Source organism: Musa acuminata, chromosome BXJ1-4 (genome assembly GCF_036884655.1).
Source record: "Musa acuminata AAA Group cultivar baxijiao chromosome BXJ1-4, Cavendish_Baxijiao_AAA, whole genome shotgun sequence".
NCBI lineage: Eukaryota > Viridiplantae > Streptophyta > Magnoliopsida > Zingiberales > Musaceae > Musa > Musa acuminata.
The window spans coordinates 19,687,509-19,759,597 of NC_088330.1; the positions used below are offsets into that span (position 1 = coordinate 19,687,509).

The 72,089-nt window shown below is 39.6% G+C and overlaps 3 protein-coding genes and 1 pseudogene across 3 annotated transcripts; 2 read left to right on the forward strand and 2 right to left on the reverse strand.

Moving 5' to 3' along the window:
• Nucleotides 1-10,295: 10,295 nt before the first annotated feature.
• On the reverse strand, nt 10,296-11,713 carry LOC135672096 (anthocyanidin 3-O-glucosyltransferase 4-like). The gene is made up of 2 exons (XM_065180551.1): nt 11,690-11,713; nt 10,296-11,603 (listed from the first exon to the last, which is right to left on the reverse strand). Exons 1-2 carry the CDS (start codon nt 11,711-11,713, stop codon nt 10,296-10,298), a joined length of 1,332 nt encoding a protein of 443 aa, XP_065036623.1.
• A 4,935-nt stretch (nt 11,714-16,648) lies between these two features.
• LOC135650047 (protein COFACTOR ASSEMBLY OF COMPLEX C SUBUNIT B CCB3, chloroplastic-like) lies at nt 16,649-20,985 on the forward strand. Its single transcript, XM_065169136.1, has 3 exons — nt 16,649-16,790; nt 16,907-16,932; nt 20,190-20,985. Exons 1-3 carry the CDS (start codon nt 16,730-16,732, stop codon nt 20,715-20,717), a joined length of 615 nt encoding a protein of 204 aa, XP_065025208.1. The 5' UTR covers nt 16,649-16,729; the 3' UTR covers nt 20,718-20,985.
• Nucleotides 20,986-26,703: 5,718 nt separating this feature from the next.
• Nucleotides 26,704-30,435, forward strand: LOC135650054 (phytosulfokine receptor 1-like). Its single transcript, XM_065169146.1, has one exon. The coding sequence runs from the start codon at nt 26,977-26,979 to the stop codon at nt 30,154-30,156; it is 3,180 nt and encodes a 1,059-aa protein (XP_065025218.1). The 5' UTR covers nt 26,704-26,976; the 3' UTR covers nt 30,157-30,435.
• Nucleotides 30,436-31,860: 1,425 nt separating this feature from the next.
• LOC135672097 (protein argonaute 1B-like) lies at nt 31,861-41,253 on the reverse strand (annotated as a pseudogene).
• Nucleotides 41,254-72,089: the final 30,836 nt, after the last annotated feature.

A 72,089-nucleotide genomic window follows, 5' to 3' on the forward strand; every position in this document is an offset into this window, starting at 1 on the left:
GCAGCTATGATGAAAACCAGAATATCGGCGCAAACTGAAATCCGACGTTCGTACGAAGAAACTGATTTACGTCTAAATGCTGATTCGTAAATCACTTGATTAGATAAGACGCAGTTTAAGCAAGAGTATAAAGGCAGTGTGCAGTTATGGTAAAGCTCAAAATGTAAACGCAATCTGCAATATGATGATCATACGAAAAAGCAGATTTACGTCTAAACACAGATTTACGTCTAAACGTAGATTTACGTCTAAACGCAGATTTGCGTCTGAACCTTGAAACTCGTTCGTAAAATCACAGAGGGCAGTAAGCTATTGAGAAGTTTGCAGTGAAGGTAAAATGCTCAAAGGAAATGCAAACCGAGATTTAGAGTGGTTCGGTCAATCTTGACCTACTCCACTTTTTGGCTTCCTCCACCGACGAGGTCACCGACGTCAACTAGAGGCCTTCCTTCAATAGGCGAAGGCCAACCACCCTCTTACAGATTAACTCCTTTTGACGGGCTTAGGAGACAACCCTTACAGAAGTTTTCTCTCCTCTCTTTACAACTCAAACTTTGAAGAACAGAAAGAGGAGAACTAGCAGTTTTGAGCTCTAAGAACCACAGAAAGACAGCAAGATTTCGAGTGTGTGTTCTGTGCTTTCAGTGCTGAATGGGTGGGGTATTTATAGGCCCCAACCCAGTTCAAATTTGGAGCTCAAATCTATCAATTCCCGGAATTCTGGGATCAGGCGGTTGCACCTCCTGACTGGGGCGGTTGCACCTCCTAGCAGAGCTCGAAGACTGAGCCTCTGGGCGGTGCCACCTCTGTCAGGGGCGGTTGCACCTCTCTGCCAGAGCTCGAAGACCGAGCTCAAGCGGTTGCACCGCCTGACTGGGGAGGTTGCACCGCCTGGCAGAGTTCGAAACTTGAGCTCTAGCGGTGCTACCTCTTGACAGAAGAGGTTGCACCGCCCAGTCTCGCTCGGAGACTGAGCCCGGGGCGGTGCCACCTCTTGGCTGGGGCGGTTGCATCGCCCAGTCTCGCTGGGAGACATAGCTTGGGCGGTGCTACCTCCTAGCTTGGGCGGTTGCACCTCCCACAACAATTAGGGTCCGAATAGGTTAATCCATTCGGCCCAATTTGATTATTTCAGTGGCCCAATTGCCCCAAGATTAAGCTAATGGGATCACCTCCCATTTCTAACTTAATCAATGTGCTAACTACGATTATTTCCTAAGACATATTCTGCAGCTTGCTCCGGTGCATTAATCGCTTCTTCCGGCGAGTTTCCGGCGAACTTCCGTCGATCATCCGATGAACCCTCGGTGATCCTCCTGCGGACTTCCGGCAAACTCCTGGACTTGCGACGATCCACTTGGCAAGTTCCGACGAGCTCCTTTGGCAAGCTTCTGGACTTCTCGGATTTGTTCCCGCAGAACCTCCGACGACTGTCCGAACTTCCGTCGAGCTCTCGAACTCCCAACGTGATCATTGTCATGACTCCGGCGCAACTCCTGCTGCATGTCTTTCTTCCATCGTAGTTAATCCTAAGCAAAAACTTCGATCGAGACAATTAATCCTAAGCAATTAACCAAGTTGTCCGGCATGTCATTGGTCCCTCGACGCTTCGTCCGATTCTTCGGCGCATCGTCCTTTCCTGCAGCCTATTGCCCAATTGGCTTGTTGACTCCGCAACTCTGATATCCTTGGCACAATACCCGCTCTTCTTGGCCCGATGCCCGAGTCCACGACCCGAAGCCTTCTATCGATACGTCGACCGATCCACCGGCCCGACGTCCAATCTTCTGACATGTTCCTCCGGCACAACATGATTATCCTGCTTTAATTGTCTCATCCTGATCGAGGCATCCTGCATCACTCAAAACGCAAATTAAATCATAAACATATATCAAGTAGTTTCATCATCAAAATACGAGATTCAACAATCTCCCCCTTTTTGATAATGACAACCACTTGATGACGGAGTTAAACTTAACTCCCGGAGTTTAAACAAACTCCCCCTATCAATATGCCATATTGATAGAACCTTGAATTCAAACTGAATTCAAGTCATTGCAATGTTCATCATGAATACTTGCAACACGTCATCATGAACTTATGCATAAACTTATGCATAACATGTCATGTCATCAAATACTTCTCCCCCTTTGTCATCAACAAAAAGGAGAAGTACCACAATCAATTGTTTGTGATGTAAGTTTAACTCATTGCATGAAAAATATAATATCAAGTTTTATCATCATGCAGTTTGCTATCATCAAATGGTAAGATATCAACATGTAAAATTGCGATTCAAGTTCTTGATATCTTAACATGATATGACATTCATAGCACCTATTCATATGAATGCTGCTTTTGATATCTCATCATAATATGGCATTCATGACATCTATTCATATTCTTCAAATATGGTACTCATAGTATCAATTTATATATTTCTCCCCCTTTGTTATCTTTTTACATGAAGGAGGAAAGCCATATGTGAAGTTCAAATCGATAAGATATTAAAGCACACTTCATTTTTGCAAGGATTAAGATATGTAAGTGAGTCAAATCCTTGTATGTAAAAATATCTTCCTTTTATAAGAGGGAATCATCAAATATGTTTCTCGAAAAATATTTTTGTGCATTTGCTAGATGATTTCATATGTCAAAAATCAATGATGTGAATTAAACTTGATATGACATATGCTTGTTAAGTTCGGAAGAGGATAATGTATCAAGAAAATCCAATTGTTAGGATCGAGAAAATCCGAAAATGAAATTTGACACTTTCATACATTCGGACAGGGTTTTACTAGAGATATTCAATTACAATCATAAAGGTAAAACATGCTTATTATCATGGAAATTTTTGTATTCAAGCACATAATTTCCAACATGTAATCATGGCAAGTAATTGTGTAAAATCATTATGGCAATCAAGTGATTTGATCATTCAATCAAAAAAGTCCGAAAAATAATTTTAACACGTTTAATCATTCGAACATATTTTTGCCATAGTTTTTCAAATATAATCATGAAGATAAGGCATGCTCATCATCATGGTAGTATGATAGCAAGTTTACCATATACAAGCTAGCAAAAAATTTCTACATTTTAAGGCCCGCAAGCTAGCAATTTTGAGATGTTCAAGAAAGCAACTCTTGCTTCTTGAAATATAAGTTTTGCTAGATGTGCAAGTTAACTTTTTGCTTCTTGAGATAGGCAAGATAGCATTCCTTGGTGATGTTCAATATAGCTAAGTTCTACATCATGCAAGCTAGTGAATTTTATAACATTTTAGAACATGCATAATCACCAAAGCATCATAAATTTTAATGATGTGCAAAATTACAAATTTTGCATGATTGCATTTGTGTGTCTTGAGATTTGTAAGATAGCACTTCTTGGTGATGTTCAAGATAGCAATTTCTTCTCTTTTGAGAAGTGCAATTTTTGCTTTCTTCTTGAATTGTGCAAGCTAGCTATCTCCCCTTTTGTCATTATCAAAAAGAAGGGAAAAACCCTTTACATCAATTTTTAAATCATGACAAAGGTTAGTATCAATCTCATTTGTGCATCATTATATTTTCAAATTAAAACATGCACATTTTCAAAACATATAAACTCATTATTATATGCATGATTCCAAATCATCATTCATATTATTTCAATCATTGTTTCACGCATCACTATAGCTTATCATGCATAATATGTAAAACCATCTAACATGATATAAACATTTATTTATTAATTTTTTTTTTTTAAGCATTCATGATACTCATCATACATTATCATAATAAAAAGTATATGCATCATTCAAAATCATAAATATTTCAAATCATCATGGTATTAATTTGTCACATTGCATCCTACCATGTATGATCGAAACTTCTCATTTGCATATATCAAAATAAATTCATGAATATCTCATGCATTCATATCATCACTTGAGGAATATTGAAAAGAAATAATTGGGTGATGAGATAAATATTTCATGAATACAAAGAATTACATAAAAATCATATCATGAATACAAGGAATACAAGTCACAATCATTCAAGAGAAAAATCATTATTCATTTTCAATTCATTCAATTTGATAAATCAAGATCATGATTTTGATAAAACTCATTTCAAATTTAAATCATCAAAATCATTTTTATGGCTCACAAAATTTATAACATAAATAGATTCATGATTTTATTGATAATATATTTTCTCCCTTTTTAAGTGTTTCATTTTAAGTGGTCGATTTCATGTTAGCATGCCTTTTCATTTATGAAAACATGCATCAATTTTTTTTTTTTTAAAGCCACTGTTATTATCATGAAAATCGATAATCAAGAATCATCATACATAATTTCAAAAATATATACTCATTAATCATAACTTCAAATTAAACATGATTTCATATACTCAAAATCGAGAAATGACAATGGAAATCAACATGATACACATTATTACTTCTCAACCACATATAGCATGATTTCATAAGGTATTTTCATTATAAAATTATTAAACATGTAATTTTCAAGAAAATTAAATAAAAAAGAAAAATGCTTTATGAAAAGCATCATGTAATTTCAAAGTAAATTAAAGGCATTTTGATTACCTCAGCGTCGAAAGGCGTAAAGGCGTAGTTTGCCACCTCGCCTTTGTTGATTTTCTCCTCGTCTTCGGAGGAGCTCGATTCATCCCAATTTTTGTTCTTCTTCTTGCGTTCAAAGCAAGTAGTTCCGTTCTTTTTACTTTTTAATTTTTGTTTCATTTATAGTTTAAGTTCACCATCACTTGAGCTTATGCTCGAGTGGTCTTCAAATGTTCTATGTCCCAAATCCTTCCTGTTCTTTGGAAGGTGATTCTCAAGTTCTTCACGTGCATTGCACGTCATTTCATATGTGATCAATGAACCAATTAGTTCTTCAAGTGGAAATTGGTTCAAGTTTTTCGATTCTTGAATAGCAGTTACTTTTGAATCCCAAGTTTTAGAAAGTGAGCGCAAAACTTTGTTAACGAGTTCAAAATCCGAAAAGCTTTTACCAAGCTTTCATCAAAATCCGAGATTCAACAAATTCAGCAAGCAAAGGAAGTAGATTTGGATCTTCAAATTCTATTGGCTCTCCCTTAGTTTGCTAGTCAAGTTGTACTAAAAAGCTGCTGCATACTTTGTGCAAAACCTTTTCCATTCGTTGTGTGTAAATCGTCGTTACGTCGCCCCCACGTTTTCCCGTGCAATATCACCTATTTCCTCTTACTGTAAAATTTCATAATTAGTTTCATAAAATTTCAGGAAATATCACCTAATGTCGTCAGTCATTCAATGCCAAGCACAGCCTCATAATCATCAAGAGGGAGGAGGAAGAAATCTGCAATTATCTCTTGGTCTTGCATAAATAGTTTCACCCGCGGGCACCTATGATCACACTGCAAAATTCGTTCGTCGGCGACCTTAACGTCAAACCTGTTGCAATTCTCGATATGTAAGGCCATCCGGAAAGCAACCTTGCTGTTCATAAAATTATTAGTGCTCCCGGTGTCAATAAGAACGGTGATAGGTTGTTGCTTCAAAAGTCCTCCCACTTTCATCATTTGCGGGTTCATATAACCGGCAAGGGCATGCATCGTAATATCAACTGGTTATTGTTCTTCATCCATGACCTCTTCCTCATGCTCTTGGACCTCCTCCTCTATGTCTTCAAGAGGTTCAATCAGTAGGAGGCGACTCCTTTTGCAGCGATGATCGCGGTTCCACAACTCGTCGCAATGCCAACAAAGACCTTTTGCTGATTGGTCATGTAGTTCTTCTCTTGTCAATTTTTTTGGCAGCAAAGGACGGATGGGAGCAGAAGGAGGTTTATATGCCATGGGCCTAGGAGAGGTTCTCATCCTCCGAGCATCTTGGTTGAGCCGCTCTTCTTGTCTTTGGGTGAAAGAAATCGCAGCTATCATAGTAAGGGGCTGTCGTGCCTTAACCTCCTCTTTTATCTCTAGCTTGAGTCCTTCAATGAATGTTTCTAACAATTGATGGTCAGTCCAATCACGAGCAAGGTAGGATAGTTTCTCAAACCTGGTTTGGTACTCTTGAATCGTAGAGGATTGTCGAATCTTTGCGAGTTGGCCATCGATATTTTCATACTCCGTAGGTTTAAAACGATTCAGTAGTGCGTTCTTAAATTGATTCCATGTCAGAGCCCCATGATTGTATTCCAGCCAATTGTACCATTGAATAGCATCCCCTTCAAGGTGGATGACAGCAATTTCCACCATAGCATCATCCGACGTTCGGTAGTAGCGAAAGTAATGTTCGGCATGCGAAATCTAACCCGTCGGGTCTCCTTCTTCCCATCACGGGAAGTCCACCCTCATGCGTGGCTGAAGTATATCCGAGGGCTGTCCCTCCTTCTCTGGAGGCCTCTCTGAACTCTCTCTTCACTGAAATTTGGTTGGACTTGGCGGTTGTCCAATTCTGAATTCTGCAAACAAAGCGCACAATTTGTCCTACAAGCGCGATTGAAGCCGCGATTCAATCTGAGATTCCAATGCTTAAAATTTGGCATCAATTGGATCTTGAGAAGCCATAGCATATGCTTGTAGATCAAAGATGTCCCTGTCTTTTTTCTGTTGACAGGTTAATGGCATGGAATGGTGGAAGGTTTGGAAAAATTGAGGATCACGGAAAGGTACTACAGTAGATTTTTACGTCTAAAGTGTAGCAGTTTGGACGTAAAAGGTAAGTGGTTTATATTGAGAATTTTTTGATGAAACCAAAGAAAATCCGCTGTTAAGAAGTGTCAAAGCTGTCGTAAAAATTTCGTAGAGATTTGGACAGAAAAAACGTAGTAGCAAGATCAAACAAACTGTATTATGCGGTTGGAATTCTACAGTGCATCTTTCGTCGTAGAGATGAAAACTTTACGACGAAAAGTTTATGTAGCAAATATAGGAACTTTTTTTTTATTTTTAAATAAGGATAACTAAATTACAGCAGTAGTAAGGTAGAAAACCAGAACCTATTGCAATTCACGGGGAGATCAAAGGATGATCCGCGATGGTAGAGATGACGATGGAATTCGGCGACGATCTTTTAAGCAATTGTGGGAATTGCTTTGGGCAGCTATGGAGGGTTGATAGATAGCTGTGGAAGGGCAACGAGATGCCAAGAACGTTGCTCTGATACTAAGTGTTAGAACCCTTGTGGATTCTAAGCTTGGAGTTGATCTCTTTAGGGGATCGACCTCCTTGAAACTATATAGGGGTTCCTTCCTCTAGGTTGCTGCTCAAAGACTGCTAAAAATATTAATCTATTCCTTGAGAAAAGATGATGAATACATGACTATTTATAAGGCTTCTAAACCCCAACTTCTAATAGGATTCCTACTCAATACTCCTACTTCTAATCAACTCCTAATAGGACTCCTACTTAAGACTTCTACTTCGAACCAACTCCTAATGCTTTTCTAAGAAGCAACCTCCAAACTAATCTTAACCTTAGCCAGCCTCTTCACCTCTTTAATAGGGGTCAGTTATGTAGGTTTTATATGAATGCCCCTTTCATTGAAGTTCTATTAGGACTTTCTTAGCCAGAGTCCTAACAGAGATATGTGTGCTACTTTGACTGGAGTGGTGCCACCTGTGATCTGAGATGATTGTCAACTGTATGGTACTAAAATATCCTCTATCAATATTAAACAACGTACGAAACATTTATACATATATCAATCTAACACTCGTTAATACACTATGATGTTAAAGGCATTATATCGTCGAGTTACCTTCAACGTTTAGGTAGATATATCTTTTATTTTTTATTTAAAAAAATAATTTACATTAAGACATCTAATGGATTGATGTATTGTGTTACAAATATGTCTAAGTCTCACCTTTAAATCCATATGTGTCACGTACGTTATATAATATAATAATATTTTTTTAAAAAAATACATATTAATAAGGAAAACACATTCAAAATGAAAAAACAAAACCAGAGGGCCACTCCTCTCTCAAAAAAATGAAGTCCTAGCGGTTCTCTATTATAATTGGCCAACCAATAGATCATCTTATTTTCCTTTCTATATACATGATTAATCAGGAAGTCTTCAAAACATGAAGAGCTAAAACACAAAAATCATCAATAGATCATCTTATTTTCCTTTCTATATACATTTATAATCCCTCGCCCAGACTCTTGCAGGGCATCGGTCGAAAACACCAGAGCCCAACTTGAGTAAGAATCTCCTTTCAGTGTCCAAATTTCTATAAAGCGTCCAAACTTCTGTAAGCATTTTAAGCTTTCTTATAAGTTCTTTGTGCTTATCATTTCTTACAAAGTTTTTGGATATCAACTTCGCTTCCTTTCATGATTAATCAGGAAGTCTTCAAAACATGAAGCTAAAACACAAAAATCATCAATAGATCATCTTATTTTCCTTTCTATATACATGATTAATCAGGAAGTCTTCAAAACATGAAGAGCTAAAACACAAAAATCCTCGATATCATTCAAGACACTCAGGTATGACATTCCTTCTTTACAGCAATGGGTCTAAGCTTTTCGTTTCTGATTTGATCTGAATACGGTGATTTACAGCACGAAGTCCCTCCTCTTAAGTGTAACAATCATAAAAAAAACCCAAGTAGTTAATATAAGAAGAATATTTTAATGAGGATCAATAAGAAAATGAATCAATGAATTGAGTGTTTTTTTTTCCAACTTGTGTGCGAGTGGTGCGAGGTAGTTATTTTCTGATGGAATGATTCGTCCACATACGAGACGTTTCCGGATGAAATGATTCCGTCGTCTACCGACTACGAGTGGTCTAATAGTTATTTATTTATTATCTTTTCCTTGTCTCTTAAGGAATGTCCACTGCTGCTGCTGTATCACCTTTGCATAGTTCTGATCAAAATTTAAACAGCAGAGAGTGCAAAGTTTCTAGCAACAAAAACAATGGTCAGTAGTACGTGTGTAATGCAACATTGTTGCTTGAAAGCATTAAAAACTCTGAGCACAATGAAACATATAATTCCTGCAAAGCACCACAAATAAGTTTCTTTGTTTGCAGCACATGGAAATGGGGCAGAACATTTGCTTAAGCATGTGGATGCCCAAACTGCACCTGCTATGTTTTGTAGGCACATGCCACGTGGCACCTGCACATGTACATGCACCGTATACGTTTAGCATTCCTCGAACAATAACAGGTGATTCCACATGCAAGCACGAGAGAGGGAATTGTCTCTCCATGCGCAAATTCTTCGACAATATTAATTACTATTCGAGTTTTTTCTTTAAACGACTAAGAAATTTCCATTAGATTGATTTAACAACCTACAAAACATTTATACGTAAATTATTTAATATACGAGGATAATCAAATATAAGAAATACTACACTCTCTCTCTCTCTCTCTCTCTCTCTCTCTCTCTCTCTCCCTCATCAAATATAAGAAATACTACACACACTCTCTCTCTCTCTCGCTCTCTAAATCCAGGCTCGAGATCTCATTTGGACCCGCTCATATTTACATTGAAAAGCTTTGCTTTCGATCCTCCCTAAACTACTAAACAAAAAGAATTTTAGGAGCACTCGAACCCTTGCGATGCATATAAGATATGTATAGAACAAACTAGAAGCATTTTCTCTCGGTCTTCTCGTGTTTATCAAAGAAAAAAAATATTTATAGAATTAATACTAATTCATAATAGATTTTTTTCATACTTAAATTCATAAATTCTTCAATTAACTTTATTGTCCAAGTAACTTAAATTATATTAAGATTATAACCCTACTTACCGATCCAAACATAAATCAAAAGGATCTATTATGAGTCGGAGGCCAAACTGCAAAAGCACTAGCGTCGTCAGTATAGGCTTGGATTTACCGAGGCACTACAGACTCTTTCTGACCTAACACCAGCCCAAATCGAGATGCGTGTCTTTGACCTGCTTAATGCTGACTTGGTCGATGCTGAGGTCATCTGACCCGTGCCAACTTCTGTTCAGTCAAATCTCAGTTGTGCTAACTTGGACTGTGCTAATCCAGTCTTGTCTATTTGGCACATCCACCCAGATGGACTCATAAATTATTATATCACATCACATATAAAATTTCAAACAGATGATCTATTGATTCATGTGTCCTTGACAGATTAATCATTGTCAGTGAACTATGAAGATGTAAAGGTATTAGTCCAATTTCACCTAACAAGAAGAAGCCAAGTGATGATATCATTTATTTCGCCAAACAATTTCTGACGCATAGCGTGTGCTACATTCTTAGTAGAGGAAAACAAGTCATACATTCATCTCCTATTCCGTCGCTTTTGTTGTCACCAATTCAATCAATCGTGTCACGTTCTCATACGAAGAACCTCCCTCCATCATCGCTTTCCGTGCCTTCTCTCCAAATTCTTTAGCTCTCCTTCTCCTCTCTTCTCCCTCCTGCCCTCCGTCCATCAGCCTCTCCACGGCCTTAGCGACTTCCTCCCTCGAGATCCGCGCTCCCTCTTCCGGCGATTGCTTCATCTGCTGCATGGAGGTCTTGACGCCCACCGCGACTCCGATCTCGAGCACATCCACGATCAACTTCTCGTTGAGGAATTGCTCCGAGAAGAGCGGCCATGTCGCCATCGGTACGCCCGCACTCGCGCTCTCCAGCGTCGAGTTCCACCCGCAGTGCGTCAAGAAACCACCCACCGCCGGGTGCGACAGGATCATCACCTGCGGCGCCCACCCCCTGATCAAGAGACACTTTGAGTCACCTTCTTTCTCGAGCTTCTCTTGCAGCCATTGGTCTACTGCTCCCGGAAACCTTTCCAGGCCATTGATGACCCAGATGAATGGCCTGTTTGAGGCGAGCAGACCGTAGCCGAGCTCCATCAGTTGAGCGGGTGCGAAGCTGCCCACGCTACCGAAACTGACGTAGATCACGGACCGTGGTTTCATCGAATCAAGCCAATCTAAGCATCGGCTTGCATCCACTGACAGCTTCTTACCCCTATTAGCCATGTCCAACCTCCCTGATCTATAACACAGCGACATCGGTCCGATGGTGCACACCTTCTTCCCGGAGGCCGCCGCTAAGCGCTCGGCATATCCTGGTTCCAATTCGTCGAAACTGTTGACGAGGACACCGTCCATGGCGAGTTCGCCCTCTCGTACTTCATTGCACATCTCCGTGAAACGAGGCAACAACTGGAATTGATGTGGTAGTTGCTGCCTGGCGATCTCGAAATGAAATGGCAAGCCTGGGAGCACGAAGGGCTCGGTCGGGGACGACGTGCGCTCATGCGGCCTGTAACAGTAGAGGTTGTGCATGCAAAAGAGTGCGAAGGAGCCACAGCCTTGGAAGATGAAGCATGGAATGCCGAGCTCGCGAGCAACCTCCGGAGTCCACGGGTAGCACGGGCCACAGATGATGCAGCTCGGGGCGATCGTCTGCTCTCGAAGCAGCTCCTCCGAGGGCTGCCACAGAAACTTGGATCCGTGGTAGAGGTTGGGCATCAAGTCCATGGAGGGTAGGCTGTCGCCGGTCTCGCAGCCCTCCGGGAGGCCCACCTCCACCGAGGGTAAGGGGAGGGTGGCGAAGCGGATGGGAAGACCCGAGCTATGACGACACTATGAAACCCATATCACTATGTCAACATCGTGCCGCATTAACCATTGACCAGAAGGATAAATCAGACTCGGTCGACCAAACATACACGGCTGATGGAGCATGAGGCCATTATGACGAGCGACGTGGTCGACTAAGAACAAGACGTGTCAAACTTGAAAGGGCTCATAGAGATGGACGCATATCATCTTTAACATTGTTGACCTCAATTCAAAGGTCAACAGGAGCAGGCCATGTCCCTGATAACATGATGTCGATAAGGAACGCCTCCAAGGCCTCTTGAAAAAGTCACACTTTCCTTTCCTTCGTCTATCGGAGAAGGACCTATCCATCTTTAACTTCGACGGTCACGACGTTGTCATTGCTTTCTTTTATCTTCCACTGTCATGATCCCTGTAGCAGACTAACTTTATCTTCCGCTTCCACTGTCACAACCCAACCCCACCGAATGAATAATTGATTTATCAAATTTGTCATGCCTGAATCACTCGATTCAGTTTGTTATGCCTGAATCACTCGTTGAAAATACTTAAATTGATAATAGTTCATCCATCAAATTCGTATATATTAATCTAAATTTTTACAGCATTCTGATGTTGGACTGGATTAGGATTTTATAGTCTCCTCTACTTAGAGATTTAACATTGTCCAAAATCTACTAGATTCACATGAGACTTAGATAATAGTGATCCATATTATGTTATAATCTCTCTCGTTCAAGGGCATAACATCTTCGTTAAAGCCTAACATAGTTAGAATCTAGTTGGTGCACATGAGGTCTAATCTAGTGGTGATTCCACCTTATGATGCACCCTTTAATCTTGTCCATCAATGACCCTATTTTGATCAAGATGGATAGACCTATTAAATTGCTATTGAAATGAGCTCTATATAAGGAAAAGCACTTGTTTGTTTACTAGGAGAATCCCAAAAGTTTCCGAATCTAAACATGGCTTTCACAGTTTGGAATAATAGATGATACCAAAAGGAGTAATAATATCATAAGAAATAAGAAAGAGACTCATAGAAACAAGAGCTTTTGTCTATTTTCTTTAATTCATGTTCATATCTATATAAACACATGAATTCACACAACGATGTGTTATCTGATTCTATCCACAGATAATCTTCTCCTATTCGAATCTCTTATCATATCTAATACTAACCCAACTTATATGTCGTGATATGTCCTCTAATCTCATTTATGGGTAACCATTTATTATTCAATACTCTCATCATGTTTAATACTATTCAGCTGACACCATTTGTTATGACTTAAAATAATTGACCTAGTAACTTCAATAAATCTACATTCATTAGATCTAAGTTAATCTAATTCTTTTATTCGCTTCTACTTCCAATGTTGGGTTAAACTGTGATTGACATGATAATTATCACATAAACAACCACATATTATTTTGTAGATTCAATTTGCATTTTGTAAAACTAACATAATTCACTTAAAAAGTACAGAAAAAGAATTAAATATCAAAATGGATTAAGTAAAACCGCACATTCAATGCTCTGTTGTGTGTGCTTAATTGATTATTGAACCATTCTTTACCTTTGAATCATTTATTGGTATCTGTTCAAGCTCTTACAATTATCTTTGTGTGCACATCGGCCGTGATAATTTTGTTAGTGCGTTAGCTTATTAACTTCATTTTCTTTTGCAGGTAGCATAAACAAATTCTCGTAGATAACATCTGTTGCTGCAAGCAGAAAGCAGAGGGATTAGTTTCTAACCTTTCTGCAGGACCGATCTCCTATTCTGCATTTATGTGTTCTGATCAAAATATAAACAGCAGACGATGCAGAACTTATGTGTTTCCACAATCGCTGATCTGATTTGCAGCAAGCTAACAACAAAAAAACAATTGTTAAAATAGTAGTTGTAATGCAACAACAGCAACAAAGCTTGAAAGGATTAGAACTCTGAGCCGAGTGCAACATATCTTGAGAGAAGAAATTGTTTCTTTCATAGCTATTCAAACAAGTTCCCATTTTCATGCAAGAAGAAAAGCCTAGAGAAATCATCAAGAAGACACATATCTAATGCTTTTTGCTACTCTGGATATTCCTTTGAATAACATATACAGAGGTAGGGATCTGGAATGAAGACTGCTAATGAAAGAGATAAGACTAAAACAATAGTTTTTAGTTCAAATATTTTATCTGGCATTCAGTATGAAAGACAGAGGCCATTGCAAAATCCATGAAGTGAAAGAGCCTCTTTTTTTCCCATTCTTGCCGCTAGCCTAAAATCCACTAGAGACAAAGGCCAGTCCAAAATTTATGAAGTGAGACAGACTTCTTTGCCATAAGCCTAAAATCCAGTAGAGTTCTAATTTTTTGATGCAGTTAATGTGCTTACTCAATCAGGTATAATTTTACTTCCACATGAAGGCTCAATAGATGCACTACACATTTCTTATTCAAAAGGAGTCACAGGCAGATCCATCTGAGGAACAATCTTAATTCTTCTATATATATGAAATTTAAAGAGTTGTATCCTGCTAGATAAAGGTAGAATAAAGAATCTAGCATTTGAAAAGATAATGTACTTGATGAGATCACCGAGAAAGCTGTGTTTAACAGAAATTCCTCGTCTCTGACAAGTATCCAAAACCTGGTTAGCTGCAATAGAAACTACTAAATTCAAGAATTTGACGTTAGAGGCCCACAATTGTTCTCCTCTTTGCTATTTGTTGAGTAGCCTGGCAATAAACAACATACCAAAGCCACCATGATAGTTCAAACTCTAATCAGAATAGGTGGGAACTTACCTTCACAAAACTCCTACATGATGAAGTAATGCCATGAACGAATCTAACTTGATTACAATGTGCTTGTTTCACATTGTGATTGTTTATAGTTGCAAAGTCCAACCACTGTTTGCTAAAATACTAGAGAGATGCATAGTAATATGCCCGTATGCTGAAGAAAAGTGTCATACTCCATAAATTTCATGCATAGCTGCTAATTCTCCTAAACATAACTGAATATGCATGCATATTTAGAATTAGAATGACATCATAAACCTTAGCAAACATATAGCATCCTGATGTTGACTTCCACCTGAAACTTAGTTTTCCATTTACAGATATGTTGATGAAATATGGGACAAACCAATGCCCTAGGGCTCCTCCCAATCCATGCCTGGGTAGGTAAAATATAAGCAACCTCACCCCTACATACAGAAAGGTCATTTTGCATGACTCAAACTCCTTGACCCCTAGTGTGCAATGGAAAAACAACATTGTAATGCCAAAGCTCATCCTCAAAGTGGACAATTGCGACCAAATATTCATACATATGTACAAGTCAAAGAGGCTAATAAGCATATAAAGTATCATCAAGAATACATCAAGAGCGAAATCATTATGTTTTGAAGCTTTGGTGGTCAAAAGATGCTGAATTTTATGCGACCTAGATGAGGTTGGATGAAGTGCAGTGATTCGGACAATTTACAAGTACTATCCCACGAAAGACTAAAATACGTACTCAAGCTGTATGATAAAATACAACTGCCCTGGAAGTTGAAAGCCTAGACCATGGGCCCTCCTGATCACCCAGAAAACCCTGTCCAGCTAAGTATATAAATCTAAGCTGGACAAGAAGAAACTAGACAGACTAAATATCCATCAAATGCATCATGCTACTGTACATGGCTGTTGATTATATTTCCATGTCTGATGCCATGTTTTTCCATTTCAGAGCATGTCATTACATGTCGCAAAACATTTACAATATCAGTGAGGCACCAGAATCAGTATGGTAACTGTTGATGTGTACTCTGTTATTCTAAACAATATACCACTTTTGTTTCAAATCCATGGTCTCTACAATTCAGAAACTAAAATGTGGCGACTCAGATACAGTTTCAAAAGCTTTATCATTTGCGTGCAATGGCTATTACTGGTTCATGTAGCCAACTTCATGGCAATCAACTTGCATTGAGCATGTAAGTTCGTCCTCTTGATACTGAAAAAGTACCTGATCAAAACTACTTCTTCTGGAATTGCATCTGCAATTCCTTGTTCGAACCTGTGCTCTGTCGCTACTTACTCTATGATAAGAAGTATTCAAATAACTGCGACATTGTTGCAGTTTTGGCACTCAACCTTCACTTAGAATAGGCTGAGAAATACACATCAGGCGCTAGGAAGACAAACCAAACCTGATCCCTAAAATATGCAACAAATCATTACCATGGTACCTAATCTCCACTGGAGTAGCATGTGCCTTACAATAGCATAAAAAAATTACCTACCCTAACAAAGCAGAGGGAAAAAAGAAAAAAGGGAACAAGGGATTGGCATTGGAGCTGACTCATCAATACTTGACATGGCAATGGAGTTGAATCAGTTCCTAATTAGACCAGTAGCAGAGAAACACTACAATTACAAGTACTCAACTCTTCCACTTAACAATGAGGGCAAAGTAACACCAACCAAATAGGAAGTGTTGCAGACGTCGATCATCTTTTGCTAGCAACCACAAATCCATTTCCAAAATTCCAAGCTCCTAATACTATTCATAATTAGGGCGTCAAGTGAGGCACCAAGCACGAGGCTTCTTACCACCTTGGATCGATGGGAGTCCCAAGGACGTGAAATCCACCAATAACAGAGCCAACCGATGGGTGATCCAAAAATAAGCAAAAGAAAGCGAGAACGAACGAAAGGGTGGAGACGGAAGCGATTTACCTTGGGGAGGGGGGGCTTCATCCATCTACTAAGAACTCGGCCGGAGCAACCTTGAATCGGAAGCAAAGAAAGAAGACGAGCAGAGAAGCGAATGACGCGCGCTAAACGGTTATGCTATCAAGTGGGCCCAAGGTGGAGGCGAAGAGATCGCAGTCCCTTGGCTTTTGCTTATACGCGCGTATAAGATAAGCATATCCGTGTAACGAGAAGGTTTTGTTAGAATCAAAATATTACAAGGGCTATTATGCAAAATACGGAAAGGTGTAAATTGTTATTTATGCCCATATTTACTAATTTATTACAACTAAGTCCAGTGTATACCCCATGGATAGATGCACACCACCCTATCCAAATCCCACGCCTTCTGCTTTGCGCATCCCGCCTCTTCCCTATCCGTCTTCCGTCCTCCTTCGCCGCGCATGGCGCTGCCATCCGCCTCGATCACCCGCTTCGATTTATCTGGTCACCAGAAAGTGACAGGTGAGGCCCTCGACATGGATTCTTCCGCCCTACCTTTCCTTCTCGCAAACTGGAATTCTTGGCTATTTCTTGTTTTCTTGATGATGAGGTTCTTGACTTGATTTACTTGTATGCAGGAATTCTGCGTGGAAGTGTAAGTCCGGTAAGACTCTATTCGACCACCCTCCCTTCTTTTATGAGGTAAAAGATTAGACTTTGGGTTCCGATCACTCTTAATTGGACCTTGTGTCCGACTTAGGAGTAGCTTAGGTTTGCAGTGAACTTGGCAAAATGTAGGCTTCGACATTTTTACTTCTGGAGCAATGGTAAAGCTTGACTGCTGAGAAGTATTTTTGTTCATTCCAAATCGTAATTTCTTGTTTCGGATTTGGCCAACTTGGCAAGTTGCATGAAATTTCATCAGCACATACAAGTGAAAATTGATTCAGTTTATAACATTTCACTGAAAGAAGCATTGCTTAGAGTTATGTGGACTTTGGCACGAGATTTTGGATAGTTCGAAAGAAAGCAATTTGCAAAAAATATATATATATATATATATACAATGAAATTTAGCTACTAATACTTACCTAGTCACCTTGGATCTGGCAAAATTGGTCAGGAACCACTTTCGATTCTTCTTTATGATAAGAAAATAATTTAATATCTGTTTTTTTTTTTACTTATTGCATGAATTTTCATAGAGGAGCTTTTACCCACTTTGTCTAAATTGTTCTAATACTTCACTATAAAAAAAATTATAATGTTGCATTTGGCAAATAAGTAAACATTTACCGATGCTTTGTTTAACTCTCAGCAGTCTTTTGTGTCGGAATTGTGATGGAATGTCTAGGACATCAAAACTTTCTTGAATCCAGTTAAACTTTCTTGAATACACATCTTCCTCTGAAGTTCAGCTTTTCTAAACAACAGAAGTTATTCCCATTCTTGGACTTGGATTGGAATTTTGGAAAAGGTTCTTTTCACCTGCATTTTGAATATTCAGCACATATTAGCATCAATAATTAACGTTGCTTTTTATTAAGCTCGACCATTATATATTCATTTTACTTTCATTTCTGGTCTTTGACTCTTTCAAAAGTTATGTTTTCATCTTAAAGGCAAAACATCAATCTATTTGCGGTGGATCACTTGGGTAGCAATTTTCCTAAGATCCTTAGTTGCATCTTGCACAAATAAGTACTGAAGGCCTAACTGATCTCATTCTGCAGTAACAAATATTTACACAGAAAAAATTGTCGTACGACCAACAATAAAGAAAATAATCATCAAGCTAAATATTGGATTAGCTGATTAGGCCATGTTTAAGTGAGTCCACCTCCAATTCAGTCTCTTCATTTAAGATTTCTAAATAAGTTCTTACTACATCTAAATTGTAAGATCTTCATGCTCCAAGGCATAAAATATTTGAAGACCTCAATACCTAAGTTTTTCTCCAATCTTAAGTAGTATATCAGTGATTTAAAAAGCGTTAGGCGCCAAAAGACGCCAAGGTCCAAAAACACCCGAGGCGCTAGGCGCTTGCCCAAGCGCTCGCCCGAGTGAAGCGAGACGCTAAAATATAAAAATATATAATATAATTAATAAATATAATTATTTAAAATTTTAAATAAAAATATGCTATTAAATTAAGAAAATCTAAGATACAAAATCATAATGTCACATTAACAAAAAGTTTCAAAATTCAAAACAATAAAATTTTACATCAAAATCATTCATCATAATCAATATTATCGTCATTTTCACACAAATCATCTTCATTGAATTTGTCTTCTTCCTCATGTCCTTCGACTCCTTCCTCTTCATCAAGATATGTTTCATTCTCTATGTCTTCAACAATAGCAGGAGCCGAGCTTGATGCTTCTGCAATAATTTATCTTGAAACCTAACAATAATTTCAAATAAATAAAAATTAACAGTATTAAAATCAAAATAATATATTATTAATCTATTAACAATATTAAAAATTAATAATTTTAAATAAACCTAATAATATTAACAGTATACAGTATACTGTTAACAGCATACAGAAGGAGATGGAAGAGTGTAAGGGGGTGCTGAGTCTACTGACTGAGAAAAGAGGAAGCGGCAGCGGCAGCGGGAGCCGGAGCGGGAGTGTAAGGAGGCAGCGGGAGGGGGAGCAGCGAGTGGCGACAGTGGCAGTAGCAGCGGCAGCGGCGAGTAGCGACAGTGGCAGCGGCAACGGCAAGCAACGGTAGCAAGAGCAGGAGCGGCGAGCGACGACAGCGGCGAGTAGCGGGCACGGTAGCGACAGCGGCAACGAGTAGGGTTAGCCGGTTAGGGTTGGGCAGCGATAGCTGATATCGATTTTAGTTGGTTCGATTGAACCAACTAACCACCGGAGACCGAACCAGACCTAAAATCCTGGTTCAGTCACCTGGTTTAACATAGGCGCTCGCCCGAAGCGCCTAGCGCCTGGGCTCGGGCGAGCGCCTAGGCGTCTTTGAAGCGCGCCGCCTGGAAGTTTAGCGAGGCGCTCGGGCCTCGCGAGCCTCGCCCAAGCGCCTAGGCGAGCACCCGAGCACCTTTTTAAATCACTGTAGTATATTACCTGAAGTTGTACTGAATTTGTAATCAAGGAAAATATTAAGAATACACTTTCTAGATCGTTGTCTAATTTGTCATGAGAGCTTCCTTTCAACCAAATATATATTATCGGAAAGGACCGGGTTCTCTCCAGAATCTGTGTAATACACAAGCTGCGGATCAGTTTCAGATCTCTTAGTTGCTAGTTGCTTGGTAAGTTACCATGTAAATTATCCATACTTGGCAATCTATTTTGGAATGGAATTAGCCTCCTTGAGTGGTGTGTGGAGTTTAATTGTTCCCCTTCTATCACCTTGTCCATCACAGACAAATGGTTGGTTTTCTTCTTTAGAGATGAACAAATTTCCCAGATATATAGCCTCAATTATTGTTCTGCATGGTGGCTAGCACATCGTCAGTGTCTCTGAATTTCTCAAAACTGATTAACTATTTACAATGATTCAATCATGGGTCAGAGTTATATAAACCCAGTCCCCTATGGGCTATTGTGGACTTAGACCTGAAACATGTGCTTGTGAAATAGTTGCCTGGGTAACTCACTTGGAAATTTTATAAATAATATGACGAAATACAAGATTGTTTAATAAAAGTTAACTCTTCCCACAAAGACAGTAGTGGCCCATATATGGAAAATCAAGAAACAATCATACTTGGGAAATCATATCTGGTTTTATTGTCATTCACGCCGTTTAGGTGCCAACTCGTTCGACAAGACATGATCAGAAATTGTGCTGCTTTAAATTTGTCTTCTGTTGCTCATTTAATTTGTTAGACTTTATATTTTTTGCCAATGAATTGAGCTGCCAGATTTCCAATAAAGATTCTCAACAGGTGCTCATCAGGAGCATTAGACGAGGCAAAGTACATCATACCATCAGCAGATCTGGAAGCCGCTGCCTGCTTAATGTCACAGTGCCCTGCAGTATCCAATCAGCACTCATGACTGCTTCAGCTACACCATATGATCCATCAAGATGTGTGCAACCTTCTCTACCAATTATTCCCCAGAACCTAGGTGCAGCTTTATCAGAGTATATACAGGGCTTGATAATAGCAGATATTGATCCTGCCACAGTAAAACTTGCTATCAGTGTCACAGGCCCTTTCCTCTCAGCATTTGGTTTTTTGTTCATTCTAAGGATCATCATGTCTTGGTACCCCAAACTCCCAGTGAAGAAATTCCCTTACATTATCGCTTATGTTCCTACAGAACCTTTTCTCAGCATCACAAGGAAGGTGATACCACCTCTTGCTGGAGTAGATGTCACACCTGTTGTCTGGTTTGGATTGGTTAGTTTCTTGAACGAAATATTAGTAGGGCCTCAAGGGTTATTAGTGCTTCTATCTCAGCAGTTGTAGAACATTGATGTGTACAGTTCTCTATCACTATTTAGCTTCTTCTGCTCAACATCCAGTTTCCTACTTGTCGAATCTGGCAAGTTACATTAACTTCCACCATTTGGAGAAAATTCTGGTACCCTGGTTGTATGAGACTGCAGGTATATGAATCTGGGGTGTCACCTACATGTTATATGTTTGACTTGGTTTGTTTCTTTCATTACATTGAACAGGTAACCTTTGTATGTATACTTTGACCTTGGAATAAATATCTTCTCATCATTTATCATGTCTCTGGGCACCCCAAAGCTTCCTGACAATTTTTTTTGTTACACACTACTACTGTTTGATATAATGTGTTTTGCTGTCTCTGCACAGTTTAAATCTAGTTCTTGAAATTCATGTTGTTAGGACATTGTTGAGTTCAATGACCAAAGATCATTTTCAACTCTTGGCATCTTGGTCAAAACTTGGCTCTGGTTAGGAGCTTGTTCGGTAGCAACTTTAGGCCTGTTTGGATACTGATGATAATGCAATGATTTTACTACAAAACAATAATGCAATAATTTAATCACAATGGCTTCTGTTCCAACAGAGAAAAAGCTGCACTAGGAGAATGAGTAATCTAGCAATGCATGCACTTGGATCACTTGCATCAAATTGAATGGATCTTGCTACATTCCCACCAAATGTTTAGTAGTTTGCCATCCTCTACTTGTTTCCTTACATTTTTCTTGTTCTATGTAATTCAGTGAGATCTCACCTGGAAATGTCCCAATGAACACAGGTTAACCATTAAACACTAAATGATGGTGAAATTGTGTATGATGACTGAAACTATTAGAATGGTTCATAGCATGAAAAAGTTTTTAGGCTATCAAAAGTGTACATAAAATAGATCCTCACACTAGATGGCTTGGGCTTGGCTTGGTGAAACCCATGCATGATTTGATTATGCTTCTTAATATAATGAATTCAATGTGGTTTAGCTACTATTTATTAGTATTAATCTTATTTGAACTAAGTCAAAAATCAAGAATTCAAACCTTGGCAATAAGATTTTAGGCAGTCAAAAGTTTTGACTAATAAAAGAGAACCATGACTTCAACAGTGTTGCATTGAGGAAAGATGAATCGTCCACAAGTAAAACATGAGATGATGAACTGCTTAATTCTTTTGCCATCTCGACCCCAGAAATCAATGCTACAGCACTTTGCTGTATCTAAGTTGTACTATATCAAGAAGTTTAATTAGTTTGATGCAAACTAGTTAGTGTTTCTGTTAATTTTCTTTCTTCCTCTTCTCTGACTTCTGTTTTCTACTTAATCCTCACTGTGTTTATTCCTTGCATCTCTTTCGTTTTCTCTGCTGTTTTTTGATGTATTTATATTCATTTGGCCTCTAACAATTTGACAAGAATTTTTAATCTTCCATAAAAAAAATAATTAGTACAGAACTTCTTAGAGATATTATAGTGGTGTAATCATAGAAAATGTGAGTACCAAATTTTATGTATGGATGTTTAGGATCATAGGATTTTTATGACCAGTGTGCAGAATTGCACTAAGCCATAATCTTAATAGGACTTCAGGTTTATGGCCATCATTACATTGATGTAGTGGCAGACAAAACAAATGTGCCTGGGGCTCCATTACGCCCACTTACAATAAACTCCACTGAGAACACTGTATAATCCACTAAATGAATTTTACTGTGACATTAGAAAGGCACACATATTCCTTATCATCAACATTAACTTTGTCAAAACAGTGGCACTCAAACTTTATATAGTTTAAAAGCCACTTGCAGTTCTTCCTTTCTGGAAAAATAGCATTTCAGTGGCTGACCTAATGATACCACCACCTCCCCCTCTGTTCTAAATGATTCTTGAACCAGCTCCTTCCACTGCTAAAAATATGTCTTCAGTGACAATTTCTTCATGCCCACTGATCTCAGCTCTTGTAGGCTGCAGTGATCTCGCTGACCCCAAATAGATCTGTTTAAGCATCAATTGATAGTGTTTTAACAAAGCACTATCAATTGATGCTTGTAGTGGCCATTGCTTCTTTAATGAAAAGATAGCTTTTCAAGATCAAGAAAGGCCAAATAAGTGCTTTGTTTGAGTAAACTAGCAGAGCTGACTATCAGCTGCAATTTTGTGTTGCTTGAAACGAAGGTGCAGTGTCTTCTCTTGCTGATTTAGTTGTCACTGCAAACAGATTAAATATTGTTCATGATTTAGTCCTGTGTTTGAAAGCTTATGCAAGCAGTAAAACTATTTGATCAGTAGGCCCTTCAAGATTTTGCATTGAAGTTGGAAATTAGGTCTGGAGAAGGCCATCTTCAGGTCATGTCAGATACTTTGAAGCCATAACAATGGCTGCAATTATCCCAGTCTTACACAGCAAATCTTTGTGCTCATCAATAGGTAAGTCTTTTAACCAAGCTGATCCACTAGTGATCAGAAAGTACATGCAATTGTTACTCATAAAACTGTTTCTTTCTGCTGTAGTCGGAATTAGGATGCATATTATCTTCGTTGTTTGGTGTGCTAAGCACTTGTGTATTCAATTGATGTCTTACTAACAAGGATGTTTTAGTAAAGAAGCATCAATTGTCACAACAATTCAAAGTTGTCTCAAGTTTAGGTTGATACCTACTATTTGGCAATGTGACTGTTGTGGTTGCTTATCTGGTGGACCATAATGATAGCAAACCTTTGATTTTCCACCTCAAATTAAGCCATAGAGTATCATTATGTGATATAATCTCTTCACTTCAAGTCATTTTCACTAATATTCTCTTTTTAGTTCTGGTAAACTCCATCCACTCGTAGTTCCACTCAAGTCGATGCAGATATGGACACCAACATCAGGCATTATTTTGGTACAGTTATGTGACTTTGCACTCATTCTCACCCTAAAAAGAATACCCAACTTATGAAGTGATAAAATATAGTATGCTACATGATTGAATGGGTTGAGTCTCCAACTTAACTTTGCAATACACAAACCACATGAACAAGATTGCTCCACAGAGTATGTTGACCCCACAGTGTTGTAGACAGTCTCTAGTGGAACACTTTTTGTTTTTCTTATTGCTACCTGTTGCAATAATTCATAGGGCTGCTTTTGAACTGGATCACATACATTATCATGATTCATGAGCAACTTGGAGATGGTGGACTCTTGTTCTTCTTTTAGCCTATCATTGCTGTGGTAATTAGTTAAGAGGACCAAATTACAAATCCCACTAATTGAAGTGAGAGAAGTGGTGGTGTGTGACCTTTTGTTTCCACCTACAGTCTGATAACAAGGATAAGAACTGGCTACCAAAATGCACATGTAACTGAGTACTCTGTGCCTGTAAAATATATTGGAATATAAATTAAATTATATGGCTTTCAGTTAAGAAAAAAATTAGTGACACATAAACTAATTTTAAGGCAAAATCTCTTCTTTACATGTCAGAATTAATAGAGATTTTAAACCCAAGATTAAATCGATATTATCCCTGGAATGAACAAGAGATGACTATTTTTTTTTTTTTGTTGTTGTTAATAAGATTTTTTAGGTCTTTGTTTAGGAAGCCTAAAAAGTACCCAAAGGACATGCATACCCTTTGATGATGGTGATTATTGTAACTGTCCAATTGATTAAATAATAAATTTTGAGTTAAGAAAAAAAAAAAAAAAAGAACCATAACAAAATCTTTGGCTGGCTAGTCACAAGTTGAAGTTTATAAGTGAGCATGTTGGTGTGATCCCTTTGGTTTGTTGTAGCTTGATGAGATCCAGTTTTATACTAGTTATATCAAAATGTGACTGTAGAATGGGTGGGTCTCACAGCTTTCTCTTCAACTAATAATCATAATAATTAATTTATGCACATCAGTTTGCTCATTGACTCTGTGAACATTGTTTGCCCATTCCACAATAAAAGTCAAAGCAAGAAGCTTCCTAAAAATTGTAGTTTTGAATTGCCAGTCGCTTGATTGAACTTGTCAAAGTTAGGTTTTGAATCATTAATCCCAGATGACATACGCATGATGATGCAGTTTACCATATCCAATACCATTGACTTCTTATCAAGTCTTATTAGCAGGGCATTATTGATAGTTAGAATAAATTAAGCTGGTTTCCACTAACATCTCTTAGAATAAATTATTAGTGTTAACAGAGTTGGATTCAAGTTGGAATGCACCCATACGTCCAAACTCTGAATTCAACAAGAAACAAAACTAAAAATGTGTGGATTTCCATATTAAAAACATAGTATCGGTCTCTCTTTCGTTGCTTGTATCTCGATCATGATAAATCTAAGCCCAGTAAGTATGAAATTGCTAATGATCTTAAAACCTTAGGTCTTGGACGATTAAGTTATCGATCAAACCTTCCATCAATTGATTATGTATGTGTGAGACATAAAAAGAACTAAAAAACATTATTCGTCGATATAGAGAGACGATATTGTAGATGTGAAGGTCGAACCTCATGATCAAATATTCAATAATATATTCATTTATTTTTTAAACATTAAAAAAAAAATCAAAGGCTTATTAATAGAATAAAATTTATTTAGTATTATTTCAGCTTTTACATTATACTCATCCCCAACATAAATTGCTATTATAAATTACCATACATGAGAATAAGTGACGGTTGGTTGGCCGATCGAATCAGTCACTCGAACGAGTTCGGTCACGATTCGGGTTATAACAGTTGATGGTACCAAATGACACGGATAGCTAGAAGTCGTAGTCACGAGATTTTACTTACCAACAAACGAAGTCACATCGCCACCTCAACAAAGTATTGGAACGAAATCTAAAGAATTCACAATATAAGAATAAAGACCACAAAAATGTCATGCGATGAATAATCCTTCCTCATCGACTGTAGATATAGTTCGTCGCGTATATACATATCAATCTAGCCGTGGAGACGATGGAGCGGAGTCGTTGCACCTGCATGAGAAAGTCAACATTGAAGGGAGGAAAGTCGTCGCCACGTGTGATGCATGTGTTAATCACGTGACTTCGCGCAGCAAAGTCAATGACCGGTGGCACGCATGCAGCCAACCCTTTGGCACTCTGAATCAGACAGAACCCATAGATTCTTTGAGAAGTCAAACAATCTCCCCTTCTTCTACAAATTTTTCCTTTTTTTGGAGTGAAGTCTTTGATCTGAAAATGAGAAAGTCTTTTTGTTCTTTCAGCCAAAGCAATAGTCCACAGGCCACTCTCGGAATCAATCATGTTTATGTTGCTTCCCAACGAAGGTAAGAGTATAATATATGGATAATTATGTCATCTCATGTAGACTTTTTGCGAGGGGTAATATTTCTATTGATTTATTTTTATTTTTTGTCATTTATAATCTTATTTTAAAAATTATTAATATTTTTAAGATATTTCTCTATAAATAAACATAATATCCTTCATTTTATCACTTCATTTTAATACTTTTAATTCATTCTATATAATTTTTTTTATCATTTTTGTTCTTTTTCTAATCATCTAATGAAGATGATCAGACTAGGGTTTCACTCACTGGGATGATGATTGATTGATGATGGATAATATGATTATATAAAATAAAATAATTGAGAAGTATGATTGATGATTGAAAGATTATATTTAATTAAATTATATTTTATTTTATTTTATGATCAAGAGATTAACAATAGAAAAAGAGAAAAAAAAAAAAAAGAGAGAATTGTCAACCACAACATCCGACCAACCACAAGTCAACGTTGGGGCGAAGGAGGTGAGAAGAGATGTGGTATGAGCAGTCAACGTCGCCCACGCCGTCGGTGCGTCGGAGATTTTGACCTACTGGCGGCCCCACCTCGTGCCGGTGGGTTCCCACAGCCGCTCTCTCTCCCTCAGCTGCATTAGCCGCCGTAGATCTTTGGCAAACGACATCGACGACAGAGAGACGGGGACGAAGATTTCTCCCCTTGGCAGTATTAAATTCCGTGGCGTTCAGAAAAGAATACACGGGAAAGAAGACGAGAGAAAAAAGAGGGCAAGAGAGAGTGACCACCACAAAGAAAACAATACCATCTCTCTCTCTCTCTCTCTCTCTCGCTTTGGATGCTTCCCTCTCTCGGTCTGCTGTCCGATTTTGGAAAGCGTCGCTTCTCCACGGTGTCCCGGCTTCCTGCTTCAATTCTTCCTCTTCTTCCTGTTCTTGCGAGGCTGGAATCCCGAAAACCAGCAAAGAAGCGAAGGGTCCCTGGCATTCGTTGATGGGCGCTCCCAAAATTGGATTTTTAGCATGAAAAGACCCTCCTTTACCCCCTTCTCCCTGTTGATGACACGCAGGGGAGGTTTCCCGGCGCCGCTGTCGCTCCCGGCATGCTGCTTGTTGCTGTTCGCGTTGTTAATCCGGGCTCGACTGGCTTTCTCCCAGAACCAGACTTGCGATTCCAAGGATCTCAACGCGTTGCTTGGGCTGTCGAATGAGATCGATCTGGCGAAGATGGGATGGAGCCGAAATGGCTCTTCTTCCGGTTGCTGCGACTGGTTTGGTGTCTCCTGCGGCCCCCCGACCATCAACGGGAGGAGGGTGGTCGGTTTGGATCTCAGCAACAAGAGCTTGAAGGGCTCGATCTCTGATTCATTTGCCGGGTTGGATCAGCTGAGAAGACTCGACCTTTCCGTGAATTCTCTGCAAGGAGTAGTTCCTCCGCAGCTGCTCCGGTTACCTCTGTTGGAGTTTATCGATCTCAGCATGAACCAGCTTGAAGGGGAGATTCCGTCGAACTTGAGCCTTCCGGCGATCCGAGTGTTCAACATTTCTTACAACTATTTCACCGGCCACCACCCGATCTTTGCAGGCTTGAGCAATCTCACCTCCTTGGACCTCACTGCCAACGATTTCCATGGCCCTATCGATGCTGGTATCTGCAACTCCTCAGCCAAGATACAGGTTCTCCGCTTCGCAGGCAACATGTTCGACGGCAATCTCCCGAGAGGTCTCAAGAACTGCATCTCCCTCACCGAGCTCTCGCTCGGTATGAATGACCTCGATGGAGATTTTCCTGGTGACCTCTTCAACATGGCATCCTTGACGCACTTATTCCTCCAGGGGAACCGGTTCTCGGGCAATCTGATCACAAACATGAGCAATCTTTCGAACCTTGTCGAGATTGATCTCTCCCTGAATAGATTCTCGGGGTTTATCCCTGATGTTTTTGGTAGCCTTGCAAAGCTCGAAGCTTTTTCGGCTCAGTCCAATAAACTTGTTGGTAATCTTCCTTCTTCATTGTCGAACTTGTCATCGCTTAGGGTGCTGAATCTGAACAACAACTCGCTCAGCGGCGAGATCGATCTCAATTGCTCTGCCATGGCCAGATTAAGCACCCTTGATCTCGGTTCCAATTCATTTTCTGGCCCTATCCCTGGCATCCTTCCTCAATGTGTACAGCTTAAGACCTTAAATCTTGCTAGAAACAATCTTACCGGAGAAATTCCCACCAGCTTCAAGAGCTTCACTCAACTCTCTGATCTTTCTCTCACCGGTAACCATTTCTCTAACATATCAGCAGCTTTGCAAATTCTACAGCACTGCCCCAAACTCACTAGTCTGGTCTTGACGCGGAACTTCCGCAGTGGTGAAGTAATGCCAGCTGATGGAATTCGAGGATTCGAGAAGATGGAGTTGCTGGTCATTGCAAACTGTGCTCTTATGGGTACGATTCCATTGTGGCTGGCAAACTTGACCCAATTAACGGTATTGGACATCTCATGGAACCACTTATCTGGTACAATCCCTATATGGTTTGGGAATCTCGAGAACCTCTTCTACTTGGATCTATCAAACAATTCTCTCAGTGGGGAGGTTCCGAATAGCTTGACACAGATGAAGAGGCTTATGTCTGGGAGTAAGTCACTGCAAATTAGCTCGATCGAGAACTTCCCGTTCTTCATTAAGAGAAACTCGAGTGGGAAGGGCTTGCAGTATAATCAGGTTAGCAGGTTTCCCCCGTCGCTGATTCTGAGTAATAACATGCTTGTTGGGCATATTTTGCCAGGGTTTGGGAAACTTGTGGATCTCCATGTGTTGGACTTGAGTTGGAATCATCTTTCAGGGAACATACCAACAGAGCTCTCAGGCATGACAAGCTTAGAATGCTTGGAATTGTCACACAATAATCTCACAGGAACCATACCTGCCTCTCTAACCAATCTTAGTTTTTTGTCAAAGTTTGATGTGGCATATAACAATTTGGTTGGACAAGTCCCGACTGGAGGCCAGTTTTCGACCTTCTCGAGTTCTGATTTCGAAGGGAATCCTGGGCTCTGTGGCTTTCACTTGTCACCTTGCGGTTCCAAAGATCTTATACCATCAGGAGTCAGAAGAAGTAACAAAAATGCCATAGTGAGCATAACAGTTGGAATTGGACTCGGGGCAATTTTTCTTCTTGCTGTTGTCAGCTGGATTGTGTTAAAACATCATTCTGGACGGCACGAAGACCATGCAAGGGTGGTAGCACATGCAGATGAAGGCTCAGACGCAACTGGTTGCAGTCTAGTTCTTTTGTTTAACAAGGATGACAAGGAGCTAAGCATAGATGACATATTGAAGTCCACCAACAACTTTGATCAGGCTTATATCATCGGTTGTGGAGGATTCGGTCTCGTCTACAAGGCTACTCTGCCTGATGGACGCAAGGTAGCTATCAAGCGGCTTTCCGGTGATTTTTTTCAGATGGAGAGGGAGTTTCAAGCCGAGGTGGAAACTCTTTCCAGAGCTCAGCACAGGAATCTTGTTTTGCTGCAAGGATATTGCAAGTTTGGCAGCGATCGCCTGCTAATCTACTCGTACATGGAGAACGGGAGCTTGGACTACTGGCTTCATGAGAAACATGAAGGCAGCTCAATGCTAGAGCGGGGAAGAAGGCTGCGGATAGCTCTAGGGGCCGCTAGGGGATTGGCCTACTTGCACGAATCCTGTGAGCCACATATACTTCACCGTGACATCAAGTCGAGTAATATCCTCCTAGATGAAGATTTTGATGCTCATCTGGCCGATTTTGGACTTGCAAGACTAATTTTGCCTACTGAGACACATGTGACAACAGATTTAGTCGGAACTTTAGGTTACATTCCTCCCGAGTATGGACAATCTCCTGTCGCTACTTTTAAGGGTGATGTATACAGCTTTGGTGTTGTACTCTTGGAGCTACTCACCGGTAGGAGGCCTGTCGATATGTGCCAACCGAAAGGCTGCCGGGAAGTGGTGTCATTGGTGCTTCAGAAGAAGAAAGACAGAAGGGAGGCTGAAGTTTTCGATCGGTGTATGTTTGATTCGGATGGTGACAACAGCCAGACACTGAGGATGCTTGAAATTGCATGCCTATGTGTGAATGAATCCCCTAAACTGAGGCCATCAACCAATCAACTTGTTGCATGGCTCGAGGAGATCTGTCTTGCTGGCCAATTGCCAAAGTGAAACACCATTGCCATAAGAAAACTGAAGGTTTCTTAGTGTAGCATGGCAACTCTAGCAAGTGGCTTGGATTAATACCTGGTCGATAAACAATTAGATGTGTATATTCTACACAAAACCTCAATGCTCAGAGTTCCTCTCTTTTTTTTTTTTCTCTTTTTTTCTTTTTGGTTATTTTCTTTCTTCTACATGGAAATGAGGTCTCACCTCAAGTTACAGGATAAAATATGCAAAGCTTAAGTTGTATTATTAGAGATAAAACTTGTTTTGGCTTTTGCTTCACATGGATCAGTGTTGGTTTCCTCAGTAACTTAGGAAAGGACTTGTGGTGGTATGTTGATTTTTCTATGTGATACACAGAGTATGTTTCTTCTACTATTAATTCCTGACATGATTATATCATGTTTCTATATACATAAGCTTCTCACCTTTTTTTCTTTTTTCATTTTTTTTCGACTCCACTGAGATTCTATCGACTTTCCAAAAAATATAGAATTCTGAAACAAAAGATTGAATTTGATTCTATATAATATATCTTCAATCTCATTGAAAGAGTAAAATTACATATTAATCCATCACTAGTGAAGTGAGCTGAGATGAAAATTAATGGTCTAGCAAAATATGAAAGCTCCTGTAAGCATGACAAATTTTGTTCTTGGATCAGCATCAGATTCAATATCAAGAGTTGAATTCCTTCAGCTCAATCCCAATTTTCGAAGCAATACGTAACAGCTTGGTGATTTAGATTGTTCAAAATGTTCTTCTTGATTTGCCTGAGGTTTGCGCTTTCTCCTCTCTCCTCACCTGTGCTTTGCTGGTGGTGTTGTGGGCACAAATGTTCCTATCAGGAGGCTGACTTTCAGTATTTATTTGATCCATTTGGAGATTCATTTTTATTTATTAGTATTTTATAAACAATTTTTACGATCCAATCTAATGGGATAACTATATGTTAATTTTGTAATTGATCCAAAATGTTTTAAGAGTGATTCCTTTCGGGTCTCTTATTATATTGTAATATTAAATCGATTATAATATCAATTATCATCACTTGATCGAATGAAATAAATTGACCTATTAATTTCGTTAAGTCTAATTTATTGATTAAAATACAAAGTTAATAATATATTATATATTAGTTTTGATCAACACCTTCTCATGGTGATACCGATGTGATATAGTAGAATGGAGAGGGTGTAATAGAATAGAATTCGAAAGAAAACTGATAGTACAGTTTGTCAAATAAAAAAGGAACAAACTAACAAACTCTTTTAATGCCGAAAGTACAACTGCTAACCAATTCCTTTAATGCATTTCTTAATCACGAAGAAAAGCACCTTGAAATAGCTTTACATTTGTACAAAAAATATAGAAGATTATGAGGTAATATTGTTAACTGAAAAAAATACCATATCAGTAAATTAAACACTCCCTTGTCTCAGACCAGTTTGTTTTCCACGCAACCATTGGAGGGTTAAGTTAGACTACTCAATCTATAAACCTGTAGACCAACCACCAAAAAAAAAAAAAAAAAGTCAACGCCTGTTCTTTTCTGCGACCTGTTCAATTTCCCTCGCATCTTTTTGACTGCAAAAAAGTCAACGCCTGTTCTTTTGTGCGACCTGTTCAATACCCCTCGCATCTTTTTGACTGCAAAATAGTCGTGCAAATTGCTACATTCTGGAGAACCATTTCAACATTCCAATATCAGTAACAGGCATTTTTAATGTCGAAAGTTGCATGCATTACAATCTACATTGTCACTATCACCATTTTGCCAACATACAACTAAGGAACCATTTGGGCTCAATTACTTGGAGCCGATTAGCGTAAACATTAACCTCAACAGTTGAACCGTAAGCTGCAAACATAAGAGGCCACCTGGGACTTGAAGGTTCAACAAGAGAACATGCCTCGCTTGACACCGTCCTTTAGTGCCCGAAGAGGTTTAACGGCTGCACTACCAGCAACCCTTGTACTGCTTGGTCCTCCGGCAGGAACTCCACCCCCAGCTGGTCCACTTGCCACAGAACCACTGTCTGATGTCTCAGGTTCCATGTAAAACTGGGCACGGAAAGCAGTCAGATAAGCATAATATGCAGGCGGCACTGTTCGAAAAACCATAGGATAAGTTCAGCAATAAAACCATTCCCATTGCAAAGTGAAAAATCCGAGGTTGGGAAGCAGAGGTACCAATAGATATGGCACATCTCGCATAGCTGCAATGCAACCATAAGTTAGATAGATAGATAGATACCAGCACAGAAGGGGATGAACTTAAGGGTAGGATATTACATGTAACAAAGGTTGTTTGTCAAAGTTTGAAGCTGATCAGCGGTGACTTTGTTATCGTCCCAGAGTGCATGGTAATGTGCAGGTCAGCTTGTACCCTTCATGGCCAATAAATAAAACAAGGTCAGTTCTTGTCTCCTTCAGATTTGCCAATACATAAAAGAACTTGTAGATAACAACGATACACAGTGAGTAGATGGGGTTAATCAGATCCCAACATGGCTACACAGGTAAAAGTCAGGATGACAGATCATAGAATCCACTACAGTTCCTAAAAAATTCCAATGGCAGATCACCATGTCAAAGTCATTTTTCAAGATTCTAGTAAATCCAACAGGCAGACACCAATATTTTTAAGTGATCAAAGAGACTAACCAGGCAAAATGTTCCCAATTCTATCAACTGAGCAGCAATCACTATGATTATTAGCAAACAGCCTAATACGATGACGTTTTTGGACAACCACAAAAGTCACTGGTGGTTGATAATTTTGTTCTACAGAAGCACATGCCTAATCCAGAAAAAGAAAAAAGTTGGAGAATAGCAGCACTGGAAAAACAAATAGTATAGTGGTGACAAGCTATCATACTTTTTTGATCAAGCTCATAAAAGCAACACTTGATAAAATTGCCCTTCGCTTACTCCATCCCTGCAGAGAGGAGACCATATGTGAATCTGTATGACAGATGAAGTACTAAGATGCAAGTAAATTTCTGAATTGTATACCTGCAGAATATAATTCGCTGAGGCTTTTGCCCAGTAGCTATTTCAAAGGAAATAAGAAGCTCCCTAAAAATCCCATACGTAACAGATTATTTCCTTAGCATGGAAACAAGTGCAGGAAACAAAATATACTAATACTCAAAGAAGAACTGGTTATGCATAATGAGTTATTCATACTTGATCATGCCTCCAGTAACTGTTCCATGCTGAGGATCTTGCCACTCTCTAAACAGATCTTGAATCAATTCTCAGCGATGGGCCTGACCACAAACCAACCATGCATATTTTGTCACCTCTGGCCAATCTTGGGAGGCGACAACCTGAAGAACAACTGAGAGCAAGGTAAGCATCGAAATCCAAAGAAAAAAACATGGTAAGAAAATAGCTATGTAAAGGAAGAAAATCTGACAGCTGCAATAGAAGGGCTGGAGTCCTCTCCATGATGAGGATGTGTAACATCAGCACCAAATATTATAATAGTATGTCTAACAAGAGGTATGCGCTTTGACAATGCATCCATAAGAACTGTGTTGCTACCTCCAACCTATCCATCAAAATACTCTTCATGATTACAGGATAAAAATGAACAAATATTATGCATCTAAACCCACCTTTACATTTATCTTGCGAGCAACATTAGCAAGGTACTGTTTGCTCATCCTGAAAACATGTTTAGTCAAACAACACTGAAACTAAATCAAGATCTGTCTCACATATCCCTTTTACATTACCTGTCATTACAATAACAGTAAAGATAAGAACATTAAGTGAACGAGGCACCAGGGAGATTTTGAAAACCCATGGATTAGGCCATTTGTTGTTAAGTGGAAAACCATATTAAACTGTATATGATGAATGACAGGAAGCTACCATCTGGAGAACCATTATTATCAGGCAATATTATAATAAGCAAATCAAGTTGTCAGTCCTGAGATTGCAGCATGCCCATTGCATCATGATGGTGTACTTTCAATGCTCTTTCCACTTTGTTAAGCCGAGCTCTTAATGGAGGAAGGATAGGTTCTAGAGCAAATTCATGCAAAAATTTAGCCAACAGGACTGATCTGTAGCATCTTATTTTGGTATCATATGCACAGCATTTAAATCGAATTAAAACAGAAGACATGTATTAATAAGAACATACTGTTCCAGATATCTGGCACATCTGAGCAAGCTTATGACAAAAGTCACAAGCAACACCTTCTGGAACATTTCGTTCAAAATTGATACACGTCCAACTGTTACACTCACCCACCATTCACCACTTTCTGAAATACATAGAGAATTGTAGAATTACAAAAAAGATGATATCAGAGAAAAAGTAAGGCCTGTTAATTTTTCTGCATGAAAATTTAAAGACTGGTGCAACATATATTTCTAAATTCTAACAAAACAATAACGTCCCAAAGGCCAAAAAGATACCAGATGAGTATGTCACTTAACATGCACATGAGCATATAACTAAACCAACACAGAAAATGTCGAGGTAATGTTCAACACAAAGAAGAATATCTCACACCACCCTTATCAGTCCTATTTCAGTTGTTTGAGCTTACACAAGCCTCAAAGAAACATCCAATGATAGACCCTAAGGAAGAGAAGAAAAAATAATATAAGGTTTGTCACAGAAACAGCAGATTGACTGAACAAGCACTGTGCTGCAGGACAGTCAAAGACCAGAGTTCCATTCTTTCTGTTGATTTGGCAAGTGTCATGCTTCCTTGAGTATGTCAATCACTTGTAATATCGTGAATCTGACTTTAGATAGTCAAATTATGAAATAACATATTGTTCAAATTATTTAATGCCTCACTACACATAGACCAACCAATTGATGAGATATTGTGTCTCAGACAAGGCCAAAAGTAATGTTACTTTAATACATCTGAAGACAGGTTCAAGAGTCAAGTAGCAAGTCTCAGGATACATAGAACAGGACACCATTGACATCAATTCTCCTTGCCAAGACAGAACTTACTTTGTTTAATCCCGACATACATTATTAACATACAGCAACCAATTAGCTCCACAGTAAGTCAAGAGAAACTCACTCCCACACATCATAATACAATGACAAAGTCCATTTGCAAATGGTAGATTAATCAGGAAGCTGTGGTATTTCTTACATCCTTTTGGGGAAACCAATACATGAAAGACACTAGGCACCTTAAAATAACCATTAAATAAGCTGACAACATGAAAAGAACCACAGAACCAAGGACACATCCAAAGCACAACCCAAAGAATTTATTGTAACATAGAATCAGAACTGCATTTGACCATGGCAGTACAAAATAAAATGATTCTATCAACAACTAATAAAGACTGACCTTTAACTTCTTAGGGGAAGATAGTTAAGTAGAAAATCATATGTTTTAGGCACTGTGATTCTAAGTGATCCACCTTTTGATAGAGAAGTACAGGACTAAAGCATCTGAGGAAGGCAGCCATAAATCACCAGTACTATAGTCTTAACTGTTGGAGGAACTAGTGAAGTAGGAACCATATGCCTATTTAGGCACTACAATTCTAAGTGATATACCTCTGGATGCATATGATAGAGAGGAAAAACATGATTAAAGCATCTGAGAAGGACAGATATAAGTCACCAACATCAAATCTACTAAATTCTTTTACTGTTGGGATAGCAATTCTTTTTTCGTTTTTAACCACAAGAGAGTGAGGGATATCAAGGTTGCAGCTTGGGCTTAGCTTTAAGGATATGTAACTAATGGCTCGCATAAAACCCAGAGATCCACAAGTATATGGTGGGGTTTAACCTCTGGCTGGTAATGTGTCAAATCTTTCAAAGCATATGTTTTTGTAGAATACAAAATAGTGCGTGTGTGCCATGCATGCCATGCATGCAAAAGAAAGTCTTATTGCCAAGGCCAGAAGTATATTTTAGTATCATCAATAAATGCAAGCACATAAGGTATATAAATGAATCAATTAGTATAAATATGCAGGTTTAACAACATAAAAGGCATCGGATGCAGTCCGATGCCAATACCTTATTCATCATATTCCACTGGCCAACTCTTGGCGAGCAAACTTTCTCTCTACCAGTGTCATGGTACTTTAGCTGCACAACCAAAAAGATGAAATTGATCACATTGAATTTTAGCCTGATAGAAACAAAAAGATGCAATACATCATTACGATAGAAAAAGGTAAAGATAATGATAATATGAAATGTATTTGTGATATCCATTTACCCTAGGTGCACGCAAAACACGAGCCTCAACTGATGCAAATTTGTCACAGATCTTGATGCCAAATTCTTCAGCATAAGGATCTTCATGGTAGGCATTCCGACGAACTGTCTGTAGAAACATGGCATGTGAAAAGTTACAAATACACAAAATAGTTATGTCAATTCTAGTCATTAGAATTATGTACAAATGTGCTTTGAACCCCTTTGAGCTTGAAGGCCCTCAACATATAGCAGGGTCATTTAATGCCAGCACTGGTCTTTTGGTTATTTAAAGGGTCCAATTAGCAGAGCTTAAAACAGAATTTCACAGCAAAATTTTAAATAACGATGTAAAACCAATTAATTGCTAGGCCCTCAATGCTCACAATCTTGTTTAATTTTATATCCTTATGTCAATTGTCAGCTCTGGGTCTGATATATTGACCTGCAGACAGAGATCATCTCAGATGAAACAGATGATGCCTAAACAAAATAGTTGGGAACTCAAATCCAGGGATCAAGAAAATATTCTGAATGAGGATTCATGCTTTTAGTTCCAAAGCACCTAGAAATCCCAAACCAAACAAAATGAGAAGTTGTGGCAAAGATACCCAACCCTATTCATATAATTGTTAACCTTCTTTTAGGATGCTTGTGGGGACACATAATATATTGCTTTCTGCAATTGGACTTCACTTATTCCTCTTCTATTTGATGGGATGATGAGAATACCAATCCATGTTCCCCTTTATACCTAAATCAAACATGCCTTGACAGTAAGTGCAAGCAGATTCAATAAATTTTTGGATAACCACTCTGCAAGTTCACACCAGCCACTTCAACTCAGTCCAACCAAATAGCTGTAAAGGCTCAGTGAAAGACAATAACTTTTAAACAGTTGGAAGACCAAATTAGAAGTATCTTCAAGAATACTGCCCTACTCCCCAATCTAAATGTGTTCCTATCTAATAAAATTAACCAGCTCATTCAGCACGTTACTGCCTCAGTGGCCAACACTAAGCATCAAACTTAGTTTCAAAGCCAAATCAAGACAGTAGGACAAGGATCTGAAAGGAGAAAGAAGAAAAAAAAATGGGATATGCAAGAATAAGTTGTCCTCTAATACATCAAGCCATAATTCCTTTGCATATTGATAAAAATGTATGAAGACTGAAGAACCCAAACCAGTGAGGAAACACGCTTATCATGTTGCATGAATAGCTTGAAATTGAGTTCCAAGTCAAGAATTATCATTGACATTGATGACAAACTTTCATAATTTAAGTCACTATGGCACTAAAATGTGATGTTGAATGACAAGGAAAAGACTACTATGTGGATAAAATCAACTTATTACTTTCCAAAATAATACCTCTACAATATCAAGCGCCCGATCATGAGGATGTTGGCATGAAACTTCTAAAAGAGCAGTAATTTGTTTCTCATTCAACTTCTTAGAATATCTCTGCCCCTTGACAATCTTACAAACCAGCAGACGATTGAAAAAAATGTTGATATACATTTTCTGAACATTTAATCTAAAGCTTTATATGCACAACAATAAACTTTAAAATGTGGATCAAATGTATGATGCACTAAACAGAAAAAATTAAAATACTGATATAACACACATAATTTGGGCTCTGTTGGTTTCCAACTTGCAAGCAAAGCCAACTAGTGTGTTTCAAGACATGGATTGTAAAACCGTGTCTCTTGAAAATATTGCACAACGAACTTCATTGTACCTCTTTCATCAACTGGGAAACTGTTGATCCCAAGTTTCAGGACACAAATGATGTATACGAATCATTTTAGCAATCGACAGAAGGATGACACTTTCAAGATATTCAAACATTCTATATAATAAAAAGGGTTTAAAAGTGAAATAGCTTGCCTCCCACTAAGAGATGGCCATTTTACAACAAAAGTATATTATAAAATTGCAAAAAGGCATTTCAGTTGGTCTAGCAGAAAACATTTCCATGCTTGAACCATCATCCTCGTCATTAAGGGTGATTTGAAACTCTTTAGAGGTAAATGGGAGTGGTCCGGCTGTACAGTGACTCTTCCTGCCATCATAGACTGGAAGGCATCCGCCTAAGTAAGATTCCCTATGAAGCTTAACTAGCTTTTGCATCACAGCATGATTCACACTGTGTGATGTAACTTCTGGCATAATTGAGACCTGATAATACGTAATTACAAAACAATTATAGGTCAATCCTGAGGTATGTAAAGAAAAGAATGTTTATTAAAGCAGCAGTTAAGGTGGGAGAAGAAACTCACATCATACTGGTGAAGGTCTTCGGTGGATATTTCAGCAGAAAAAAATGATTAGCCTTTACCACACATCTGGTACCAAAAGGTACCTTCCCCAGGGCAGACTGGAAATCTCGTAGACTCGTCGAAAGATGCTGATGGAACCACGGGCTGCATTATTTGACTAGATGAAGCTTCACCTTGAACAGAGTGCTGTTCAAATTTCTTGGCAAACTCGATGGCAGAGATCTCTGGCTGCCACGAGGAACTTGCCTGCCATGGGGTTGTTTGGGTGGCTTGCAAAGGAGCTTGTGTTGCTTGGTGCAGCTCGGGAGTCAATGGCCTTGATGTACCTGCAGCTGAGGGATCAATTACATGTCCCCCAGACATACCATGTCCACCCCAGCATCCACCAAACTGTTGCTGAGGTGGCATTTCACCTCTGGGTCAAAGCCCACCATGGCCTTGGTAGTGGGATGGCACGCCTGGTTGCTGTGCATCATGAGGTTGCAGTCAGCTCCCTCGGCATTGGTAATATCCCCCACCACCTCAACCACTTTGATGAGGCTGCCGAGGACCAGATGGAGCCCAAACCCTTCCTGCACCACCTTCCTGTAGCTGTGGAGCAGGACCTCTCTCTGATGGCCGCTGAAGCCCAGCTCGCACACTGGTGCCACTTTCCTCTTGATATAAAAAGCTCTTTGCTGCACCAGAAGCTTCAGCTCTGTGTTTGGTCACCATGTCCAACTGCATAAGAACGCCAGCTTTGGATAAAACAATGATGACAGAAAAAAAATCCAGCAACCAAGATAGTACAAAAATATACATTCAAGCAGAAAATTTTGTAACCAGCAAGGCCCTATTTTATTGATCAAGCACCTTTGCTAGTTATCCTAGCTTATGACTTTAGAAGAATAACAAAACGTCTGTTCTATTTGTCTCGTCCTTGACGATAAAATACTTACTTGGATGAGTCTATTTATAATAGAGGAAATGCCATAATTGGCATATGCAAAAAGGAAATATTTCTTCCCAAGGCTCCATTAGCATTGATTTTGTTACTATTATGGTAAATCAGTGTGTCAATATATCAATCTTGAACATATTTTTATTTGATACACCCAACAGTAGTACTTGGATTTCATCTACATTTTCTTAAAAGATCATTCATTCATCTCATTCTTTCCCATCGACCACTATAACTGAAATGACATGACTGATCAATTCCCAAAAGAACATTCATTCATCTCTTTGTTCCGTCTGTCATTACGATTGAAATGACACAATCAATCAAGACGAAAGAAGGACCGGTGATGGTATTTGGAAAGTCAATCGATTAATTGCAAACAACGAGTACCGTACGGAGGTATACAGAATTACAGAGAACAACAATATAAGGCAATTTCTAAGATGAAATTACAAGGACACACAGAGCACAGAATCAAAAGGGGGCTACTGTATCTTTTAATTTGAATATCATTCATAGAATTGAACACATTGGGTACACTGAACACATTGGCGTCTGGTTCTTTTGTTCGAGTCTTTTGACCAAACCTAGTAGCATGGTTACTCGAAATCAATATGTATTAGATATTAAAACTTGGACGGCCCACTAAATCTTCAAAATTACAAAACCTGAGGGCATGAATTAGGATCATGTAAGATGATTTTATCTACTATGATAAAACATTATAGCAGCAAAATGTGAACGATGGACCGTTCGTAAACCATGATTTGTGCAATTTATCAGAGCATCATCAAATCAACTCAATATTAACGAAGCCATCTAACCAAGTCGAGCTGTCAAATGTTCTCAGGCATGTGCAACACACCCTACGCATAAGAACAAAAATTGAAGAAGTGACAATATGACACTGGAAGATCGAAACTTCAAACCGATTCTACATCCTAGAGGAAGTAAACAAAGCATCAATTTATAGAAAAAGAGACTTGACTGTATAATAAGGATTTAAGGTATAGGAAACCCCGCAAAAGTGGCAAGAGACAAAAATGATCCGATGATTAAACTACTACAGTTTCCTAACCGGACCAAAAACCATAAAGCAAAAAGGGGGAAAGGAGAGCTCACTGCACAACAATTTACAACAAGAAAGCCCAAAACCATATGAAAGGGCAAATATAGTAAGATCCACAAGAAACGACAAAATCTATGAACAAACAACACCCTACTATCTGTAACCCGTTAGCACCCGGATCGCAGAGCTATACTTTGTGAAGCTAAATCACAGCATCTTCATCCCAAGATGCCTGCTTGCATCTCGACAACAACCGAACCCTAACGCGTAGACCACAGAGCAACGAAAATTACGTGAACCCAAATGAGAAGGAACCGGACAACGAAGGATTCACATGAACTAAATATCTACTTCTTTAGTGCCCCAAGCATGCGGGATGCTAGAAAAAGGGCCGATAAAGAACGAAATCGAGCTGATCTTTTTAAGGATCGAAGAAGAAAACTGCGCAAGAGCAAGGAAATCGCTTTACCGTTGCCGAGAAACCAGCCGATGGCCGCTGGAAACCACCTCCCGCCCTTCTCTTCGCTTTACTTTTCCACAAAAGAGTAAAGAGAGAGGGAGTCGTCCCGAACCGAGAAAACAGATACAGCCCGCACCACGATACACGAGGCTTTGCACGTGGGTCCCGCCTCCTTTATAAATGCTCGCAATGATGGGACCCACGAGTCCTCGCAATAACTGTACGCTGTCACGGTCTAGATGTTTCATAAGGTTGCAGGTGAGGCCCACCAGAAGACGGTACCGACGTGGCAGGATTCGACAAAAGCTCCCACGGAAAAAGCTAAATTCTTTTCACACCCAGAAATAGGCACAGAAAGAACGCCAAGACGATCCAGACCGTCAATCTTAACCACTGGCTATGATTGCTTCCACGTTAACTCAAATAATAATGAACTATTTTTGCAGAAAACAAAAAGGAAAATTAGACACTTGTGGGGCCCTTGTTCCGGGGACGCATGAGCCCACAGAATATCTATTCGGGACCACCTGTTGAACCAATCACAAGTGCGGTACATCGAAAACAAGCCGCCTTTGTCGTCCATTTGTATTTAATGGAATGCTTTATTCCACATTTTAGGTTAAGCTGATTCAGCATGAAATATTTATGCTGTCAGCGTACAATGGGTGACCTGAGCCCTGACAGTTGCTGCCACTTTTCAGGGTAAATAGGCTAGTAGTATCGAGCACGGAGAAACTTGATAAATTCCTCTCCGTTCCTTTAATTAAAAAGATAAACTTGATAAGACGATAAATTATTAAGGTAAAGAATTTATGATGGATTTATTAAGGTTGAGAGCAAATAGAAGATACGATGATTTCAGATTAAAAAAAAAAAAACAATAAAAAAATCTACTTGATGACTGTCTAGTAAGCTTTAGGATGAGTTACAAATCAGGAATTTGTGGTAAATATCAAAAAAACACATTAGTTTAACTAAAAACCCTTTAAAAGCTCAATCAGATGAAAATTTTAGAAAAGAAAATATACCTTCTATATAGCATGGTATTGCAATTTTTTTCAATAACCATCAAGAGTTCAACAACCGTGTTTTCTATTCCCTGTATAAATATTAAAAAAATATAAATCTGTATCAAAAGCTGATGGGTGATTAAAAAATTTTATTATGGTGGATGTGGATGATATCAGATCATATCTTTCCACGTATTCAAAGTCAATAGATAAACATCATTTTATTCATAATTTATAAATATTTATTATAATTTATTTATTTATCAAATCATAAGTAAAAAAGTAAATATAGTGATGTTAACTTGATGAATCATCTAAATGACTCTACCTAGCGGTAGAGGAAGATCTATTCTTCACTAGAATCTGATTTAATATTAGTGGAAAGCTGCTCTAAAAATTAAAAACAAAAAAAATTTAACAACGCTTAGTAGGAATCCTAAAAGTTAACTCAAAATGAATACATAATCAAAAATTAATCATCTCATTGGTATATATCAAATACCTGAATGAGTACTCTCCCAACAGTAGATAGAGAGGTTTTATCCTAAGGGATAAGTTTGTATTCTCCCAATAGCATATAGAAGTAAACTCATATCACACTTCCAATAGCAAATGGAGTGGTATCCTTTACAGTGAATAGCGAAGGAGCACTCCTCTTAACAACGGATAGAGGAACCATCCAGCCGCCATATCTGATGGCCCGCTAATCCCCGAAGGAAATCACCCTATCTGCCTTCGGCAAAGTAATAACAGTATCTCATACTTGTCATGTCTATGTCGAGTTGAAATAACACATCAAAAATATCTCTTTTAAACATCATTCATGTCAAATACTACTAATTAGCACTCGATTGAATTGAACCCTAGTTCAATTGATCACATTAAACTCGATTTAACTAGAACCTAGTTGAACCGATCTCTAAACTTCATTTAACTAGTCTAGAACTAGACTAGACTAGTATAATTTGGACTATATTATATTCAAGTAAAATTGACTTAAATAAGTCAATCCATTAGGAATCACCCTGAATCGATCTAGACTAATCAAGTCTAGTTTAGTTCAATTAATGTTTAGGCTCAAATCAACAATAATATTGGGCTAAGTAGGGCTAGCCTAGGTCATATGCACTACACATGATTGAGTATGCATTATACCAGGCTAGCCCAGCCATGACCCATGGATTGGCCATGTGTGCCACATGTGTTTGCCCATGTTAGGCTGGACTAGGTTAGCCTATGGGCTAGGGCCTGACCTGCGAGTTGGGCCTAGTCTACTGACTGAACTTAGTAATGAGTTGTGGCTTGACCTATGGGTTGGGCTTGGTTTGCGGGTTGTTCCAACCCTATTCCTATCCAATTTCATCAATATTGAATTATGACAATATATATTCATTAACAATAATATATTAAAATATAACAATAGATTAAATAATAAGATTGAAAGATAAACTTCAATATAAGGAAATGATATTCTTAATTTAATATGAATTAGAAATTATATTTTCAATACTTGTGACATGAATAATTTCAACATGATATAATCAAACAATAAAATTCTAAATTTTAAAAGAGATAAAAAATTTTAGATAATATATTATAATCTAACAATAAAAATTTTAATAATTAAAGGATTAGAAATTTTTTTTTGAACTACTCATAATATATTTTAATCCAAATAAGATTAAAAAGTAAACTACAACAAGAAATTCCTAATTCAAATATGAAAAATCAAATATCATATATTCAATATATAAAACATGTATAATTTTAATATATTTAAATCTAAAGAAACCTTTAAAGATGATAGAAGAACCTCTTAAAAACTTCATATAATATATCTTAATCCAACAATAAGTATTCTAACATTAAAAAATTGATAAATATTTTTGAACTACAAAAATTTTAATATTTAAGAAATCAAAATAAAAAGTTTTATTTTCAAGAAAGGTATGGAAACCTACCTCTCCTTAGCAGGATATAACTCCTCGTTCCTCCCGTTGTTGGGCTCAGTTAGGTGAGGAACGTAGGAGAAAAATCCATCCCCTTAAATAGGAGGAGGTGAGCCAAGAAAATTTTTCTTAATGTTCATATTTATTTAATATTAATTATTTTTATTTAATATACTAACAATAATATCACCCTATTTAGAATACTTAATAGTCATTTCCTAATTCGCACTAGCAAACAATAAAATAAGATTAATATTTTCTAAATTACAATGATAAGTAAGGAAATAAAAATTGATTCTTAAAGTAAATATTTGATTTGATTATATTTCTCCCCTCATAAAGGAAATTTGGTCCCTAAATTTAGCTTATCTTAATAGAATAGATGAGGATACTATTCTCATATATTTTCTTCTCTTTCTCATGTTGCCTCTTGGTCTTCTCTTTCCCATGTTGCCCTCTTGGTCTGAATGGTGTTGCCAACAAATCTTTACCAATGATATAATTTTATTCCTTAGAACATATTCTTTCCTTTCCAAGGGTTGATTGTTCTATAAAAGTGGCTTCATCTCTTAGTTGTAGAGATTGATAAGATATGATATGTAATGGATATAAGCATAAAAAATTTAATTATGCTATGTCTGAAATGCGGAAATAACTTTTATGCTAGGATCGGAATCAAATGCATAGATCTAATTATTACGATGCGTACCTTTCGATGCCATCTGTTCAGAGATCCCGTTTGATCTGCTAAGCACCGTCTTTGATCCAAACACCGTCTTTAATCTAAGATCGCTGCAAGCACCGTCTTTAATTTAAGATCGCTACGGAATATGCAAGGAGTAGATCATTTCTCCTCTCTTCCTATCCTTTTACAAGACCCACTAAGATTGATGGATTTTGGGGAGAGAGTTGAGGAGAAAAACTGAAATCCCTCAATCGAGATGTGCGTCTGTACGTGTATACGTGCTAACGTCAACGTTCTTTAAGATCTCAGGAGTTGAGGAATCGTTCCATAAGTGACTTCTATTCTATTGGCTAAAATATTTTAACGGAACTCAATTAGTTATATATCTTATCTAATTATAAAAGGGTCATAAAATCTAACATTCTCCCACTTGGCCCATTAATTGATAAGATATAAAAGATATATTCAAAATCAAAATAAACAAAATAAAATTTGTTTGAAAAATAATTTTACCTAATTGGATTCTAAAGAATTTTGAAAAATATTTTATACATGGCCATATTTTAAAATAAGTCAATAAGTCCAATAAACATAATAATACTATATTAAGTCCAACTATCAATACGGGTTATAGCGGTTATATTTCATCAATGACATACTCCCTTCTATGTACTACAACATTGTTAATCTTTCCTAATATAGTCCATAATGACTCCTGTAATTTGTTTTGTCAAGACAATCCTGTTATTACATTCAACCATAATATGCATAAACATAAATGTAAACAGGATAACAGAAATAGATAACTTTAATTAAGCAAGAAGAATATCAATAATATCATCAACATAAACATGCATCACCATATCCTTTATGACTTGCTCATAAGCCCCATTATAAGAACATGTTTTTTAAATATTTTACACTATAAGGCTTTTGTCAATGGATCAGCAATCATCATACTGGTGCTCAAGTTCTCAATTGACACTTGATGTGTTTGGACTTTTTCTCTAACCACCAAGTACTTTATCTCAATGTGCTTGGAACAACTAGAGTACTTATCATTCTTAGAGAAGAAAACTGCTGCAGTGTTATCACAAAATATCTTTAGCGGCTTGGCAATTGAGTCGACCACACCAAGTCCCGAGATGAAATTTTACAGCCATAAAGCTTGATTTGTAGCCTCAAAGCATGCCACAAATTTAGCTTCTATTGTTGATGATGCAATAAGTGATTGCTTTGCACTTATCCAAGAAATTACCCCACCAGCTAACATAAATACAAATCTTGAAGTGGACTTCCTACTATCGAAGCAATTTGCAAAATCAGCATCTGAATATCCTATTACTTCAAGCTGATCTGATCTCTTATATGTGAGCATATAATCTTTCGTCCCTTACAGATATCTCATTACTTTCTTTACAGCTTTCCAATGTTCTATTCCTGGGTTGCTTTGGTATCTTCCCAGCATTGCAACTGCAAAACTGATATCTAGTCTTGTACAAGTTTGAGCATATAATAGACGTCCAATTGTGCACCCATAAGGAATATTCTTCATTTGATTCTTTTCTTAGTCATTTCTTGGGCACTGGTTTTGACTGAATTTTTCACCTCTAGTAATAGGTACATCATTGGCTGAGCAAAGCTGCATATTAAATCTCTCCAAGATACGATCAATATATCCTTTCTGAGACAATCCTAATAATCCTTAAGATCTATCCCTGAATATCTCAATGCCAATAATATAGGCTGTGTTATTCATATCAACCATCTTAAAGTTCCTGTTGAGAAATATCTTGGTTTCGTGTAATAAATCAAGATCACTATTGGCAAGTAAAATATCATCCACATATAAGACCAATATAATAAACTTGCTCTCACTTACCTTTAGATATATACACTGATCAAAAGTGTTTTCCTTAAATCCAAAGAAAGTAATGGTATTATAAAATTTTATAAGCTTATTTAAGGCCATAAATAGATTTCTTATGTTTACAAGCCCAATTTTCTTTTCCCTTTTCAATGAGTCCTTCAGGTTGTTCCATATAGATTTCCTCATCCAGATCCCCATTCAGAACTGCTATTTTCACATCCATCTGATGCAACTCAAGATCATAATGAGCTACCAATGCCATGATGATTCTTAATGAGTCCTTTCTAGAAACTGGAGAAAAAGTCTCATTATAGTCGATGCTTTCTTTTTGAGAAAAATCCTTGGCCACAAGTCTGACTTTATATCGTTCGATATTGCCCATTGAGTCGCGTTTTGTCTTAAAGACCCATTTACAATTGACTCTTTTACAATTATTGGGCAATTCAACGAGATCTTAGACACCATTCTGGACCATTAATTTTAACTCTTCTTTCATTGCATCATACCATTTTTCATAATCGTTACTTTCTATGGCTTGTGAAAACGATAAGGGGTCTCTTTTTATTCCTATATCATAATCTGATTATTGTAGATATACCACATAATCATTAGAAATGACACGTTTCTTTTTTCCTTTGAGATCTTCTCAAATCTGCCAATTGTGATTGTTCTACAAGATCATCAGCGGCGACATCAACATTATGTGAGAGTTCTTCGATGTTATTTTGTTGTTCACCCTCATCAATACTATCATTGATTTGAGGAATAACAATTTCTCGAATAGGGGATGATATGGGAGAATTAATCTGAATCTCCTCGATATCAAAATTAATCCTTCGAGATTTTTCACTCCCGATTTTGCCATTTTCTAGGAATTTTGTATTATCATATTCTACTATTCTCATAATATGATTAGGGCAATAAAATCTATATCCCTTGGATTTTTCTGGATAAACAATAAAATACCCTAAAATAGTTCTTGGATCCAATTTCTTTTTATGTGGATTGAATACTCTTATCTCTGCAGGACACCCCCAAATATATAAATGTTTTAGACTGGGATTCCTACCAGTCCATAACTCAAATGGAGTTGATGAAACTGATTTACTAAGAACCCTATTCAAGATGTATATAGCTGTCCTAAGAGCTTCACCCCACATCGACTCGAGGAATAACTCATCATGCTCCTAACCATGTCCATCAGAGTACGATTTTGTCTTTCAACAACATCATTCTGTTATGGCACACCTGATAATGCATATTGAGCACAAATACCCCGTTGTTCTAAGAATCTAGCAAAAGGGTCAATATTCTAACCAGATCCATCATATCTGCCATAAAATTCACCACCTCTGTCACATCTGATAATTTTAACTTTTTTATCTAATTATCTCTCAACCTTATTTATGTATACTTCAAGAGTATCAACGGCTTGAGACTTTTCATGTATTAGATAAACATAGTCATATCTGGACAGATCATCTATAAATGTGATGAAATATTTTTCTCCACTAAAATAATGAATATGGAGTGGTCCGTAGATATCAATATGAATAATCTCAAGGAGTTCTTTACTTCTTGTGGTATTTTTCTTTATATATTTAGTTTGCTTTCCCTTAATGCAATCTATACAAACATCAAAATCAATGAAGTCTAAATATTCTAAAATATTATCCTTCACTAATCTTTTAATTCTTTCCTTGGAGATATGTCACAATTGTCTATACTACAATATAGAAGATTTTTCATTATTGAAACTACATTTCAATCCAACACTTGATTGTAGGGTCATTAATGTCTTTGCAAACTCAAGATCCAAATTAATTCTGTACAAACCATCACACAGAATTCCAGAACCAACTTTTATTGAATCATAAAATATGCTAAGTTTGCCACTACCAAAAGAAAGATAATATCCTAACTCATCAATTCTAGAAAGAGAAACTAAATTTCTAGAAATTGTAGGGACACATAACATGTGTCAACAAGATCTATCAAGTGACACGTCTCCAAGCGTAAACAATAAGTTCTCATTAATATCACTTTTGTTTTAAGACGATTTCCCATAATGATGAATCTTTCATGTTCTTTTAGCTTCCGAATTAAAAGAAATCCCTGCATGTTATTTGTAACATGAGTTGAAGCACCAGAATCAATCCACCAAGTGTTAGAAGGAACTTCTGTAATGTTTGATTCGAAACATACAAAGGTCGAGTTAATACCTTTCTTTTCGAACCAAGTCTTGTGTTTAATGCAGTCCTTCTTCACGTGTCCTTTCTTGCCACAAAAGAAGCACTTACAGTAAAGGCTTTCTTTTCATTAGTCCGTTTAACATTTCCAGACCCAGCAAATTTCTTTGATTGATAATGCTTCAACTTTCTTTTCTTATTACCAGCTCCTTGAGTAGTAGCCATAATATTATATGAACTTTCCTGCCTTAATCTCAATTCTTCCTGAACACACATGCTAGTCAACTCATTCAAGTCTCACTTATCCTTATTTGTATTGTAGTAAATCTTAAATGGGCGAAACTAAGAAGGAAGAGAATTGAGAATAAATTGCACAAAGAAAGACTCATCAACATCCATGCCTAATGTTTTAAGTTTTGCAGCTTTGTTAGCCATATTGAGGATGTGATCCTGAATTCCTCGAGTACCATCATATTGAGCCGTAGTCAATTCTTTCATTAATATGCCAGCCAATGACTTATAAGCAGATTTAAATCTGTCTTCAATAACCTTTAAATATTCCTTTGCGCTAGTTGCAATCGGCAATGAAGTCTTTATGTTATTTACAATTGTCATTCTTATGAACATTAAACTAAGCCTATCAGATCTTTCCCAAGCCTTCATTTCATTAACTTATTCTACAGTACTTTCATTAGTCAAGTCTGTAGGCTTTTCAACAAGTAATGCTAAATCAAGATCTAATACACCTAGTGTGAATTGCACATGCTCTAACCATTCTGAATAATTTGATCCAGAGAGTACAATGACACTAGAAGCATATGAATGTATATGCAGAAGTACCACTGCAAAAATATAGAATAACATTAATACTTTGAGTTTGTCAAAAAATTGATGAACTATTGATATCATCTATATTACACCTTTGGGTGAAATATTGACATATCTAGTGTTCACTCAAGAATATTTATGGAGGACTAATACTATCCTTGTGGAATAGTATTGTTACCTTTGGGTATATAATCCTAAACTACAAGGATATCCAAAACAGTATCATCCTACCCCATCACATATTTATTTGAATTAGATTCTCTTTTGGGATTATCTAAATCTCCTAATTATATGTATCATTATGAATATTATTTCCTTAATGTCATTTAGGACTAATTCCTTAATATTATTTTATAGTCATTAATCCAGGTCACTTTGGTGGCTACAAGACTAATGCAATAATATAAAATGTCATATAAATGATAAAACTTTTATTATAATTCATATCACAAAAGTCTATCATCCTAGGCCACTTTGGCAACTACTAGTCAGATAAAACTTAGGGAAATGAATTACAAATAATATTTATCAATTTCTTTAATTTTTACTAAGCAGTTCAATAATAAAATAACCATAATAATTATTGAATATTAATGCTAAGCAGCTCAATAATAAATAAAAATAATAATTATTGAATATTAATGCTAAGAAATCCAATAATAAATAATAATAATAATTATTAAACATTAATGTTAAACAGTTCAATAATAAGTAACAATAATAATTATTGAATATTAATACTAAGCAATTCAATAATAAATAATAATAATAATTATTAAATATTAATGCTAAGTAGTTTAATAATAAATAACAATAATAATTATTGAACATTAATCAGTAAGAAAACTCATATGATAATCATGATAACATATAAATCATACCTTCTTATGAAAGATAAACATTATTTCATAATTTCATATATATACATGTGAGTAAGTAAATAAAATTTTAAAAATAATAATTAGATTTGTTTTAATTTTATTTACCACATGTATAATCAATAATTCGAGAAAACTATAAAGTGAACCATAATTTATAGTTTTTTCTTTTTTTTAACAAAATTAAATCTAATCAAATAATCAAAAATATAATCATGATTAAAATTAATCATAATTATAATAAATCATATTTATCAATTTTATAATTGAGAATATAAACTAAATTTCTCAATTTTGATAAAATCGTAAATATTTGAAAGGATATAAATCGAAAATATACGAATGGCAGAACTGTAATTTGATAGAAATTAGACTCGAGGGCAAAATCATAAATATGTTGACAGTACATAAACTAAATTTATGAAATTTGTAAAGGGTAAAACTATAATTTTATAAAACCCTAGCCTCGAGAGCAAAATCATAATTATGCCAAAAACCCTTCTTTGCCTTTGTCGTCGTCGTCGTCGTCGGTGCATGCGGCGCTGCCGTTGCTGTCTACGGCGCGGCCGCCTATGCGCGGCTGCCGATGGTAGTTCTAGCCTGCGTGCAGCCACCGCCTATGCGCGTCTGCTTGCGGCATTTCCAGCCTATGCGGTCGACCGTCGCATGGACGGGTTCTGTGATGCCCGTGTACGGGACGAGTTCTATGATGCGCACGCTACCCGACGTAGTCGCCGATTCGCAACGAGGTCGACGGTAACCATTGATTGTTAGCAATTCTTGGAAGATGAAGGTAATTTATACATCGTAAACAAATTTACAGATCTAATGCATTTGATCTCAAAAAATGGGCTCTGATACCAAATGTAAGCATAAAAAATTTAATTATGCTATATCTGAAATGCAGAAATAACTTTTATGCTAGGATCGGAATCAAATGCATAGATCTAATTATTACGATGCGTACCTTTCGATGCCATCTATTCAGAGATCCCGTTTGATTTGCTAAGCACCGTCTTTGATCCAAACACCGTCTTTAATCCAAGATCGTTGCAAGCACCGTCTTTAATCCAAGATCGTTGCAAGCATCGTCTTTAATCCAAGATCGCTGCGGAAGATGCAAGGAGTAGATCCTTTCTCCTCTCTTCCTATCCTTTCACAGGACCCACTAAGATTGATGGATTTTGGGGGAGAGGGTTTTGGGGAGAGAGTTGACGAGAAAAACTGAAATCCCTCAACGGAGAGGTGCGTCTGTACTGTTGGGAAATCTTGGGGGTGACATCATATGCGCAGCGGAAGAACAAGAAAATAAAATCCCCGATTCCCAAAGAGATGTTCGTCGTCGTGCGAAGATTGGTGCGCAAAATCCGCGAAACTTAAAATTGCGTATAGAGTAGATTGTGTTACCTAGGGAGATCGTATATCCTTGTTTCCTTGCAGATCCTTAGGAGAGGGTGAAGGAGGTCAAGCGTCCTCCTCTCTAGCGGTGATCCACACAGCAGGGTTACGACAACGCTCCTCAAAACTCCAGGCCTGCTCTGAGGTGGAGAGGGAGAGGAGAATAGGAAAGACAAGTAAAGGCTCTAGCCTATGAGGCTCTGAATCCCTCCTATTTATAGAGGTCCCCTGTCAAACCCTAATGGGTCCTCCCCTAGTGTGTATTGGATCTGCATCCAATAAGACAAGGGCTCCGTCGGATATCTCATATCCGAACCTCTACTCATCGCAATGCCTACCATATGTGTGTGACCCTCTAGGCCCAATATCGAGCTGGCCGTGAGTCATACCTGTTAGAACTCCTTCTAACTCAGTGAATTATTATCTCTATAATAATTCACTCGACTCATCGACTACGGACGTACTAGGCCACTACGCCGTAGTCCCCAGACGATACAGTGGAATCCAATCCATTGGACCTGTCTGTCCTCAGTTACCGTGTACCTATAGTCCCTCATCCATCTAATATCCCAGAGACCATATATCGAGCATGGTGTTGTCAGACCCATACGGTTTCTACTCGAGTCTCGCTCTAATTGGATTCTCCCGGAGAACTCTTTCTCTCTCAACCCGAATGACCCTGGCCAGGGATTTGTCTGAGCAAGAACACATGGGATATTCCTCTCATGACGTCGAGAGTGGATGATCCTCTATCGACACTCAATAGCCCTCGTAAGGTTGACTACCACTCCCAATGACCAGCTGTACTAGATTTGGGACAGCCAAACCTATAAGTCTGGTATCAAAGAGTGGAGCACTCATACATGACATCCTTGGTGTCTCAAGTCTAAGGACCATATACACCACTAGGACTACGGAATCACTGTCTGACAATAAGGCATCATCAACCATCCAGCATTCCGTAAGCGGATCAATCAGTGAACTCATTCTCTAATGAGCACCTGTACTGTATCCCTAGTGTCCCTACACGAGCAGCTATGAGACCAGCTGCATCCATCATATGGACGGGTATACAACACACCAGTTTGTCCGGTTATCACGATGTCCCTCTCGAGTAACCTATGACTGGGATTATTTAGGATATGTGTTTAAAGGTGAATCGATCTTATTATCGTGATCTCATCACGATCCGATTCTCATTGCACAAATCCAAGGACATCACAATATATATATGCATTTATGCAATAGTTATAAAGTAATATACGCCAAAATATAATAAGCAAAAAGATTCTATATCAAGTCACACGTGTCATCACTCACGTGATTGGCTTGCTGGGCACTTATGACTAGCAATCTCCCACTTGACCTAAAGCCAATCACCTATGTGTCTGATCCCCATCAGACCCCTGTGACGCTCAAAGACAAAATGAGACAACGTCTTTGTCAGTGGATCTGCAATGTTATCTTCGGATGGAACTCTTTCCATTACTACATCTCCTCGGGTTACGATCTCTCTAATAAGCTGGAACCTCCTCAGAACACTTCTAATGAGACCCGGGTTCCCTTATTTGAGTAATCGCCCCATAGTTGTCGCAAAATAAGGAAGTCGACTTCTCGCTATCCGGAACGACTCCCAAATCTGTGATGAACATCTTCAACCAGACTCCCTCCTTTGCTACATCTAATGCAGCAATGTACTCTGCCTCTATGGTGGAGTCAATAGTGGTATTTTGCTTGGAACTCTTCCAGCACACTGTGCCTCCATTCAAGGTGTACACATACCCTGAATTCGACTTGCTATCATCGACATCAGACTGAAAACTTGAGTCAGTGTAGCCTTCAACCTTAAGGCTATTACCTCCATATACTAGTAAAAGATTCTTAGTCCTTCTCAAGTACTTAAGGATACACTTTACTGCTTTCCAATGCTCCAAGCCTGGATCCGCCTAATACTTGCTCGTGACACTCAGAGCATGCGCTATATCAGGCCTAGTACATAGCATGGCATACATGATAGACCCTATTGCTGAGGCATAAGGTATCATATTCATGTTCGCCCTTTCTTCTGGAGTATTTGGGGATATACTCGTAGAAAGCGATATCCCATGTCTCATCGGTATGAGACCTCTCTTGGAATTTTCAATGCCAAACCTTTTTGACAATGGTTTCTATGTACTTGGACTGGGATAAGCCAAGCATCCTCTTGGATCTATCTCTATAGATTCTAATCCCCAAGATATAGGATGCTTCCCCTAAGTCCTTCATGGAGAAGTGTCTAGATAACCAAGTCTTTATTGTGGATTGCATTCATACATCATTCCCAATGATGAGGATGTCATCCACATATAACACCAAAAAGGTGATAACGCTCCCACTTACCTTCCTGTACACACAAGGCTCATCTTCGTTCTTAACGAAGTCATAAGATCTGATTATCTCATCAAATCTTATGTTCCAATTTCGGGAAGCTTGCTTTAGTCCATAAATGGATCTAAGCAACCTACACACCTTATCTGGGCAGTTTTTGGACACGAATCCCTCAGGTTGCATCATATACACCTCCTCCTCGAGGTTCCCATTGAGGAATACAGTTTTCACATCCATCTGCCAGATCTCATAATCATAGTGTGTTGCAATAGCCAATAGAATTCTGATGGATTTTAGCATTGCTATGGGTGAGAAGGTTTCGTCGTAGTCAACACCTTGCTTTTGACGATACCCCTTAGCCACTAGCCTTGCTTTATAGGTATCTACCTTTCCATCTACTCCAATCTTTTTCTTAAAGATCCCTTTGCAACCGATGGGTACAATACCTTCGGGTGCATTAACTAGGTTCCAAACCTTATTGGAGTACATAGAATCTATCTCAGAATTCATTGCTTCTTGCTACTTCCCGGAGTCTATACTCATAATAGCCTCCTCGTAGGTCTGAGGATCAATATCCTCAACATCCTCTCTTCTAATATGTCCCACATATCTCTCAGGAGGATGAGATACTCTATCAGACCTATGTAAAGTTGAAACTTGTGTATTAGATACCTGAACAAACTTGGGCTATAGAGTGGTGCTTGAGCTTGGTTCTCCAACCTCGCTCAACTCTATCATTCTCCCACTGTCTCCGCCAAGAATGTGTTCCTTCTTAAGGAACACTGCTCTCTTAGCTACAAAGACCTTTTGGTCCTCGAGATGATAGAAATAATACCCACAAGTTTTCTTGGGGTATCCCACAAATTTGCATCACTTTGTTCTTGATTCTAACTTATCGGGGTTGTGTCTTTTAACGTGGGTAGGTGATAAGACCCTAAAGTCTTATCGTAGGCTCTGATACCAAATGATAAGACCCTAAGATCTTATCGTGGAAGAAAGAGGAGAAATGAGGATGATAATGATCGCTTCGAGGGGATCGGCCCTCCTTGATCTCTTCGAGGGGATCGGCCCTCCTTGATCACTTCGAGGGGATCGGCCTCCTAGGGTTTGTCCAAAGACAGAATAGTATTTTTCATAGATTACTAAAAAGAAGCAGTTACATCCCTATTTATAGAGTTCCACCCAAAGTCCATCAGGACTTGAACTCTAATAATAAATAAATATTAAATAAACCTCTACTTGACTCTAATTGAACCAAATCGACTCAATAAACAACTGGACTAAACAGACTTAATAAACATTATTCAAAAGCTCAGAAAAAGGGTCCTAACAGTTCCTCCCTCTTCAAATCAGCCTTGTCCTCAAGGCTGAGCAGCATCAATCTCTAGGAGCTTCTCTTTCAGCACTTTAGCCATAGACTATCTGTAACGCATCACAACCCGTTGATCAAGTAAGTATGATCTCCACTTTTTAATAGTGTAAGCAACAAGTCGGTCTTTCAATGTAGCAATCGTTGCATGAAACTTCTGGCCCTGTATAATCAATTTTATCTTTGAACCTTTGCTTTCACAAGTGAAAATCCGTCCATCAACGATCTTTACTTCGAATCTGTCATAGTCTTCAATGTGGTGGGCCAATCGGTCAACAGTCTCACTGTCCATAAAATTGTTAGTGCTACCAGTATCAATCAAAACTATAACAGGCTGATGTTCTAGAGTTTCGCCAACTTCCATAGTTTGCGGGTTAGAGTAGTCGGCTAATGCATGCATTGTATATATGGTAGGTCCAACATCTTCATTAGAATGTATACCTTCATGATTGGAGTCCACATTCTTAGCTTTCGGTTCCTCTCCAATTGGTTCAATCATCAGAAGTTGCCCTTATTTACATCGGTGCTCCATACTCCATTTTTCATCATAATACAAACCCCTTGCTGATCTTTCCTTGCTAATTTTTTTCTCATGTAGATTTGCAAATGAGATCGCAGCTATCATAGTACGGGGTTGACGAGCCTTAACTTCACACCGGATCTCTGGAATAAGCCCTTCAATAAATGTATCCAGAAGTTGTCGGTCCGACCAATCTATAGCTTGATTTGACAATCTTTCAAACCTACTCTGATATTCTAACACTGTAGAAGTTTGATGAATTTTTGTGAGCTGGCAATCAACATTCTCATATTCGGATGGGCCAAAGTGAACAAGAAGCCCTCTTTTAAACTGCTCCCACGAAGGAACTCCGTGGAAAGTTTCATACCAATCGTACCACTGGAGTGCATCTCCCTCGAGCTGGATTGAGGCCACTTCTACCTTGGATTCTTCTGGGGTTCTGCGAAAATGGAAAAAATTTTCTGCCTTAGAGATCCAATTGGTCGGATCTCCATCTTTCTATCTCGGAAATTCCATCTTCATGTGTGAGTAATTTGTGTCACAATCTTGGGGCCCTTTTCTTGTATTTTCAGATCTTTGCAACGTAGAACTTGAGTCCCCATTTTGTTGAAATTTGCTGAGTCTCTCCAGTAGGCTCTTTTTGAAATCATTAAGTGTTTCTTACAGTCGGTTCTCAATTCTAATTTCCAATGCTTCCATTTGTGCTTTCACTGAGTTATCGGTGGCCATTGCGTAAGACTGCAAATCTGTAATCTCAACTCCTGTTTTTGGTGTCGGACAAGGGCATCAACACTGTAGATGTGAAGTTACCGAGGAGGTGGACGCCAAGGGCAGTGCTGCGGTCGCTGCGTTGGAGGAAGAGTAGCTGCCCTATTTCTATCGAGGCGTGGGGTGAGAGTGCTGGGGTTGGAAGACGACTGCGTTGATGTGGTTGCAGTTGCTACGACCCAAGGGGCGATCGCCGAGCAACGGGGTTGAGGCAAGGCAGCGTACTTGCTGTGGTTGCTGCGTTCGCTATTGGAGAGCGGCTGCTGCAGAACGAGGGGTTGGTCGTTGGCCAGGAGCGACGACGATGGTTACAATCGGCGACTGCGGCAGCAGAGGGTGCCACTATTTTTGTTGCTGCGTACTCTGTTTTTGTCGCACCACCGAAGGAGTTGGCCGGAAGGATCACGAGCAGTAGAGGAGAAGGCTGCGGTGACTGGCAGCAGCGGTGGTCGCTGGCCGGAGCGCAGCGTTGGCGGTGGAGAAGGAGGCAACGAGGAGGCGAGGTGAGAAGGTTGCTGGCCGGGGCACAGCGGCAGCGGTGGGCGCTGGCCGGGGAGCAGCGGCGGCGTTGGTCGCCGACCAGGAAGCAGCGCCGGCGGTGGAGGAGAAGGAAAGCAGGGGTGGTGCGCCGGGATGCAAATGTTCCTTCTTGGTTGAGAAGGAACAGCGTGAGTGGCTGCCGGCTTCGCCCTATATTTTTTTTTTTTTTTTTTTTTGAGATGACGAACTACAGCGAGAACGCCGAGGATCGCCGCTCTGATACCAAATGATAAGACCCTAAAGTCTTATCGTAGGCTTTGATACCAAATGATAAGACCCTAAAGTCTTATCGTGGAAGAAAAGGGAGAAATGGGGATGATAATGATCGCTTCGAGGGGATCGGCCTCCTTGATCGCTTCGAGGGGATCGGCCCTCCTTGATCACTTCGAGGAGGCCGATCCCCTCGAAGTGATCAAGGAGGGTCGATCCCCTTGAAGTGATCAAGGAGGGCTGATCCCCTCGAAGCGATCAAGGAGGCCGATCCCCTCGAAGCGATCATTATCATCCCCATTTCTCCCTTTTCTTCCACGATAAGACTTTAGGGTCTTATCAGTAGGGCAGCCCCAAATCTTAATAACCTTAAGATCAGGCTTTTCCCTTTCCATATCTCATATGGTGCAGACACTACCGACTTAGTTGGAACTCTGTTCAGAAGGTAAGCTGTGGTCTCTAGGGCATATCCCTAGAATAAGATGGGTAGGTCAGCGAAACTCATCATGGACCGTACTATGTCTAATAACGTACGATTTCTCCTTTCAGAGACACCATTGAGCTGAGGTGTATAAGGAGGTGTCCATTGCGATAATATCCCATGGTCCTTGAGGAACTGAGTAAACTCTGTACTTAAGTACTCACCTCCTCGATCTGATCGAAGAGTTTTGATACTCTTTCCAGTCTGGTTCTCCACCTCATTCTTATACTCTCTGAATTTCTCAAAGACCTCGGACTTGTACTTCATTAAGTACACATATTTATACCTTGAGAAATCATCAGTAAATGTAATGAAGTAGGAGTAACCACCAATGGCATGAGTTGACATGGGTCCATATACATCACTATGTATGAGTTCCAACAGCTCAGCGGCTCTCTCTCCAGTTCCACTAAATGGAGAGTTGGTCAGTTTTCCACGAAGGCAAGGCTCCCAAGTTGCATATGACACATAGTCGAATGGATCTAGATATCCATCATTTAGCAACTTTTGAATCATTCCCTCATGGATATGACCTAGCCTACAGTGCCATAGGTATGCACTGTTCACCTCATCTCGTTTCCTCTTAGACACTTACATTCATGATATATGGATTAGTGTCTTGCATAAACAAACCTTTATGCAATATTCCTCTCGTCAATCTCCCCTCGGCTTTGCTAGAATTTACAATAAATTGTAGATGTGATAAGCAATACTGGTATCCAATACCAATGCACTATCACAAAAATCTGACAATTGGAGATTGATCATGAATGTACCTTAAGCTTCTCCAAGCTTCTGTTTCGCCCTTTCTGCAAGGTACTCTTTGCAATTCCTCTTCCAGTGCCCATCTTTACCACATTGGAAGCACTGACCTTTGTTCTTTGCTGGGTCTTTCTTAGCAACTTTTGCTTTACCTGGTTTGCCCTTGCCCTTGCCCTTTCCCTTCTTAAGGGACCTTTTTGCTTTCTTTTTCTTTCTGGTCTCACCAGTGTAGAGAACTGGCTTCTCTTTCTTAATAGTACTCTCTGCCTCCCTCAACATATTTAGAAGCTCTGGGAGAGTCACCTCAAGCTTGTTCATATTAAAATTCATTATGAACTGTGAAAAGGAATCTGGTAGGGACTGAAGCATAATGTCTACACACAAGTTATCCTCTAGGACCATTCCTAGACCCATGAGTTTCTCTATCCACTCAATCATCTTTAGGACATGGTTCTGAACCGGTGTCCCCTCAGTCATCCTAGCGCGGAAGAGGCTCTTGGATATCTCATATCGCTGAGTCCTTCCCTGCTCCTCAAACAATTTGTGGACATCTAGGAGAATGGATCTGGCATCCATCTTTTCATGTTGTCCCTGTAACTAAGGAGTCATAGAGCCCAACATATAACACTGAGCAAGAGTGGAGTCATCAATGTATTTCACGTAGCGAGCGATCTCATCCTCGCTTGCCCCTTCTTCGAGCGTAGGCATCACTGTATCAAGGACGTACACGATTTTCTCCAGTGTGAGAACAATTCTCAAGTTACGGAGCCAATCCGTATAATTTGGACCAGTGAGGCGGTTGACATCAAGTATGCCACGTAAGGGATTTGAAAGTAACATTTTCTAAAATTAAAGATGCAGCAGAAATGAATAACATGCAGATTTTGCAAGAAATAAACTATCAAGATATGGACTTCTATCTTAATATGCTCCCACTATTTTACTAACGAGTCACGCGACACCCTCAGCACGTGAAACAGAAGTCTCCAGCAGACTTCTAGTGGGGATCAGGATCCAATCAGCATTTTAGTGTAACCTCGAGGGACTCGACCAATCACACTAAGCCTAAAAGATAGGCAACTCTTGCCGATCACAACTCCTTGTGATTCCCGTCATGTTCGGCCTCTGAATCACCATAGCCTCGAGGGACTCGACCAACCATGATACTCAGTTAAGTCAACACCTTCGTTACAAGATGAGTCTGATTTGATGATATACCCTCGAAGGACTCGACCAAGCATACCATGCCCTCAGGTCACCGGTGACATCTCTATGTCGTAAGCAAGATAGCGAATCGCGATATAGGTGAGTCTCAAGGGACTCGACCAACTCAACCTACATCGAGAATCGGTTCCTACTTATAACGATGGAAGGCCACGTGGGTCAATCTAATTGCCTCACGTTTACCGACTTAATATTATCGAGAGATGTTTTTATGATTTGGTCTCCTAATATGACATGTCACACATATACATATTTAATATATATCTACAGCGCATGCAAATATATATACATATCTAATATGTGTATAAGCAATCACACTAGATGATCATGGACCACAACCTAATATGATTAGGCCCGAGCCAGTAGGCCTAATCACTCACATCAAGATCTATGTGTGCAACGGTGCATCTCCATGCCTTGTGATCGTCCATCTCGTCCTCGTCGGTTCCGTCGACATCTTGATGCATCTTCATGCATCACGATCGTCCGTCTCGTGGGTCCCGCTATCGCATCCACGCTCCCGCTGCGCCTCCTCATGTGATTACAACTTAATCATAGGCACGCAGGCCCAACAATAAACGAGAAATATAATGGAGGCTCGCAGACCTCAATAATAATAATCACAAGTGCACACATCACACGGTCCATGATCATCCGTCCACACATCATACATCACATGTATAAATAATCATCATCATGTAGGACTACTAGATAATAATAAAAATAATAATGAACTAAACCTTTTAATTAATTAATATTTTCTGAAATAAGGGACATGTAGAGAATTTCTCAATTCCTAAGGGTATTTTCGTAATTTGGATAAAAGACATAAATTGGAATTTCTCAAATTCATAGGGTCAAAACTGTCTTTTTCCCAAAACCCTAATTCCCTCTTACTGCTGCTGCCGTTGCCACCCTGCTGGCGGCGGCCTGTGCGGCGGGGCGATAGCGTTGCCCTCGCCTGCAGGCGGCACGCCCGCTGGCGGCGCTGCCGCTGCGGGTGGGCGCGCCCGCGGGCGGTTCTGCCGGCGGGGCAGCGCCCGCAGGCGGTGCTGCCCCTGTAGGTTGGCGCCCCTACGGGTGCCGCCTCCTCCGCGGGCGGTTCTGTCCGCGGGGCAACGCCCGCAGGTGGTGCTGTCCCGGCGGGCGGCCGCCCCTTGGGGGGGGGGGGGGGGGGGGGGGGGGTGTTTCGCCCGCGGGAGCAGCGGCGGCAGGCGCCGCTGCCCTGCTGACACGGACTTAGCTGGTTTTGCCTAAGCCGTGCGGCACCCTTGCGTGTCCGTCCGCAAAGGTCAGCCTCCCCGAAGCCTCTCATTGTCCCTTAGGACCACCAAAAGAGAGAACGTGTTAGAGAGAACGCCTCAAACGGGATCCACAAGCAAACATGTCCGAAAAACACTTCATAGACAATGCAAATTACAAACAGACTTTACAAGCTCTGAACAGTGGCACAACAAAGGGTAAAATGGTCCATTACAGACCGAAAAGCTCTCACACGTGTCCACATGACACAACCTTTATTTACAAGCCTAAAGAGGCCACCAACCCAACTAAAGTGGGACTATTAAGCCTTCGACCGCCCCTCTACATTCTGTACAAGGCATGAACATGCTCAAAGACACGGACATACATAAGCATTACATCAAACACCTTGTTTCGAAGTTTGTCCGTGACATTCTCCCCCACTTATTCCTTCGACGTCCTCGTCGAAGCCTTTGTGAACACTGCAACTCTTCGCCTTTGCTGAGTCTTCAATCTTCTGCTCCAGCTGCAATGTGCCTCCTGGCTCCCAACTGCTCTCCGCTGCTGTTTTTGAGTAGTCGAACCTTTGATCCGCCATGCTGCTTCAACTCGCCAATGACTCTGACTCTGGTGTGGGGTTGGCTGAGTTGTGTTGATCCTTATTGATTTCTGCGGATCTCCCAGATGAAGGAAAAGACCATCCTTACTGCGCCAGTCTCTCAAAATTTCCACATGCTGCTTGAACTGGGTGGATGCTTGTTGGAGCTTTAACAAGCATCGCCTCGCCAACTTCTGAAGTTTTGGGTCCTTCCTCCACAAAATCTGCTCATTAACTCTTCTTTCAGTTAGTTGTCACATCCAAGTAGGTTCGCATCACTTCCGCTTTCGATTGGCATTTCGTTGGGAAATGAAGCGGACAATCTACTCTCAGTAGCACTGATCACCATTGGTGAGGATTTGACAACTATTGTCTTCCGTTATCTTCGAAGGGTCTTTGAACTTGTGCAGAGCTCCTCTGCTGGATAGATAAGAGAATTGGGGTACTCGATTTCGCCCATTCTCTTAAGAGTTGAGAAGGCAAAGGTTACTTGACTTCGCCCGCCTCCTCGAGGTTGTACTTCATGCATCGAGCTGGTTACTGGCCTTCGCCTGCTCTTTGCTCACACTTCTGAAGCACTTGAAGTGTTTGCACTCCTTGCATTGAGTTAGTTACTGTGATTCACCTTCTCAAAGCCATTGAACTTCTGGAATGCAGGAAGTTTCCACCCCAACTTGGAGTAATTCTCTGATAGATGAGGTCGCCTCTGGGATTGTACCGTCTTCTCCATCAACCCTGCCGCCTACTCCACTGAGTAGCAAAGGTACAGCACCGCGTACTGCCTGCTTCGTTCCTTGGTCATGCACTCTTGCATGACCCGAAGTCCTTCACTTACGACTATCTTGATGAGAAACTTGTAGACACCGGTCTTACGAAGTTTCTTGGCCTCTGCCCTTCAGCCTTGTCTCGGTACTTGGAGATTGCCTCTGCATGCTCCACCTCCTCGGCCCCTTTCACGACCAAGCACTCTCCCTCCATGAGAGCAAGGGATCAATGACTTTCACGGAAGTCACGCCTCTGCGGTACCATGGCGCTGCCATGCCCATGGCCCTACTATCCGTCGCCTCGCATCTGAATCCCTTTTCTTCATGATCAGTAGAGATGTCTCCGTGGCACTCCTCCGAGTCCACCTCCATTCTAACTGATGCTTGATTTTGGGTAGCTAAGTCCCTCTGGACTCGTCGTCGCTTCCTCGCCCCTTTCGACCTCCTGCTTCAACACCTCTGTGTTCTCCAAGCAGTCTGTTTGGTCGATGGAAAGACAGACTGCAACTCCCAAGCATGGCCTCTGCCATCACATTGTAGGGTTTGCACCGATTCTGTTCTCCTTAGCTTCCTTGGTAGCAACGTTCGCTTACTCGACCTTGTCCTCTGACTTGTCGGGCTCCCTTAAGCGAATATGAGCTCTGGAGCAGTCCAACTCTCCAGCTGCTTCGATCATACCTCTGCATGATCAAGTTCCTCCCATGGAACTCCCTGGTCCTTGCATTCGAACTTTTCCCTTGGTGGAACCCAGCCCCCATATGCTGATGACCAAGGTTTTCATCCGATGCAAAATTCGATGCACGCACGGAAGACCCGCCTCTGCGGTACCATGGCCTTCACTCCTTGAATCCATAGCCCTTCTTGCCGTCGTGTTGTTCACCGAAGTGGAGCTCCCAGTAGCTCCCGATCATACCTCCATATGATCTCATCCCTCACGGGACTCACTGTCGTGTGTATCGCATTGCCACGAACTGTTCCACCACGATCCGCTGCACCATGTCGCCTCCTGGTGACATCTCCATTGCATTCTGATCCTTGTGGAATAAACTCGAATTGTGAACCCTCCATGTGTGGCCTCTGCCAATACATCGCAGGGTCTCATCCACCTTCGATTTTGTTCGCTCCTTTGGCAATCGACCTTCATCCACCCACTCTTGGGCCACACCTAGATGAAGCACCGCTCTAGGACAGTCCGTCGCCTAGTAGCTCCCGAAGTCCCCCGACTTCACTGCAATTGGTACACCATTGCCTGGATCCTGGACCTCTGCCCCTACCAGCACAATCTCCGCTGCGCACCGCTTCCTTCATAGCAACTCGAATGGCAACACTGTGGCATATTCTTCAAGAGCACCCGCCTCTGCGTCCTCTTGCCCCGTGCTAAGGCCTTCTGAACCCAACTTCGCCTCCGCAAATTGAGTCGCCTTAGTTCCTCCCTCAAATGCTCCTCCGAGATAAGGTGCATGTGCCCCGAAGCTCCCTTCGTCTTTGGCACCATGCAAGATGAGTCCGCTCCGTCAGAATGAAGGACCCATGGAACAACATGATCCTGCTCTTGCCTCTGCAAGAGTTCATGTCCTTGACCTCTGTCTAAGGAAAGCACTGTGCCTCTGCTCCATGTTCCAACTTCTCTGCTGGCTCCCTTCATGCAGCTTGGGTACTTCGCCAAGTTACACCCAAGTTGCTCCGCTCCTCGTTTCTGCATTGAGTCGATGGTGGCCCTCGTGCCCACCATTCCACGGGTCAGCCCTCCCTTGAGTCCGATCTCCACATCGACTCCAAGTGTGCCTTCATTTGTGTTGCTCCCCCACTTGATCTCGCAATGCATCCACCAATGCATTCTCTCAAGCGAGATCATGCGACGACTCCTCGCCGCTTGCTCAGTGCATCGAGCTTCGTGGAGTTGTTGTTTATTGAGGTACTCCTCCTCAACATGTGAAGTCCGTCTCACATGATTCTCCCTCTGGAGAACCGGGACTTATCCCTCCTGGATAACTATCCCATTGGAGCAACATCTCTCTTCGTTTCGGAGACCACCATCCCCTTGGACTACTCCGATCTGCTGAACAAACTGTGCATTGTTCTGCCTCCTGCAAACGCACTTGCTAGATTGCGACTCCCCGTCAATACAGCCCCCACTGCACCCCTCAAGGTCTAGCAACATGCTGAACTCATTGCACACTTCAGCCGCCTACGGACGTATCCTTCACATGCCGAAGAGAAAGTTTCAATGCTCCATGGTGCCGAGTCTCGGCCGCCTTGGGATGGCCACGAACATTCCGTCGTCCGCATACAAGCCCATGCATGAGTACCAAATTCTTCGAGTTAGCAATTCCCCTCACCTCTGTGAGCTTTGCATAACTCTTTTGGTCGTTGAGCAACTCATTCCACCTTGGATGGTCTCATTCTTGCCAAGCGCCTCGCTTGCCTAGAGCACCATCAAGTATAGTTGTCAACGTTGAGCCGTAGCTCAAACTCAGCCATCTCAACCTTTGTGCGCTCCAAATTCTTCCAAGCTTGCCTGTTCTCGTGGTGCCTCTTGCGCGAAGGGTTGGCCATTCCTCTGAATGCCAATGCTAGATGCCCGCTCCTCTGAGCGACTCTTTTCCCTACATCTCCATGCCCGTTTTCCCCCAAACGGTCGCGCGTGTGCTGACTCCCCTCAACGCAGCCCCGCTAGGTCCCCCACGTTTGCATGCTAAGTGTTTCTATGAGTGCTTGTCCCGCTCTGATACCAAATGACACGGACTTAGCTGGTTTTGCCTAAGCCGTGCGGCACCCTTGCGTGTCCGTCCGCAAAGGTCAGCCACCCCGAAGCTTCCCATTGTCCCTTAGGACCACCAAAAGAGAGAACGGGTTAGAGAGAACGCCTCAAACGGGATCCACAAGCAAACATGTTCGAAAAACACTTCATAGACAATGCAAATTACAAACAGACTTTACAAGCTCTGAACAGTGGCACAACAAAGGGTAAAATGGTCCATTACAGACCGAAAAGCTCTCGCACGTGTCCACATGACACAACCTTTATTTACAAGCCTAAAGAGGCCACCAACCCAACTAAAGTGGGACTATTAAGCCTTCGGCCGCCCCTCTACATTCTGTACAAGGCATGAACATGCCCAAAGACACGGACATACATAAGCATTACATCAAACACCTTGTTTCGAAGTTTGTCCGTGACACTGCGGCGCCTCACCCCGCGAGAGAAGCGGCCGCAGGCGCCTCTGCCCGCGGGCTGCCGTCCCCGCCGGACGCAAGCCTGCTGCAAGCAGGCTGCCGGCCGACTGCTACAGACGCAGCCCCTGTGCTGCCCGCCTTCGGCTGCGCTGCACGTACGCAGATCGAGGGCATCAACTGTTGCTGCCCTTCCTTATTTTTGCGTCAACGATTTTGACGTCAAAATTCTTCCTAAACACAACACACGCAGTTCAAAACCAATCATTCGCACAAACAACCTGGCTCTGATACCACTGATGGAAAATCTTGGATGCGACATCATATGCGCAGCGGAAGAACAAGAAAACAAAATCCCCAATTCCCAAAGAGATGTTCGTCGTCGTGCGAAGATTGGTGCGCAAAATCCGCGAAACTTAAAACTGCATATAGAGTAGATTGTGTTACCTAGGGAGATCGTATATCCTTGTTTCCTTGGAGATCCTTAGGAGAGGGTGAAGGAGGTCAAGCGTCCTCCTCTCTAGCGGTGATCCACACAGCAGGGTTACGACAACGCTCCTCAAAACTCCAGGCCGGCTCTGAGGTGGAGAGGGAGAGGAGAATAGGAAAGGCAAGTAAAGGCTCTAGCCTATGAGGCTCTGAACCCCTCCTATTTATAGAGGTCCCCTGTCAAACCCTAATGGGTCCTCCCCTAGTGTGTATTGGATCTGCATCCAATAAGACAAGGGCTCCGTCGGATATCTCATATCCGAACCTCTACTCATCGCAATGCCTACCATATGTGTGTGACCCTCTAGGCCCAATATCGAGCTGGCCGTGAGTCATACCTGTTAGAACTCCTTCTAACTTAGTGAATTATTATCTCTATAATAATTCACTCGACTCATCGACTACGGACGTACTAGGCCACTACGCCGTAGTCCCCAGACGATACAGTGGAATCCAATCCATTGGACCTGTCTGTCCTCAGTTACCGTGTACCTATAGTCCCTCATCCATCTAATATCCCAGAGACCATATATCGAGCATGGTGTTGTCAGACCCATACGATTTCTACTCGAGTCTCGCTATAATTGGATTCTCCCGGAGAACTCTTTCTCTCTCAACCCGAATGACCCTGGCTAGGGATTTGTCTGAGCAAGAACACATGGGATATTCCTCTCATGACGTCGAGAGTGGATGATCCTCTATCGACACTCAATAGCCCTCGTAAGGTTGACTACCACTCCCAATGACCAGCTGTACTAGATCTGGGACAGCCAAACCTATAAGTCTGGTATCAAAGAGTGGAGCACTCATACATGACATCCTTGGTGTCTCAAGTCTAAGGACCAGATACACCACTAGGACTACGGAATCGCTGTTTGACAATAAGGCATCATCAACCATCCAGCATTCCGTAAGCGGATCAATCAGTGAACTCATTCTCCAATGAGCACCTGTATTGTATCCCTAGTGTCCCTACACGAGCAGCTATGAGACCAGCTGCATCCATCATATGGACGGGTATACAACACACCAGTCTGTCCGGTTATCACGATGTCCCTCTCGAGTAACCTATGATTGGGATTATTTAGGATATGTGTTTAAAGGTGAATCGATCTTATTATCGTGATCTTATCACGATCCGATTCCCATTGCACAAATCCAAGGACATCACAATATATATATGCATTTATGCAATAGTTATAAAGTGATATACGCCAAAATATAATAAGCAAAAAAATTTTGTATCAAGTCACACGTGTCATCACTCACGTGATTGGCTTGCTGGGCACTTATGACTAGCATGTACGTGTCCTTTTATAGGCGAGAGTAGAGGGTCTACGATAAGATCTCAGGAGATTTCCTCCCATCAAGGTTATACTTCTATTTTATTGGCTAAAATATTTTAACGGAACCCAATTAGTTATATATCTTATCCAATTATAAAAGGACCATAAAATCTAACAATGGATCCTTGATATATCTCAGAAGCATAAACACGTGGAATACATCATGGATGCTAGCCAAAGCTGGAGGCAATGCCAATCTATTCACCACATGCCCGACCTTTTGTAAGATCTCAAATGAGCCAATAAATCTAGGGGCTAACTTCCCCTTTTGACCAAACCTCATGGCTCCCTTAATTGGTGACACTTTCAAGAAGACGTGCTTACCAACTTTGAATTCTAGATCTCTTCGTCTTTGATTTGGATAACTTTTTTAGCGACTTTAACCTATTAATAATCTTTGACGTATAATTCAAATATTATCAGTATCTTTTTAAATTAATTAAAGTCCCAAAAGCTTCCATTCTCCTACTAAAGTGGTAATTATTATTGTAAGAAAACTCAATTAAGTACAAGTACATATCATAACTCCTACCAAAGTCCAAAGCACATGCTCTTAAAAGGTTTTCAAGAGTTTGTATTGTCCTTTCAGATTGACCATCAGTTTGAGGGTGAAAAGTTGTACTAAATTTTAATTGTGTACCTAAAGAATTTTGTAGGCTTCCCCAAAACTTAGAGGTGAACCTTGGATCTCTATCTGAGATAATACTAACTAGCACCCCATGATATCGAATAATCTCCTTAATATATAAGCTTGCTAGTTTATCCAATGAGTACTTCTTGTTAATAGGGAGGAAGTAAGCAGATTTAGTAAATCTGTCTACTACTACCCAAATTCCATCATATCCTTTCGTAGTCTTGGGTAATCCTATCACAAAATTCATAGTAACTTTCTTCCACTTCTATTCAGGAATCGAAATCCTTTACAATTTTTCTGCATGTACTCGATGTTCTACTTTCACTTGTTAGCATATTAGACATTTAGAAACAAATTCTGCTATATCTCTCTTCATACCATGCCACCAGTAGTTTTGGCATAAATCCCGATACATCTTAGTAGTCCCGGGATGGATATTAATTTTTGATATGTGTGCCTCCTCTAATAATTACATCTTTACTGGATGGCTTTCGAGAATAAAAAGTCAATTGTGGAATATAATAGAATCATCTTCGGCTTAGAAGAATTCAAGTCTAAATCCTTGAGCTATCTCCTTAACTATCATCTAAAGATATACATCTTCTGATATTCTTTAACCTTTTCTACAAAATATGATTGGATCATTAAACATACAAGAAAACCTTTATTTGTCTCTGATATGCTATAAGACTAGAGTTATGTCATAGAATTCCTTTGAATATTCATATATGCTATAAGACTAGAGGTATTTATGCTTAAGGCATCAACAACTACATTAGCCTTCTAATATAGTAGTTGATATTAAAATCATAATCATTTATAAAGTCCAATCATCTTTTTTATCTCATATTTAAATATTTCTATGTGAAAATATATTTGAGACTATTATAGTTTGTGAAGATTTTAAAAGTTTGTCCATAGAGATAATACCTCCAAATTTTCAGTACAAAAATGATAGCTCTAAGTCATGAGTAAAATAGTTCTTCTTATGAGGCTTTAATTACCTAGACGCATAAGCAACTACCCTCTCATTTTGCATTAGAACACAACCAAGTCCTTACAGTGAGGCATCACTATATACTATAAAACCTTCCTCCCGTGAAGGAATGACCAAGATAGGAGCACTAGTTAATTTCTTCTTCAATTTTTGAAAACTTCATTGACATTTATCATCTCATAGAAACTTTATATTTTTTTGTGTCAACTTGGTCAAGAGCAGTGCTATTTTTGAAAAGCCTTCTATGAAAAAAATTTCTATGAATCTTCTATAGTATCCAACCAAACCCAAAAAGCTTCTAATCTTCGAAAAATTAGAAGGTTGCTTCCATTTTATCACATCTTCAATCTTGTGAGGGTCAACAGATATACCAACACTCGAAATTACATGACCGAAAAACATAACTTAATTGAGCCAAAAATTATATTTGTTTAATTTGGCATATAATTTCTCTTATCTTAGGACTTCCATAACTATCTTAAGATGGTATTCATATTCTGCTCTACCTTTGGAGTATATCAAATATCATCAATAAATATAATTATAAATTTATCAAGATAAAGATGAAACACCCTATTTATGAGATCCATAAAGGTAGCTGGTGTATTTGTGAGTTCGAAAGACATTACTAAGAATTCATAATGACCATATTTTATTCTAAAAGCAGTTTTCTGTTTGTCGCCTTTCATTATCTTTAGTTGATGATTCTCAGATCTTAAATCAATCATCGAGTATACTTTAGTACCTTGAAGTTGATCAAATAGGTCATCTATTCGGGTAAGGGGATATTTATTCTTTATGGTCACTTGGTTGAGTTGTCCATAATCGATGTATAGTTGTATGGATCCATCTTTCTTCTTCAAAAATAGGATAGGGGCATCTCAAGGTGATACACTGGGTCGAATAAAACCCTTGTTCAAAAGCTCCTGGATCTATTTCTTTAACTCCTCTAACTCAATTGGTATCATTCTATACAGGGGTTTAGAAATAGATACGGTGCCAAGTAAAAGATCAATTGTAAATTCAATCTACCTATTAGATAACAATGCAAGTATATCTTTAGGAAAAACATCTAAAAAATCTCGTAGAATGGGGAGTCCTTTAATATTGGCTTCTTAGATTCTTCTCCAAAAATAAAGGCCAAGTATCCCTGATATCCTTTCAGTAATAGTTGGGTAGCACTCAAGACTGAAATAATAGGAGGGAGCTTTTCTTGAATCTCAATAAACTTGGAATGTGGTTGATTTAGGGGTGAGAAAGTAATAGTCTTCTGGAAACAATTGACACTTGCATGGTATGCTGAAAGCTAGTCCATACCCAAGATAGCATCAAAATCTTAAAATTTTAGTAGAATAAGATCTACTAGCAATTCATGACTTTCAATAGTAACAATGAAGTTTCTATATACCTAATCAACTATCAAAGAGTTTTCAACTAGTGTTACTACCATTAATGCATTACTCATTATTTCACAATTCCTATGTAGTTTTATAGCAAAATAAAAGAATGCGTAGAACCAGAATCTATAAGCATAGATGCATATATACCATAGAGTGTGATGACACCTTTAATAATAGATCCCGAGGCTTTAGCATTTTGGTGGGTCAATGCATAGACTCTCACTTGACCTCCCTCTCTAGGTCTTAGTTGTTGTTGTCCAACTATTTGGTGTGGAGCTCGACGTTGATGTTGCTTCCGAGGGCAATCCTTCGACATGTGCCCCGGTTGTTGATAATAAAAGCATACATGCTGTCCTATGGGGCATGAGGTGAAAACATGACCTGTCTTTCCACATAAATAACATCTTATGATAACTTGATTACTAGCAGCTCCTACTTATTAACGCTCAAACTGTTTGCCCTTGTCTTTCTTTAAGGATCTAGAGTGTGATCTCTCATATACAGATGGTATAGTACTAAAATGTCGCTTTCGATCCTTTGCTTGTTGTAGCTTATTATCCAATTTCTCCACCACCAAAGCTCGATTAAACACTTTAGCATATGTTGGTAAAATCAATACTGTAATGGACTTTCTAATTGATGATCGAAGTCCCCTCTCAAAATGATGAGCTCTTTGATTTTCATTAAAAGCAATATGTAGAGAGAATTGGGCCAGTTCAGTGAAATAATGGTCATATTCCATTACGGTTCTACTTCCCTAGCGGATGCTAAGGAACTCTTGTTGCTTCCTAAAGTAAACTGAATTAGGAAAGAACTACTCATAAAATACATCATTAAATTGCTTCCAAGTCACCACATTACCTTCAACCTCTAACATCCTCCTTTTCGAGGTCCACCAAGTGTCTACCTTCCCTTCCAAAATGAAAGAAGCAAAATACATTTTCTGATTTTCTCTACATTCGATAGCTTCAAATATCTTCTCCACTTGACAAATCTAACGTTTAGCAAAGATTAGATCTAGCTTGCCCTCAAAAACTAGTGATCTCAATCTCTTAAAATGATCTAAGGTATTATTTCTACCTTGATGAACTCCATCTCGCTCCTCCCGATGCTCAAAGTATCCTCTAATAGCATTGACGATTTCGTGTACATCATCTGGAGTATTGACGGGTGCTTGGGCATGAGGTACGTTCTGCGAAGTCCGAGAAGCTGGCACATAATCAGTGATAGGTGTACATGAGGACTGGGTTTGCTTTATAATACGTAGAACTTCCAAGT

Coding starts and splice junctions, on each gene's coding strand:
- LOC135672096 (XM_065180551.1), bottom strand. CDS start 11,713: ATGGCCTCATGCTCCATCAGCCGT. Junction 11,604..11,689: donor CCTCATGCTCCATCAGCCGT/GTATGTTTGGTC, acceptor TGGGTTTCATAG/TGTCGTCATAGCTCGGGTCT.
- LOC135650047 (XM_065169136.1), top strand. CDS start 16,730: ATGGCGCTGCCATCCGCCTCGATCACCCGCTTCGATTTATCTGGTCAC. Junction 16,791..16,906: donor TGGTCACCAGAAAGTGACAG/GTGAGGCCCTCG, acceptor ACTTGTATGCAG/GAATTCTGCGTGGAAGTGTA. Junction 16,933..20,189: donor TGCGTGGAAGTGTAAGTCCG/GTAAGACTCTAT, acceptor GATTCTCAACAG/GTGCTCATCAGGAGCATTAG.
- LOC135650054 (XM_065169146.1), top strand. CDS start 26,977: ATGAAAAGACCCTCCTTTACCCCCTTCTCCCTGTTGATGACACGCAGG.